This window comes from Podarcis bocagei (genome assembly GCF_964188305.1).
Source record: "Podarcis bocagei genome assembly, chromosome: 4".
In the NCBI taxonomy this organism is placed as follows: Eukaryota; Metazoa; Chordata; class Lepidosauria; order Squamata; family Lacertidae; genus Podarcis; species Podarcis bocagei.
Window position 1 is genome coordinate 54,917,373 of NC_138128.1, and position 72,089 is coordinate 54,989,461.

Genomic DNA, 72,089 nt, shown 5'->3' on the forward strand with positions numbered 1-72,089 from the left:
TCTCCAGGTAGGGCTCAGAGAGACCCGTCTGAAATCCTGAAGAGCTACTGCAATACTGAACAAAATGAATTAGTTGTCTGACTCAGTTGCTGTTTTGAAGGGGAGGGTAAACATAATCAGTTCACTTCGTTTGTATGACATCCATTCGCTCCATTCCCACAGGTCACTGGGTCGCAATGATTGTGGGGCTCGTTGTTGATTCAAAGCACTGAGTTATGCAACTCAACGGATGGGATGAATCTAACAAGGCAATCCATGGTCAAGATCCTCCATACCTGCCCATTTACCATGCTGGCTGAAGCTGATGAAAGTTGGAGTCCAGCAACAAGTGAAGGGCCAGAGGCTCCTCATGTACACTGACTGGAAGCAGCTTTGCAGGCTTTCCGGCTTTCCCAGGCATATATGGAGATGCTGGCCCTTGAACTTCATGCAGACCAGGTATGTACTCTATCCTTTCTTGATTGCCAGTATAAAACTATCAGCAAACATTGGCCAATAGCAGGAATGTCCATCATCTCCTCATACCTCAGCTGTCATGGCCACTGGTAAGCTCCAATTTGGAGGGTCCGTTTTGGGGGAATATACTCTGTTCCCACTACTTCCATTGCTTTTGCCGATTGTAAAACGAAGGTGTGACTTGTCCATTTCCCTGCTCCAAAGCACAGTTGTGCATCTTCTACACTACATCAACATCTGAACAAAATCTTATAAGATGTATTTGGAAACTTGTTGGATATTCTGAATGTGGAAAAATAGTAAACGGTTCACAAGAACAGTATTATGCCGGCTTAATGGCAACGGCATGAAAGTGGGCATATAGTATGGTTTGGACCCCTGCTCCCTCCCATCAGCATGCTACTACACCCACTAACAGGTACAGACGAGGCATCGGGGTAGCAAGGCTGAGGCTCTTTACTCTCTGTGCAACTGGGACAGCTGGTGAGACTTGCTGATCAACAGCGCCACACAGACAGTGGTGGAAAAGGAGATTGCAGCTTGACAGTCAAGCTGAGTCAGCTGACTTGGGGAGCCAATAATGGCGCTGGCTGGCTTTTCATAACATTGTTCCAGGTCAAAGCAGCTCCTCCTGGTGCCTTGCATACTTCCAGAACCAGATCCTTGATGTCTCTTGAATTCCACTACCTGCCTCTGACCCCTTTGTATCCCTTTGAACTGACCCCCCCGCCTGCCCCGCCCCAACTGACTGCTTGCAGCTCTGAACCCACCAGGCAATTCTTCAGCGTTTGTGTTAGAAGAAGTTCTTCCCCTCCTTGGGTTATTAATACCTTCCTACTTCTCAGTTCTTGGGAATCCCAGTATAACCTAGAGGATTCTAGAGGACAGAACCAAGAAACGTAGTTTGCAGAGCCAGCATCATGCCCCTCTTGTGACACTGGTTGGGGAAAGCACTTCCCCACACAGAAGACATTGGCATGGTGAGAGCTCCCCCTTGTGTTTGAAAACATAAATTCTTGTCACACTGGAAGCATATTGTTTCATTCCTGCATTAAGCATAGCGTTACCCAGCCTCTCATGGCAAGTCTTTGGGCCACACTTCTTGGTGGGGAAACAGGCTTCCTTAAAGAAATGAAAGCAGCCACACATTTCCGTGGTAAAAGCATACGCATGGCAAACACAAGGTTCCAGGTTGAATCCCTGGCATCTCCAGGCAGGCAGTGGAAACCCAGGGAAGCCACTGCCAGCCACATTACTGGGCTAGAGAGACCAACAGTTTTACCTGGGCTGTATTCAGATGTGGTAGTTTTACTGGTTATAATGCTAGAGCTTCTGTCTTGATTCCTAACATTCCTTTTACACTGCAGTGCCCTGTTGCACTATGGAATAGTGGCTCTTACTGATATACTGGCATGTTGTGCTAATTTTTAAACGGCAGGAAAGAACTGTATGCTGTTATACTACCTTGAATTTTGTCAACACAGAACTCCTGTGATTTCCCAGGTTAAGAGGGTTACAAATTGTTGTTGTTGGAAATGGAACCAACCGCCATGTGAATGCAGCTCTGGTATAAGGCAGGGTTCTCTCATTCTATGATAATATATCGCTTGGGTTCACTCAACCTAGAGTTTGTACAGTGAGGAGACGAGAATGCAGCACAGCAGCCTAATCCTCTCTCCCACATCTTGTAGAAATTTTGTTCCTCTATAGGTGACATTAATAGGGTCTGATGTGCGAGAGACCTTGATACTGGATTGGATCATTTTATTTTATCCATTGCATATCCTCAAACGATACCTATTACATATTTTTTCAGGCTTGTTCATTGCTTGATGCATACTCATTGCTTAATTACTGTAATAGGATTTGATGGTTTGTTTGTGTGAATCAGCAGAAGCACAATCTCCCTTCCCCCCAATCACTTTAAACCACCCCAAATGTTCAGTGAGGTCAGTTTAAATATTCAGTTTCTAGTAAGTTAGCATATAGTAAGCAATAGCAGAGAATCGAACTGATGTATGAATCAACCTTTGCAATATGCACAAGCAGTGTTTTTTTCCTGGGGGTACGCGGGGGTACACATGCCCCTAATATTTTGTGAATCTAAGTTTGGCCCCATTGAGGGGCAGTATTTCAATATGAGTAGGAAAATGAGAGGAACCCTAAACATTTTTTTAAGGAAAAAAAGCACTGTGGAATATGCTCTTTTACCTAATCCTGTAGCTCACTGTGCCACTCCAGCCAGCATTATTTGGGAATTCAGTTTCATAGTTTTGCTAATGTGTTCCAAATTTATGAACATAAGGTGTTTTAAGCAATATAGATTCAGATTTATGACACCTCAATATGAAACTGCATACATACTGCCTTTTTGCTCCTCGTAGAAAAGGAGAGACAGGGCTTAGCTTCTTCCTAATATTTTAAGTTTGTAGTATCACAGTTAGAGGATGGCAGTTAATGAGGCCAAAAGAACCATCTTTGTCATTACATGTGGGAAGGTTAAACCACATATTTTCTGGAGTTAAAAAGCAACAACAATCCATTAAACTGTAGAACCCTAGAGCAAGGCTAAACTCAGACTAGTGGTTTTGGTAGGCTTTCCTTCACCAAAGTGGGCTGCAAAACAGACAGACGGAACAATTAGCACCTCCAAATTATTGGGAATCCTAATAAGGCTGGGATGCCGTTAACACGGAATGTGGGAGCATGGGATGCCAAGGCCTCTTTCCACGTTTCATCAGGCCCTGAAGAAACCACTCTCTTCATGAGGACGTCTCCTTTATGGACTGCTTGCTTTTAAGTTAATTACAAGGTATAGTTCTACCCTGCTGGCTCTTCTGAAGCAGAAAATTTGTCGCCCTTTTACTTCACTGTTATGAAAGGAAAGCAGGCGGAGAATGACACCATGTTGCATGTTACTTTCAAAGGCAGATGGAAGGGTGAAGCATGCGGCAAAATAAACTTAACTTGCCAATCTGGTAAGTGGCTGAAGTGAAGATCCTCCTTTAGAGGGGAGCTCAGCACTGATGGAAGTGGAGAGACCTCTTTGCCCCTCTGTTGATAAACAGCTCTCTATTTGCATACAGTTGCTCCCTCCTTTTACTTCCCCCTTTCCCAGAATTTTTTTTTAAAGAAATACTGTTTCATTTCTTCCTGTTATGAGAAGGGGAGGCAGTGGCTGAGAATCTAAAAAGAGATTTAGTCCTAATTAAATCTATGCTGCCTAGAGAGATATGTCAAAATCTATGCCACTGGGTTTCAAAGGGGGATGGAGTTGATCTGATTAACAAACCACTTAACATGTAAACATAGGGCTTTAAGTTCCACAATCAGTAGTTGATACTTCAGAATTCCAGGAAAAGACCTTCTTTTGTTTTTGTCTTCTGATACAAGGGGCAGAAAATTCAAAAAGAGAGAGAAAGAGAAGTGCATGTGGAAAAACAACAACCCCAATGTATGTGCATGTTTAAAAGGCAGGGGGGAAACCCCTCAACGTAATAATTTTGTCTTCCCCACAGAAAGGCCCCTTGTATAAATAATACCAAAATGTCCTATTCAAAAACTACTTAGAAGTTGCTTCGGAATACATTGATGTTCTAACTCTTTCCCTCTTCTCCTAATAAAGGACTGCATCCAATTTGTATGTTATTCTGATGAAATGGTTTAAGCAAGAGAAAATGAGGAGTTTGAAAAATAAAGGAACGTTCCAGAGAAGAAATGAAGTGCTATCACTGAAATCTTTATTTATGTGAAAAGAAAGGGCTAAAACATTACCTCAGAATTCAAGATTACAACATCAGTGGGACATAATGTAAATCCATTCTAGTGGCTAAACATCAGAAGCCATAATCCTTTTTCAAAGACCTTTTGTTATTTTAATGTCTGACAAATTATGCTTTTTTAAAAAAATAAAAAGGAGAAAGAGAGAAAGTAGAAAAACACTTACATTTAAGAGGTTTCTTTTACTTCAGCAAAAGTAGTTTCCCTGTTTAAAAAGTTTTAATTTTCCACAACCAATAGTATATCTACCAGGCTGGCTAAGTATTAACACAAGAGCAGCATAGTTATGTAGTTTCAATAGGTTTCAGTACAAAGTTAACCACCAAAGATTTTTTTGCATCAAGTTGTTATGGTAACTCCACTTCTAAAAAGCACTTAAAATTTAGCAAAGCCTTTTGTTTTGCAAATGATAATTTGGTAACTGGTCCTTCATATTTAAATTGCTATTATTAAAATGTATTTACAAGCTTACGATTTCAATATTTACATCTGAGGAAACCAGACATAATGTGAAAAACGACCACAATTGTGCAGTATGAAATAGCAGGTTCCTCCCACACACTGCGAAGTAAGTTCATCTTGACTGCTCTCTCATTAAACATGGAGCAACTCTGGTATGTGCTATTGCGGTTGAAGAGGTCTGCTCAAGCTATCTTTATGGCAAGCAAAATGGAATGAGTGGGATCCATTCACATTTCTAGTCAGCGTTTCCCAGTAATCTATCAGGAAAGTAATACTTTCGCAGACTTCACAACTAGCTGGAGATATTAAGTGCTTCCAACTTCACCAAGAATTACAAAGTCCAGCAGCGACACTAAAAGGTCTTCAACTTCCTTTTGAGAGAGTGCCAGGAATTTACAAGGTCTTTGTAACATCTGTTTATTTGCAAATATTTAAGTAGAGCATAATAGAAGTCCAAAAACCATATAGTATGCTATATGGATCTGCATCAGAAACACAGACAGAAACAGCATGGAAACCTACAGACACAAACTCACACACCAGCTACTTCCAGGCTAGCTAATTCCAAACAGCAAGATGGCGGAAGTAGGGAGTTGGGACCCCTTTCCATTTCTTCCAACACACCTGGTTCCTTCTTTGGAGGTGGCCCTTCCTCCTCCTCTTCTCCCCACAGCTTGCAGAGAGGTCTATTCACAGCTGTTTTTACAGGGCAGAAGTGCCAACTACTGCACAGCATTTTGGAATGATCCGATCATTATGTAATACTCTTATTCTGTGCCTCTGCTTATCTGCTCTGTATCTGGTAGCAGTCAACATAACTTCCATATCACACAGCATTTTGGGCAGGTCCTCATCCAGAGACTGTTGCGTCTGTGGGCTTCCAAACCAGCTGACACCAACCTAGCAGAGCAGACAGCAACTTAAAAGCAGTGAGTAAAAATACACACCATGGGCAACAATAGCTCTACGACTCCATCTTCCCTTTTTATTACTGTCCGCTTCCAACCTAAGAGCCCCTCCAGACACTCTGCCTTATTGTGCATTCATGATGATTTGTGTTTCTATCGGGATGATCACATGTGATCTCACTTTCAGTACTGCTTCATTTCCAGTCAGTGCATAATCTTTAACTCCCTTCTGAAATCCCTTAACTACTTATACCACAAATGTTCTGGTTTACTTTTCTTCTACTACTTTTGTTATGCTATAGCACCTCTGGACAGTAATAGCACCAGGGGAGCATTGCAGAACAAACTAAAGCAGAACCAAACTGCCCCTGTTGTTGTTGTTTAGTCGTTTAGTCGTGTCCGACTCTTCGTGACCCCGTGGACCAGAGCACGCCAGGCACTCCTGTCTTCCACTGCCTGCCACAGTTTGGTCAAACTCATGCTGGTAGCTTTGAGAACACTGTCCAACCATCTCGTCCTCTGTCGTCCCCTTCTCCTTGTGCCCTCCATCTTTCCCTGCCCCTAGTGCACTATTATTGTGTAAAAACTCACTACAAAATACACCTACAATAAAACAACAGTCTGGAAAGACCCTAAACTATCTTATTTTTTTTCTAAATGGCCTTGGATAATTTTTGGACAAGTAATCTGTATTGTTGTTGCTGGCATCTGTCTCAGCAAGGCCAAGAGAGGAGTCTTGTCGTCTGGGCCAACTAGGACCTCCATACACACTGCGTAGGCTTGTACCCCAGGGAGCAATCTACAGTATATAGATCCTCTTAATTTACATACTCAGAAGACTAGGATAATGGGTTTTGCTTTTTTGTTGTTGTTTTTTACAATATACTAGTTAAGGATATCAAAGGATTCATTGGACTCCTTATGTTGTTGGACAGCAGCTCTCTGACCGTTGGCCATTCTAGCTGGGGCTAGTAGAGTCCAGCAACAATATTCCTCATCTCTGATCTGTGGGTATGAAAGCATTTTCAATATGTGGATATCCTTCCCAACAGGCTTCATTTTTGGAGTGTTATTGTCAATATTCTTGGGGATGAAGATAATATCCCTTGTATCCAACTTCAACATGCCGACATGGTGAAATAAAGTCAGCTCAGCCAATAAGAGTGGTTCTCTTTCTCTCATGTAATTTATTGCCTAACGCTCAGCAGCCAGAGATTTAGAAGACACTCCAGAACTGTCTACATGTTTCCCCTTGTGGCAGATAATAGATAACCGTTAATAGACTTGCTTCTAAAGTTTATTTAAAGGGAGAACTTAACTGTATTATTTTTTTTCATGGAGGTGTGAACATTGCTAAGCTCCTTAAGTCTCTGTGTATAAGTATTATCAGATAGGTTCCTTAGGATGCTAATATGCATTAATATGAAACTAAGAAACTAGCTCGTGCTGGTATTATGTAGATAGGGCTATTCTGTAAATAATGGCCTCTTCAGATATTGCAAGACTTCTGGGATTTTGGAAATGTGGTGTTCCTTCCAGCTATAACTAACACTAACACAAAGTACATCCTGGGTATTGTCTTAGCTACTTTTTCATAAAATCACTAACAGATCCATCTCAAACTTTGCTCAGATAATTGCTGAAGAAGGACTGAAACAAATACACTTTCGTATAAGTGTTTCTGAGCTCAATCAATAATTCCCATGGTTTTAACGTAAAATACATAACTTTTGCATCTCAATAATAAGAGTCTTGTCACAACTTAAATTATTATTTGATATGTTTGTTTGTTTGTTTGAGTGGTTGTACATTTGTATTTTTTAAAATTTTATTTATAATTTTCAGGTTTATACACTTCACTAATTTTACAATCATTCTAGCATTTCAAAACTTGACTTCCTTCCCCCTCTTTCTGCAGTTCCTTAACTTTATTTTTAATATCGTCTGCATACCCAAATTAACATAATTTGCTCATTTATTCATCTACTTTAAATATATACTCTTATGAAACTGCAGGTCATTATGCTTTGCATAAAAGACATTAAAACACACTTGCTAAACATTCTCATTCAAGAATGAGATAAAAGTAGAGCAAAACACAAGGCCTAAAAACAGTAAAACCATTTCAACAAATTCTACAAGAACAATGAATCCATTTCTGCAGATGTGCACTTAATACGTCATAAATGGCTTGGACAATCACAGCTGGTAATTCATTCCAGAGGGCTGGAGCTGCAATACTAAAACCTGGCTTCTAGCACAAGCTAGGCACATTTCAAGAGCATGTGGCACTCTCAGCAATGCCCTATCTGAGCAGTGTAGTTTCTGGGCCAAGGTAGTCCCTTAGATAACCTGCTCCCAAGTTTCCTGTGTACAGTGGTACCTCGGGTTACATACGCTTCAGGTAACATATGCTTCAGGTTACAGACTCCACTAACCCAGAAATAGTGCTTCAGGTTAAAAACTTTGCTTCAGGATGAGAACAGAAATTATGCTCTGGCAGAGCGGCAGCAGCAGGAGGCCCCATTAGCTAAAGTGGTGCTTCAGGTTAAGAACAGACCTCCGGAACGAATTAAGTACTTAACCCGAGGTACCACTGTACAATACTTGGAAAAGCAGGAAAGTTCCACAGTATCTTACTGAACTTTGGCTGGAAGCTGCTGTGCCACCCCAGTAAGTGAGGCTTTGAGGCATCCCTGGGGTTAGGTAGAGTTCTCTGGGAAGAGAGATGGATTGTTAAATTGTAGTTTATTGTTATTATGATTTTTATACCACCCTTTACCATAAGATCTCGGAGCAGTTCACAACATAAACTCACAATATAAAAAACACAAAATACAGGGGAACAGGGGTCTCCTAACAACACTTAGTGCCCTTAACAAACTACAGTTCCCAGGATTTTGGGGGAGCGTGAGCAGAGGAAACTCTGACTGTTTAAATGATATGATACTGCTTTAAATGTATAGAGCATATGGACCCGAAAGTGTTGTATTACTGAACTATAGAATCAGAACAGACATCTGGGAATATATTTATATTAACACTTTTTAAATCCCTTTATTCTACTGGTTTTATTTATTTTTGGTGACACAGTGGATGTTACTGTTGTTAATACAATCCTCTTCCTTTCCAGATGAATGCCTGTAAGTCCCTCCTTGATCTGACTATCATCAACTGCCTATGAAGTGTGGTCCTTGAGTGACATTTCTGTGCTCTTGCACTCTTCAATCAGAGATAAATGAACCAAACACAATATGCTGCTTGTTATCTAAAAGGATTCAGGTAAAAGTATCATGCTACAATCACTTGGAGGGAGAAAAAAAAACCTGTTTCTTCATACTAAAAACACTTTACCCAGATTTTTGGATTGCCCACAGAGGAAGTGCAGAGTCTCGGGGGAGGAGGGGGAAAATCTGCAGTCACAGAAATGTTTGAACATTCATACAGGATTAATTACTTTGTTGTGTTTTACTTTAATTCTAAGCGATTGTACTTCTCATGGAAGTGAAGGATGAAAGGCTCTGATACGAAGCCAGTCTTAGCATAAATGGGTGTCAAGCCAGCATCCACCCATTGAGGAATTTCAAAATCAGAGAATCGGGGACAGCCCAAGACATTTTGCTGCCTGAGGCAAAGGACAAGATGGCTTCCCACCTCCACATTCCATTCACAGAAGCCAACCGGACTGGCTCAATCTTGCTTCAGCACTGCCAACAGGATAGCATTCTCCATCATCCCTGAGGGCACTTTTATATCTACCCCTTTGGAATAATCTCCGCATTAAAATCACATTAAAGGAGGGGTGGTTACCATGTGGCCTGCTAGATGTGACTGAACCATCATCTCTGGCCATTGGCCATGCAAGTGGAGACTTCTTGGGGTCATCATTCAACAACATCTGGAGGGTCACCAGTTTGCCGCCCCTGCTTTGAGAGTGTGGCAGATCGCATTGTAGCTGTCTTTAGGCATGATGAAACTTAGCATGAAAGTGATTCATTGAAATGCTAAGACGGAGGACAGTGTACCTCCAGAACCACTTGCTTCCACACGACTCTACCCAGATTTCGATGTCATCTTCAGAGGACTTTACCAGCTTGGGCTTTTTCATCAGTTTTGACATCTGCCATCAGTGCTTATGCTATGTTGTTTTGCGTTTTAATGTGACAATTCTTTAAAAATGGTTGGTTTTATTGCTGGCTGCTCTGGAAAACATTTTAGGGGTTTACGACCTGTAATAAATAAAAGAATAAAATAAATAAAATAAAATAAAGGAAGAATGTTGGCATTAACTTTTGGAACACAACCCCAGAAATCAGCAGTGAAGGATTCAACCCAGCCCTTGCTGTTATTTCCATCAACAATCCGTTTGCCAATATCAAGTTCTTTTGCAAAATTGCACTGGAGGACAGGGTAACATTTCAAACTGCAAGTGCAGCTTCATAATTATTCTGCTCCTAATTTACATACATTTGCCTCTATTCAATGGCTTTAGCATGTCTTCTTATTAATTGGCCTCAGTGCCAAAAGGTAACTTTAGCCCCCAATGTAAATAATGAGTTGCATATCTGGTGTTTCCAACAAAGGCTCCAGTCCGAGTTTTATAAATACCTAAAGAGTGGCGTGTTTAATGGCTTCTTGCTTACTGTATAAAGCAGAACAGCAATCCATCAAATGACAAATCTACATGTTAAACAGTGTGAGGTCATTGGTCTCATTAACTGCTGACCATTTGAAGTCACTGCACAGCAATTCATCAAGGACAGATCAAAATATATAGGAAGTTGGCTGAAAGGGCAGAATTATGAGGAATGCGAATAGCAGTGCAGATAAGTACAGACCTAGTGGTTTATCACAAAGTGAAATAACATCACACAGATGCCCTCCATGCTGTCACACAGGGAACAAAACACCATTGCCATCAGGATTACAATAATTAATGCCACAAAACAAGGAGCAGGGCTTTTAAGGAAAGAAATTTAGAGAAAGGTAGAATGACTATCTCGCGAAACCCAAAATATATTGCTAACACCCATAGTTCTTCCAATTAAAACCTCTTCTTTCCCTAATGTTTACCAGTCCCATTAGAAAAATGAAATAAAGAGAACAACGCAAAGCCTTTTCTTTATCACTATCATGGAAGGTAAATGACAAATACTAAAGAGTTCAGGCAAATTCTCCTGATAATCAAGCAGAAGAGCACAAGCAGATTGATTTCATTTGATTTCCACTGCTCCCCGTTACTGCCACAACATAAAATTCTACTACAATCCTACTTTTTACTGCTAGTGCAGGAATACAACCAGCAAATCTTTTTAAAGCCATGGCTGTTGTCCCCATAACATTGGCCGGCACCACCCCTCATAGCCGAGGGATTGCCTTATTCCCTATATTCCTGCACAGTGACTACAGTCATATGCAAAAGCTTCCTTGTAAACTGCATGCACTAGAAGTTTGTTCTATGGCTCTGTGGACTATTATAGTAGCATCAGAGCTGTGGAACACAATACCCATAGAAATTAGACAGTGGTCATAAGCCTTCTTTTAAACAGTTTTTTTTAAAAAAAAAATCTGCAGCCTTTCCCAAAGAGATGAGTCTACTCACTGGAAGAATTTTATGGGAACTACATTGTATGGGTTTCACTGCATTCAAATTTAATCTTGTACACCACTATGGTCATGTTAAATGTTTAACAGTCTACAAACATTTCTGAAAATGAACGAAGGTGAATTGCATGCAATTCTTAGATACCTTAGTGTAGCCTCGCTCAACCTTGGGTCCTCAGATGTTGTTGGATTCCCATCAAGCCTAGCTAGCAGGAGCAGCCAAGGATGATAGCAGTTGTAGACCAACAACATCTAGGGTTGAGAAAGGCTTCCCTAGTGGGTAAAGTAGATTGCATAGCGCAGCAGCACACATCTGAAGAGGATCAATCACAGGAATCCTTCCCAGATTGTTTTCTTGCTCACTTGGTCAATGATCATGGGGGAAACCCATGCAACTGGATTGGTACACATGATTTTGGCATTCAGATTCATACCACTGCGTTGGGGGAGCACAGCACAGCAAGACAGCACCTGAACCACTAGTGATATGTGTAAATGGTCCTCATGTGATAATGATATAGGCAAGTGAGTAGCAAATGTCAATTGATGGCAGACAATGCTTTCACCATCATTTCTTTTTAGGCATCCAAGAAAGGGAATAGTTTGTGACTTGGAGAACAAGATGTTAACAATACATCTGGGTACAGTTTCAGTGATTCGCTTGACAGACCTTGCGACGAGGAGGAATTCTTTCCTGCGACTTGTCTTGCAGTAAGTATTTGTGATTTGCATGCAGGGTATAGAAATGAAGAAATACGTTTGATGACTGATATTTAAAAACATTCACTGCAAGCCTCCCTTTAAAGTGCTCTATGCTGTCAAAATATTGATTGATTATAGTTGAAGTCAAGGCTTCAGAAATTACTTCCTATAATCAGCATAAAGTGTTGGGAAAGCATTGCGGAGGAGAGAAAATTGACAATTTAGAATGCTGTTGTGCCTGTTTAACCACAAACGCTACAGAAATAATTGTCAAGAATGTTGGAGGCCTATGAATCACACCAGTCATTTGGGATTTTTTCCCCCTGTGAAAGGTTCAGTTACCCATTAAGGAGGAGATAGAGATCAAGTCAAGTCATGTCAGCTTGTATTGTATGGTCAAAGCCATTTCGGTATTACCCATTCAGACCACCATAACCACCACACTCAATCAAGGGCATTTATCAGTAATAAAAATAGTGTGGCCTATACCAGTTCATTGGCAAAGAGCCATAGCTCAGTGGCAGAGATGTTCCATGCTCAATCCACATCATATCCAGGTAGGGCCAGGAATATCCCTTGGCTGAAACCCAAGGGATTTCTGACTGGAAAACCACTGCCAGTCTGCGTAGACAATACTGAACTGAATTGATTGATTGGTCTGAACCTGAGGCAGGTTCCTTTGTTGTTATTATTTATTAAATTTCTACACTGTCCTTCATCCTTCACCCGAGGATCACAAAAAGAACACAAAAACACATACCACAGTAGCAAATAAGACCACCCCACATTTGCTGGGATGGGTAACCAAAGGGACCCAAAAACAATGACAACTGCAAGGCAGCTGTAACACAGTGAAGTAATATGGTGTGTCTTCAACAAATCCTATGCTGCATAGGATGATTGGAGCATTACTTGGTGCAATGCTTGTCCCCACTTGTCTCCATAGATAGGAAGGAAAATGGAACAAGAGCTCTAAAAATAAGCAGAATACAACAAACTGCAGTGCAGAGCTAACTAAAACCAGCCGCCTGAAAAGACACATTAGCACAGAAGAGCTGAAAACAGTGAGAATCTCTAAAAAGATGGGGGGAGTGGCAGGTGAGCCTCTCTGGGGAGGGCTTTCTGCAATAGGGCCAGAACTGTGGGAAAAAGCCCTATCTCTGGTTGCCCTATCTCTTTCCTTCTTCCACAAGGCAGTGGAGATTTAGGATCAGAGTTTTCCTTCTCCTAGATGGAGGTTGATGGGCCCCACCTGCCCCTCACTTGCCTCTACAGCACATGCAGAAACCACCTTCTTGACTTTTGGGCTCACTGTTGATCTCATCTGCTCAATCCATCACAGCCTGCCTTCTCATGCAGGGAAAGTCCCTAACTCACTGAGGGTTTGAGATCCATTGGCTACCCTCAACTAGTTTAGCCAGCCAGTCAAAGCCATTTTCCAGGATGTGGCCATGCTGACAGGTTCTAGGAGCCACAGGTGAGAGCTGAATGCAGGGGGGGGGACCAAGGGTGGGCAAACTACCCCAGAAGGAGCATGACGTGTCTCCCACCAGAGGTACAACCCCTCCCCTAAGACCCCATATATACTGACCTGGTATGATGAGAACAGCCAGTCCCAGTTTGTAATCTTGCTGCCTTATTTTGGACCAGCTAAAGCTTCTAGGCCATTTTCAAAGACCCACATATAACTCATTGTAGTAATCTAAATGGGAGGGGACCAAAGAATGAATAGCCTGTCCACATAGCCTCACAGTTGGTATATCCTATTAAGCTGATAAAAGGCACCCTGTGCCACTGAGACCAGCTGTGTCACCAGCAACAATGGTGGATCTTGCACCCTCCAACTGTGAAGCTGAGCCTTTAGAAAGAATATAATGGACCTAGCTACAACAACTCAACTGGGCAAACAAACCACCCACTAACAACTCATCCAAGTTATCCGCCTCTCCCCATAGGAACTGACCTGGATGGACCCTGTGACCAAAATCAGAAGCTCTTCTTCATGTGCCTCCTCTGCAAGAGGTCTGGAAGGCAGGAACATTAGAGCAGGCCTTTTCTGCAATGGCTCCCCGCTTGTGTAATGATCTTTCTAGGGAAGCTCTCCTGGCACCTTTGTTACATATCTTCATGCGCCAAGCAAAACCATTCCTCTTCTCCTAGGCCAGTGGTTCTCAACCTGTGGGTCCCCAGATATTGTTGGACTAACAACTCCCATCATCCTTGACCATTGGTCATGCTGGCTAGGAATGATGGGAGTTGTAGTGCAACAACATCTGGGGACCCACAGGTTGAGAAACACTGTCCTAGGCCTTTGGCTAATCATCAGCATCATCATCATCAAGGCTGAGTCTCAAGTTGTTGATTTCATCCAGTCCATTACCACTCTCTGGCACTGATTTAGAACATCCACCACCTACCCAGGTGGAAAAGAGAGAGCTGGGCATCATGCTTTGGTGACATTTCAGGCAGTATCTCTGGATGAACACTCCCATGTAAATGTTGCACAGCACAAGGGAGAAAATGGATCCCCAAGATGACCCCGCAGCGTAACTGCCAAGGGGCAAAAGAGTAATTGTGGAGCGCCACCTTCTGGAATGCAGGATCATGCAGCTGTAGTTCCACTCTAATGATCTACCTCCAACACCCAACTGAGACCATCTTTCCAGAAAAAGACCATGGTTTGTTGGATCAAAAGGTCCCAGAGAATTGGCAGGGTTGCACTCCCTCTTTCAGGGCAACAAAGATAGCCTAAAGCCCGGTTGAAATGGATCTAGAAAATAGGTTTCATCCAAGAGGGCAACCACTCTCTTGAACACCATGCCCAGGAAGGGCATGTTTGCAATGGGGCTACAGTTGTTCAGGTCTTCAGGAGTGGTCTAATTGCTGCCTGTTTTAAAGAGTCTGGGACCATTTCATCACTTGATGCTAGATCCTCTTGTAGTATGTCTAGTTTTAAACAGGACCTTTACTCATAGACGGTCTTGTTCCAAGACGAACTCCCCTGAAAAGAAACATCTGCTTAATTGTTTGTGAATCTGAGCCAACCAAGAATTATTATTCAGAAGGTCATGATAGTTCCTTTAAGTGTAATTTGGAAAGTCTAGAATTGTCTATGAATTGTGACTGCAGCCAATAATTCAACACCGGAAACTTTATTCTAGTTGACATAGAACATGTACCAGCTTTCAAATGAAGCCCAGTTGCAGAAGCATTGGCTGCGCCTAGGTGATCTCTGAAATGTATTTTGAACTGTTCCAATGGCCAACAAATTACACCTGCCCCTAATCTGAATACCACATGATAACACGGTAGTGTTATGTGTTTTTAAAACTTTTACTATAGCATAGGTCAAACTTCTCTCTATTTCTAGAAACACAAATAGTTGCTTTAGGCCTAATATCAGTCTTAAGCCAAACATATTTTCCTATGCTTTTCTATTTCTTTTGGGAGAAAAAAAGAAAGACAACATAGGTAGGCAAGTAGGACGATTACAGTGGTACCTCGGGTTACAGACACTTCAGATTACAGACGCTTCAGGTTACAGACTCTGCTAACCCAGAAGTAGTACCTCGGGTTAAGAACTTTGCTTCAGGATGAGAACAGAAATCTTGTGGCGGTGGCACGGCAGCGGGAGGCCCCATTAGCTAAAGTGGTGTCTCAGGTTAAGAACAGTTTCAGGTTAAGAACGGACCTCCGGAACGAATTAAGTACTTAACCCAAGGTACCACTGTATAGCACAGTGAGTTATGTCACATTATGCCACACACTGGTTTTATTACAAACTCAGGAGCATTATTTCATCAGCACCTTGCGTCCAGTAATTCAAAGGCATTAAAAATCCAGGCACTAGAGCAGGCTTCTTCAACCTCGGCCCTTCCAGATATTTTGAGACTACAATTCCCATCATCCCTGACCACTGGTCCTGCTAGCTAGGGATCATGGGAGTTGTAGGCCAAAAACATCTGGAGGGCCAAGGTTGAGGAAGCCTGCACTAGAGCTCATAAAGCAGAATAAAATGTGCAGATCAGCACTGACATCTACAACTGAGGCTAAATTCAGAGCAGAGAAATAGGTATACAGAAAAACTGTGGAGACTCCAGCAAGGTATGATCAACAGTGAGCAGTACAAGGTAGGCACATGAGTGGGAGCTCTTCCTCAATGAATACTGATTGGTGGGGACTCTGTGCCCAACTCTTACCAGAGCCAGGACAACTTATTTTCCTTTAGTTTTTTGGTGATGCATTTGACCACAATCAATATACTGGTTTCAGCATATTGTTTTGACCTTTCCACAACTCTTGCCACTGGTACTTCAGCTTGGGACTTAAAAATGGGGTAAAGTCACTTGATGGGACTTTTGCATGTTTAAAAGCCAGCCACTTTGCAATAGGGAGCCAAAGTTGGATGGAATGGGGGAGAGAAAGTATTTTGGCTCTGCACTGCGTTATTGCCATTGACCATCCAGTGCCTATCATTTATGTCTTCAGTGTGGAATTCACTTTTCTATGCAGCTTGACGGCCTTTTGAAGTACAATGTGGCACCTTATTTCATTTGGCTAGCAGCTAACCATGGCAAGCTATGCTTTGTTACTGTAGTTTCTTCTTAGTCCGATAAAAAGAAGGAATCCCTTTCTCAAATATCATTTTCTGCAAGTTAATCTCACACTTGCACCTGTTTCAGATTCCAGAGGGAACTATTCCCGTTTTATCCTATATCATCCATAGTCCTTAACTGTGCATGCTGTCAACAGCACATATCCTCCCAAGTCTAAGAAATTACCGGTATTCTTTTTCTTTACTTCCCTATTCAGATCTATGCCATCTTTACTATCATCTTTATTACCATCTGTGCCTGATCTCTGTAAAGGCATATTTCTTTCGAAATCTTATCCTCTGTAGCCCATGATAGCTAGAGGTGCTTTAGCATGGGGGCTAGATGCAAACTGTAGTCCTGTAAGTAAACTGATCTCTCATGTCAAATGCAGGATCCATCATATAAACACACGACGTGAGCACAGCATGGCTGCTTCTGCTCCAGGCTCAGTTCCATAAGACCTTAGTAGCTCTTGCCAAGTTTTTAAGAGGGGAGGAAAGGCTGTTGATGCGTGTTAAGGTCTGCCTCTTGACTTTAAGAGATAATTCTAACCTTGCCCACTGCTGCTACTACTAGGTCGACCCGCCTATACCCACAATTGCCTCATATAGTCTAGTACTTGACTTCCCTTTTCAGTATCTTTCTCATGCTCCTTAGTCTTATACGCATAAGTCCTTCTCTACATGTGTACAGGTATGCAATCTTTGTAGGACTGCACCTTGGACAACCAGAAGACAAAAAGGATGGCTTGGAAATATTAAAAAAGCAAGCCCTCATTCGTTGGCAATATTATTAACAGTGGCTGTGGTATGCCTAAGTATGTGCTGTCTTATTAACATTTATTTGGGCATTATCAACAGTTAAGAGGCCCACTTTGTTTGATAGCAAAGTTTGTTGAGACTTTAAGAGTCTCGACAATACTCGCTTCCTCTCTTCGCTAAATAAAAACCCCTCCGAAACCAGTCCCTGAGTACAGAATAAAGACTTTGCTGATTTATAGGGCTTTGTGGTACAAACCTGTTGGGCCAGTGATTTACAGGCTTTGCTGCACATTTAACTGTCAATATAACTAATTACAGTTGACTTTAGCTTACTGTACTGAAAACGCTCATTTTGTGAAATATAGTGTTCCATGTGAAAGAGGGAAAATCAAACATCCTCAGGGCTACCAAACAAGAAAGAACTACTCCATATTAGGACGGAAAACTTTGGACTTGTCATAAACCTTCAAATTATTATTTCTTGGCACCATGTTTTAGCTCAAAGTACTCAAATATTATAAATCACCATTAAGTTAATATTTCAATCTCGCTTAATAGTAAATGAAATTTACCAGTTTAACTCTCATACAGGTGACTGACATTTGAGAAACATGGTGGGGGTGAGAGTTATTGCTAATTTGCTTGCGGTTTTTGTTTTGAGGGACTATTATCATTGCCTGGTCTCATTATTATGTAAAAACAAGGCTTTCCAAACACAGTGTTTTATTGTAAATAAAGATGGTTTTTGATGTTAATAAATAACTGAAAAAATTAAGACTGATTTTTTTTCTTAGACTGTATTTTAATAGTTACATGGCAAACAAGAGATTTAAATCTTTAGAATATTTGAAAGGAAATAAATTGGATATGTTTCGAGGGCAAAAGAGAGTATATTCGAGACATACCAGAGATACTTAAAGAGTATGGAATGCAAGCCTAAATTACTCAACGGTGATTCCCCCAGCTGCACAACTAATGGAAATAAAACCCAATGAAAAACATAATTTATGTATCTTCAATATTAACAAACACTTCCCCTCAGATTTAAATGTCACCCCCCACCCCTTCCAAGACACAACTAACTACATGTATCCCATGTTGCTTTTAGTTTCCCATCTTTTCTTGGCTTCAAACCTGAAAAAAAACAAAAAAAGGAAACGTATGTCAGTATCTACCAAAGTACACTTTAGGGAGTTTTCAATCAAATTTCATTTAGCAGCAATGGCTATATTGGAACTAGATTTTTAATACTCTAGCAATCACAAAAGGGAAAGTATAAACATTTGAATAATGTATCAGCTGTAGTAAAGACTCTACATTAAGCAGATGCACTACTCAAGGAAAAAGCCAAGGTCAAATTAAGCAAACAAGGATTAGTAGAAGCCAATCTGAAGGCAGAAAACATTTTACTCAGAATCTCTATTAGTCTTAAATATAGAAGGCCAATGACCCACCCCCATGCAAGCTTCTTTTTCTTCTGGGCTTCTTGACAAGCTTCTGCATCTTGCTTTGTTTTCACAAAATTTCGACAAGCAACAGCTTCGGAAATTTTCACACCAAGCTAAGGGGAGAAGAACATAAGCAAGTGAGTTCACAGGAGAAATTAAAGAGAGACAAAAAGAACGCCTCTTTCAAGCAGCTTTGTCTGAGACGTTTTTAGCATTTGTACCTGACTCAACTGTCCTGCATCTACTATGGAACATTTCTGGGTACATTATATTCAGCAACAGGTGGAAGGAAGGTGAAGCCTGTTCTGATTTTCAGTGAAAGAAAAGTTCATTATCCGCCTAACAGCCAACCGCCATGATGTAAATCATGGGAAATCAAATTAGTTTTGGCACAGTTTGAAAATGAGGTGGGATAATCATGTAAAAACAACAACATAATAGCTGTTCTATTAGAGTCAAAGTTGCTGTGAAGTTTCATTTCAGCACATGTTCTCTAGAAGTTGAGCAGGAATGGATATACTGTTATGACTATTCATGCCTTCCTTATACTTTTTAAATTGAGTGCTTAGGAGACACCACTAGGGCTTTCCAGGTTTTGCATAGGCATAGGAAAAAGGATCCCCTCAATTTTCTTGGGTTTTTTAGATATTCCCCCCACCATTTCAGATATTTGATTTCCACAAAACACTTATACTTTGCTTTTCCACCTTTAGAGGCCACAAAGCAGCTACAACCAAATTATATTTTTGATCAGTCACAATAACAACAAGACATCATCATCAACAAAAAGATATAAAGAAGAAAATCAACTGAAAAAATACTATTTGATGATGATGATGATGATGATTGATTTATACCCCATCCATCTGGCTGGGTTTCCCCAGCCGCTCTGAATAGCAGAAATATTAAATTCAAATAAAGTTTATCTCAGTATTCCGATTCTCTCAGTAAATGTGTTCCGTGTGACGAGGACAATAGATAACAAATCCATGGCAGGTTAGCTTTTTCTTGTAGTTTAAAGCTATGAGTTAAACCTACCCTAAACAAATCCAAGGACCACTCATTCAGGGTTATCGGAGAACCAGTCTCTGATGGAATACATACAGTGGCTGGGATCCAACTGATCCACATAGAGAGGTTCTATATGTGTTGAGGGACACATATAGAACCAAGTTACTAACCAAACTCAGAGGTAACCTATATAGTTGCCAGTGATGTACCACAAGAATGTAAGAGTGCTGCTAGATTAGACTAAAGACCCATCAAGTCTTGAATCCTGTTTCCCAGAGTGAGAAGCCCATAAACATGGTGTGAAAGCAACAGCTAGCCCTCTCCAGCACTGCTGTTGTGCCCCTGCAACTGGTATTTCTATGGCATGCTTCTTCTGAACTTGAAAATGCCATTTGACAGAGGACAGAGGACAGCAGAGCCAAAGGAAAGAAACAGAGGTGAGTGTGGGAGAGAAGGGGGGTGGGGTGGGGTATAGACATATGAATATATGTGTATTTATTAATTCCATATATACACATACTAGCGGGGAGTGCCTGGGAACTTTTAGAAATTAAAAAATATTGTGATTTTAAAATAGATAGTGTAATTTGTGAGTCTGGATTCTTCACATCAGTTGATTTTTTCCACCATCTTGATTCAAAATGGTGCCCAGCTTTCAAATATAAACAAAGATTGCTGCCCCCACCCTGGGAACACTCATGTAGAGTTTGGTGAGATTATCTTCAAAGGTAGACAAAACCTATGCCAAAAATCGGGTGAAGTCACTGACACTATTATAGCAACATCACTGAAAAAAGTAGGACAATTGAAAGATAAATAAAACTGGGCTGAATGAAGAAATTAATGGGGATAGAGAAGTAACTTGCCCAAGGAATAATCTATGTTTTAACTAGAATGCAGATAATTAGCATCACAGCTCAGGATTTGTATTCATACAGCAACCTAAGTACCGGGTATCTAGGAATATGCATTAAGATTGGATTACTACAATGCACTCTATGTGGGGCTTGTGCTTGATCCGAAAACTGCGGATAGTGTATAATGCTGCAGCACTCTTGCTGACATATAATTATATTTTTGGAAACCGCTTAGGTTTTCTTACAATCAAGCTGTTTAAATAAATAAATAAAGCACCACAAAGCCTAAAAAGTTACTGTTTTTTAAGAAGAGCAGTATTTTTTTAACCGCCCCGATACCCCCTTTTATATCCCAGAACACCCATTTATTAATTTCTGCCATTTTAAACAACTATAAAGCTCACGCAAGTACTTAGGAGGACAGCAAGCTTCTAACCCTGATCTGGGCACTGTAACCACAGATGTGGCTTACCCACTATTAGCTAGCTTGCACTTGTTTGCCGGGCTAATAAGGCCAGCTAAATTCTCTGGATTGCTGCCTCTTTCTTTGGATATCTTTGGAGTAAAGCAAGACTTACAGACTTGGCAAAGCATGGTTCTAGAATGGGCTAAAGCAGCCCGTACTATCGCAAAGAACGGGAGAGAGAACCATTTTGCAGTCTTAATGTTATTGTGCAAGGACTGCATTGATGCAACTTCTAAAGGACAAATCTGCAGTGAATAAATCAGACACAGCCATGTCTGATTCAAGTGTAAGCATACTGCCCTCCCATCCACACCCTCACATACAGCCTCACTTCCTTTCCTAACAGAAGCCCCTGAAATCTTGGTCAATGGGTTTTATATTTATTTATTTTTTAAAAAAATGTTTCAGGCCATCAGATAATACAGCAAAATACAATGTTGTAAGAAGCAATAAAACATGAATAAAAATACATACAACAATTTCTTGTGTAAAAGTATCAGCATTTTCCATATAGAACATCCAATATTTTGCTGCATTTTAATTAAGGTGTCTAAACATTATCACAAAGAACTGCAAATTGGTCAGAGCACGCAGTAAGGAAAATTAAGCTCTAAAGGCTTTTTATCACCACATTTCAGGAACCAAGGGTGTAAAATGTTCTAATTTGGGATATATTAAAAGCCATAAAAGGTCTTTCAAAAAGATTAATGGTACTTTGCTTGGATTTAAGATAAGGGCTTTAGCTGGTTGGAAAAGCAGGGCCCTGGCTAGACCCTTGAGGCATTCATCTTTACAGCCACTTGGAAGATTTGTAAAAGCGTCTGCATAACCTCAAGCAAACGCACTGCGACATTATTATTTTTTTAAAAAAAAATCCTTTCAATTTTATAGGTTTAAAGTGTGTAAATCATATTGGGAAGTAATGTAGATATTATGGCTCATCCTTGTAATGTAGTACACATTTTTCAGAGACAAACTTTTAAAATCAAGTTAGTTTTCTAGGGGGCAAACTCATTCTAATTTAAGTTCATAGATAATCATTTTAAAAATCTTGCTCTCGCAGCTTAATACAGCATAACGGCAAACTTGCTATCCATTATTTTTCATTTTTAAAAAAAACCTGTATAGCCATGAAGAATACCTGGATCCTCATCCTTTGCCAAACCATATGAAGGCACATATTTTTTAAAAAATACCAATTTTCATACTTAAAACTTTTTTTGTGGAATAACAGGTTTCTATGAAAAATATTTATGCTATTCGCTTTTGTTCTTTAATTAAATGAAAACAGATGTTTTCTGAAGTAAAGCGGAACCATTACTGAAGTACTTAAAGTGCTAAGGTCTTTAATTTTTATATCAGTTTGGTCTACAATTCCTGATTGTCTTTACTCAAGCTCAACATTAATGTCAAGCAAGTTACCTAGGAGACGAAAGAGATCAAAGAGACAAAACCCCCTCAAATGTCTGATTAATCAAGCCTGCAAACAGCTTATTTCTTTTAGCCTGCATGCAAGTATGAAAATGAGATTCAGGGAGCCGTACATTGTGCAGATTTGTTCATTCTTATCAGAACAAAGCCAGCGGCAGCTTATTTCATGGATCATTGGCACTGTCATCAGTGCTACACAGAACGGGTGACAGCTCCTCATTTTGAGGCTTGAACAAAATTAGCAAAAAGTCGGCACAAATTAGCCTCTCATCTTTTTAGTAATATGACATTATTCATTTACTTTTTATCCAATTTTTAATTTTTTCCTTGTCAGCTATCCCTTTCTAGTGTTTCTTGCACAGCATCATAAAACCCTTTAAAAAGAAGCAGCAGCAGCAGCAAAGGAACGGCTGAAGTTTGAAACAGTAAATAAAGTTGAAGGAGAGAGAGGAAAATAGACGATCTTAAAAGCTGCAAAATGTGTTTACTGCAACTTCAGGAAACGTTACAAAAATTAAATAAATCTTGAGATGCTTGATGAAATGTTTGGAGGGGAATCCTCTATGACCCACCATAGCCCTTGAAATCCGCTGAAGATGCTCTCATGGTTCATGCGCCAAGTTAGAACATTGAGGGCAAGGGAGCAAGCTGTCTGCACAGCAACTGCCTGGCCATGGAATTCATTTCCTCTTGGAAGCATCTCTGAGTACGTCTGGCTTCCTTCCGGAAGCAATGCAGAGCTATTTTGCTTAGGCTGGTCTTTAGTGACCAATGACTGATGCCTCTGTTTTGAGCTGTGTATTGCTTTTAAGATTTTGTATTATTATATTTGATGGTTAGGTTTATACATTATTTCACCTTTTGGGTGCCACCTTGAGCCTCTAGGCTGGTGGAATGAAAGCCCACCAAAAGATAAAGATTTATTTCAAAGACCCCATTATAAAATACATACTCTCTAGGACATTCAAGGCTGGATTCAGAAATGTCATATGTAGGCATGTTCTATAAAAGGCTAAACCCAAAGGGGTTTTAAAAGAACATCTCTATTCTAACAAGTCTTGAAGCATCCTGTGGTCTATCAGAGAAACCAAACAGCCTTTTAATACTATATTACAGTTTCTCATCAAATATGAATCTAGTTATTTCAGGTTCTGCCCGCGGCTATGATTTTCCCCTTTTATGTTGTGGAATGTTATCCATTGCTGATGTATATTAACTATATAAAGCAAACAAGAATATTGAGTGGATTTTCAAGTGAGAATGGTCTTCTGTCAATGATTTGTTCAACTTCTAGTACAAAATACTTTGTAATACCTTTGTTGGGTTTCTATAGAGGAGTATTAAATCATCAAATTACTGTATATGTGGACAACTCTGTCATATAGCATGGACATTAAAAACTGTTCCTATATTTGAGCTTTGTTTTAGATTCAAATATTTATATGCAAGTAACTTCTTCCATTCATAAGAAACAGCATTAAAAATTAACCATAAGCTGTTAGATGTTTTACACAGTCCCCTTGTAAGAAAGGCTGTTTTAAAAAAAAGAACTGTAGTACTGTTTTCAGCAATTTCTTTATCTCTGTTCTTCTAAGTAAGAAAGCTTATTAACAAGCTTTGAACTTAAAATCACATTTACAATAATGTGCCATCAACAGTTTTATAAGCTAATTAGAAAAAAAGATTAATTAATGACTGGCTGCTAATAAAATGGCAATCATGAAGAAAGAAACCAAGGGTGCTAAGCTTCAACTACCACCAATTAAGAGCTAATTACAAACAAATTATATATGTGTTTTGCTGTGGGCTTTAATTTACTAAAATGGTTTTAATTAAAAGAGAAAACATGCTGATTAATTGAACTGCAGAAAAAAATCTACAGTATAAACTGTGCTTTGTCTCTTTAATTAGACTTGTAACATCTGAAATCTTTTTTAAAGGTTTGTTAAAAAGAAGATATACATAATTAAGAGAGCATATGAATATAATCCTAGGTGATAACCCCTGTCATATACTAAAGGTTAAGAGAAAACAACCTCATTGAAGAGAAACTCAGAAACACCTTCACTAGAAAGGCAGAAGAATTAGCCACAAATATATTGTATTTGTCTTTATTTCCCCCAGCACATTAACATTAAAAGGCATTTCTAAATTGTACATGGTTGTTCTACATTTTTTAATATATATTTTTAATTTCTTTGAGCACGTAAAGTATTACCGAACATTTTGTATGTGATTCCGGAAACTGCCAACTCTATTCGCAATGGCCAACAACACATCCATTCCCTGTACAGTGTATCAACTGTGTCTATGAAAAATAATCTGAAATGAAGTTGATCTGCTACATAAATTATAGAGACTGTGCAAAGAGCACCAGTCATTCATTTTCAGTGGGTCTTCTGTAGGTATAACTCCCAGACTTTGCCCCATGTGTTCATTGAATATAAGGATCTTTGTAGGATCTGACAACTATTAATTCCTTTAAAATGGGGCTTTAAAAGTACAGAAGGAAAACCTTATGAAGACAACACTACCCACATGCTTACTGTGCACAATCATGAAAATTGACCCCCCCTTTTTTAAAATGAGTGCTCATTTAAGTATTAGCAGACTGGATCAGAGAGAGTGCAATAAAAATCAATCGAACACATTTAGAATGATGGAAGAGTAAACATACTAGTTTGGCTATAGTATAGGAATGACTGAACACTTTAAAATAATATTTATCATCACGAATCATCTGAACAAATTTAAAACAAGAACATACAAATTATTGTTTGTGAAATCTCTCACACTAAAGGGCCCAAACTACTAGGTGAACAAATGGAATGATAGAACAGGAAAAGTCAGAAATGGCAGGGCCTTGGCTCTTGTAAGTTACTGCCCTAATTTTAATGCACTATTACAAAACAGAGCAAAGGAACTAAGTCACAAGGTAACTGAAAAACTTTTGATATTAAGTATTTTGAGGGTGGATCGGGCAGATCTTTCACACATAGTAAACAAGTAACCACTCAAATTTCAATGATAGAAGAATTAAAGTACCACTACTAATAAAAATATTTTTCTTCAACAGTTCAAATACTGAAGGAAAACTAAAGCTATAGTGATTACACTGAGTTATCAAGCTTGCCATACAAAATTACACAAGTTGTGAATCATGAGTCACTTATGAGCAGAGCAGCAGAGAAGTTCTCCAACTACAGTGGAACCTTGGTTCTCGAACGGCTTAGTTGATGAACAAATGCCGCAAACCCGGAAGTAAGTGTTACAGTTTGCAAATGTTTTTGGATGCCAAACGTTTGACACAGCTTCTGCTTGAGTGCAGGAAGCCAATCAGAAGCCGCGCCTTGGTTTTTGAATGGTTTCGGGAGTCGAACAGACTCCCGGAACTGATTAAGTTCGAGAACCAAGGCTCCACTGTATTGGGAATTGAGCTGCTATGTATGCTCCATTTGGATCTTTGAAAAACCTTGGCTGCTGGAGGCCTTCCTAGAGATTCATCCCCATCAGTCCTTGCCAATCCACACCACCAGGAGCCCCTTTTTCTTGACCTCACTCTGATGAAGGAGATATCACCCGTGGCAGGTATAATAATAATAATAATAATAATAATAATAATAATAATAATAATACACCACCCATCTGCCTGGGTTTCCCCAGCCACTTCCCAACAGCAGAGGCTTCCGGCTGAATGCCTGGGTGAATCCAGGAAGAATGGAAACTGTAGCTCCATGCTTCCTTGCAGCAATGGACACTGCTGGGCAAAGCAGCTCTACCTTCCCTGCCTAGCCCCAGCACTTGGAAAGAGGGATTAAGGGGAGACATTGGGAACGTGATAGAGCAGAGGAGATTTGAGGCCAATCTAAACTTATTTGTTTGAGGTGGGCCCTGCTGACCTAAGCTGGGGGGAACTCATCAGTAGCAGATATGTAAGTATACTGCTGTATAAGCTTTTAAAAAATGGTCACAGACTATATTGCTTAAAAGAAAATGTGTTCAAATTATTTAATAGTCAGTCCTGTACAGTACTCAGAAAATATTTAAATACATGAATTGTTAAGCAGCCCAGAGAGTCAGGAGGTTTTCACGGAGATGTAAAAGTGTTCTTTAACAATCTATTTAATTTAAACTAATCAAAGTTACACTGATTAGGGATTTCCGGTCGGTGCCAGCGCTTAATGGCGGTCCTACCTCCGAGCTCCGGAGAAGGACTGCTTCGCAAGTTCGGGTCTTACCCGCTACGGCGAGCGGGGGACCCCTAAAATCCCAGGCGCTGAAGCCTGAGAACAAGGAGACTCGGTGGGCACCTTCGCGCCCCCCGGTACCGTGAAAGAGCCTTTTTAAAGGCTACGGATCGACATCGGGAGAGAGCGCGGTGCTGAGAGTCGCTACCCAGCCTGCGAAGTGAAGCCGCGTCGCCATAAGCGGAGAGCGCCGATTCCTTCCTGAAAAGAAAATTTGGACTGAATTCCCGTGAGTAAGAGCTGGAAAACAATCGGGACCCTTTAAATTTCAGAAATTGGGCTAAAAACGGGGAGATTTAAACAAAGGAAGTCTGCCTCCCCCCGACTGCATGAAAGTGAAAGCAACGGAACTCTAAACTTGCATCCGTTTAGACCTGCTCTTTGATCACATAAACCGGACATTTAGACCCTTGATCTCCCCTCTAGCAAGCAGGGCAGAGGGGAGGTGAATTTGACTAACAACTGCATGATTTATTTGGAGGAAAAAACCTCTGCTATCTCATCTATTTGAAAGCTTGAAACGGTCTGCCTTTTTAGTACACTGATTTGACTTTTCCCTGTGAAGTGACACTTTGATACAAAGTTTCCACAGTGCCTGACTTTTGTATATTATAAGAAGAAACAGTATAAACAGTATACTGGGCAACTGTGGCAATTGGAAGTTATAAGACTTTAGCAACATTGACTTTGACTGTGTTAATCTCCTTTCTTTTTACATCTTGGACTGTCTCCTTTGTTCTTGTATTTGGAAACTTCCTTCTATGGCCATTTTGATTTGCTCCCTCTAGAGGATAAAGTAAAGTCCGGCACGGCCTAAGACAGTGGAATTTTCCAAGGGAGAATAAATCCCGTGGGAATTGACCTTGACATGAGTGGACCACAAGAAGAGATAGTTACAAGAGCCAAGATCAAGCAACAACAACAACAACAACAGTTGCAGCTGCAACAAGCAAAGAAAAGAGGCTCAATCTCAGGCGCAACAGCCGGATTAGTTGGAACAACAGGACAAGACAAAGGAGCAGCCGCTTCTATGGAAGCTGTGACAGAAGCCTTGCTTAAGATAAACCAGACTCTGGAGTCTCTGACAAAACAGACTTCAGAGAACACACAAAAATTAACAGAAATATCTACAAGATTAAACCAGAATACAGAATCTATAAACAAACTGGTCGAGGAAAACGCCACCACGCGTCAAATTGCCGAAGAGGCCAAAGCCACTGCTGGAGAGACGCAGGAGAAATTAGAGCCACTTGCCAAGAAGGTCTATGAGCATGATGCAACTTTGGCCTTGTGGGAGTTACAGAGGAAAGAGAGGAACTTAAAATTAAGACTGATTCCGGAGAATGAAAAAGACAACCTTGTGGAATATTTGACACGGGAGTTTGCGGATTGCTGGGACCTTGAGGAAGACGAATTCAAAATCACAACTGCCTTTAGACTGGGTAAAAAGCAAGATAGAAAGACACCGAGAGATTGTCTGATCACACTCAGATCTAAGGAGGAAAGAGATAAAATTTTAGGACTACATTTTGAAAAGGCCTTGCAAATTGGAAATTCAGCGGTACAGATCTTTAAAGACATACCAAAATACATTCTGGATTTAAGAAACTTCTACAAGGACTTGGTTCTTTTGTTAAAGAAAAATTCTATCCGCTTCAGGTGGGAGTTCCCACAAGGACTGTCATTCGACTACAAGGCAAAGAAAGTGAAAATAAAGACAATTCAAGATAAAGACAAATTTTTGGCAAGATACCAGGAGGACCTACAGAAGGGGACTGTGGACGTACTTGCAGAACAGAGGAGAGCACTGGATATCCTGAATCTCTCGTTTGGACAAAAACCACCACCATCAGAAGAAGAGCAACAACTTGGAGCTGTTGGAGGAGCCTTAAGAAAATAACAAGATGGCTTTGCAATTCCTTAGTTGGAATTGTAATGGACTGAATGGGCCTTTGAAGAGAAGACAAGTATTTCATATTTTGAACAGAGAACAACTGGACTTGATATGTTTACAAGAAACTCACATAACCAGAGCCCATAGGAGATTACTCACAAATAAAAGGCTAGGACAAGAATTTATTTCATCAGACAAAGTTAAGAAGAGAGGAGTGGTAATATATGTGAAGGAGAAATGGACTCCAAAAATGATATTCAAAGATGAACAAGGGAGATATTTGGCTGTGGAGATACAAGTACAAGGAGAAAAATTTCTAGTGGTTGGAATTTATGCACCAAATGAAGGCAAATCTGACTTCTTTAAGAGACTTCATGAAACTTTGACGGACTATCTGGATTACAATATGATAATCATGGGAGACATGAATGGCGTGGTCTCCACTAATATGGACAAGGCACAAAGACTAACAGTCACTAAAGAAGGGATACTCCCTAAGACTTTTTTTGAAATGACAGAAAACATGGACTTGATAGACATTTGGAGAACAAGGAACCCTCTGGAGAGAGAGGGAACCTTTTTCTCCCAAGCAATGATGACCTGGACCAGAATTGACCAAATCTGGGTTACTAGTGGACTGGCTCCAAAGATTAAGAAAGTGGAAATCTGCCCAAAAACTTGCTCCGACCATAACGCCGTGAAGATGGAGATGAAACCCACAATAACTGGTCAATTTAGATGGAGAATGAATGACACCCTCTTTCGAGATAAGGAGATTCTCACGAAGGCCCAAAAGACCCTAAAAGACTATTTTGAAATAAATTTGAGGACCGACGTGGAGAAAAGAGTGATCTGGGACGCAAGTAAAGCGGTTATGAGAGGATTTTTGATTCAACAAAATTCAATAAAGAGGAAAAAACAAAATGAGAAAAAAGAGAAGATCTTGGAAATGATAAAGGAAGGAGAGAGGAAATTAAGAACAAAACCAAAGTCTCAGGACATTTTAAGAGAGATCAAGTTATATCAAACTCAATATATGGAATTGATGAACCAAGAGATTGAATGGAAGATAAAGCAAATGAAGCAAAAGACTTTTGAATCAGCAAATAAATGTGGCAAACTTTTGGCATGGCAATTGAAGAAAAGGCAGAAACTAAATACAGTTACAAGCCTAGAGGTGGATGGAAAGAACATATCTAAACCCAATGAAATTAGAAATTGCTTTTTAAGTTACTTCAAAAAACTCTACACCCAAGGCCCGCAAAATGAAGAAGATATAGACAAATTCCTTGGAAGATATGGATTACAAAATATCTCTCAGCAAAGTAAGATGGACTTGAACCAGAGAATCTCAGAACAAGAGATAGAGGCTGCCATTCAAAATATGCAACTGGGCAAATCTCCGGGACCAGATGGACTGACTTCTAGATACTACAAATCGCTGAAGGAATGGCTGATTCAACCACTAAGAGAAGTTTGTAATGAGATTCTTGAGGGAAAAAGGGCACCCGAATCGTGGAAAGAGGCATATATTTCACTCATACCAAAGTCAGAGACTGAAAAGACCCAACTCAAGAACTACCGCCCAATATCACTCCTTAATGTGGATTACAAAATTTTTGCAGACATTTTGGCAAAAAGATTTAAAAGAGTTTTGATGGAGAAGATTCATAAAGACCAAGCAGGCTTTCTCCCTAAAAGACACCTAGCAGACAATGTAAGGAATGTAATAGACATTTTGGAAAAGCTGGAGGTGAATATAAACACTAAAGCAGTATTGATTTTTGTGGATGCGGAGAAAGCCTTTGATAACATCTCTTGGAGTTTTATGAGGAAGAATCTTCATGGGATGGGGGTAGGCCAGGGTTTTGAGAATGGTATGGCTGCAATATATTCTGAACAAAAAGCTAAACTGATTGTAAATAATGTTGTGACTGAGGAACTTAAGATAGAAAAAGGAACACGACAGGGGTGCCCAATTTCCCCATTACTTTTCATCTCGGTTCTGGAGGTGTTGCTGAATATGATAAGAAATGACCAGCAGGTCAAAGGTGTGCAGGTCGGAGCTAAACATTATAAGTTAAGAGCGTATGCAGATGACCTAGTATTGACTTTGCAAGAGCCAAACACTAGTACGAAAAGGGTCTTAGAAATAATACAACAATTTGGCCAGGTAGCTGGATTTAAGTTGAATAAGCAAAAAACTAAAGTTTTAGGGAAAAACCTAACAGATATAGAAAAGGAGAAATTTCAGGAGGAAACAGGTTTGACTGTGGTCAAGAAGGTGAAATACCTAGGGGTTTATTTAACACCTAAGAATGTCAATTTGTATAAGGACAATTATGAAAAATGTTGGTCAGAAATTAAAAAAGATTTAGAAATATGGTCAAATTTGAAACTGTCAATGTTAGGCCGAATTGCAGTAATTAAAATGAATGTATTGCCTAGAATGTTATTTTTGTTTCAGACCTTGCAGATTCTTGACAAGATGGAATGTTTTAAGAGGTGGCACAAAGACATTTCGAAATTTGTCTGGCAGGGCAAAAAGCCCCGAATTAAATTCAAAATACTGACTGACGCTAAAGAAAGAGGGGGTTTTGCCCTGCCGGACCTAAAATTGTACTATGAGGCAGCAGCTTTTTGCTGGCTGAAAGAATGGATGCTCCTCGAGAACACGGACATCTTGGATCTGGAAGGTTTCAATAATGCTTTTGGTTGGCATGCATATCTTTGGTATGACAAAGTTAACAGTACTTTTAAAAATCACATTGTAAGAAAAGCATTATTTAATGTTTGGATAAGATATAAAGACCTATTGGAAAATAAAACCCCTAGATGGGTGTCACCAGTGGAGGCTAAAGCAGTGAAGAAACTCAATATGGAGGTCGGATGGCCGAAGTATTGGGAAATCTTAGAACAGGATGGAGACAAGTTTAAATTACAAAGTCAGGAGAAATTGAAGCACAAAGTAGAAAATTGGTTTCAATATCGCCAAATAATGGAATTTTTTAAACAGGATAGGAAAATCGGTTTTCAGGTGGAGAAATCAAAACTAGAGACCGAATTGTTAGAACCCAATACTAAGAATTTATCTAGAATGTATAACTTGCTGTTGAAATGGAACACACAGGATGAAACAGTTAAATCGGCTATGATTAAGTGGGCCCAGGATGTTGGACATAACATTATGTCAGATGACTGGGAATGGTTATGGAACACCGGTATCAAATTTACGGCATGTAATGCCTTAAAGGAAAACATTATGAAAATGGTTTACAGGTGGTACATGACCCCAGTCAAACTGGCAAAAATCTACCATTTGCCCGATAATAAATGTTGGAAGTGTAAAGAGACTGAAGGTATTTTTTATCACCTTTGGTGGACATGCCCGAGGATAAAGGCCTTCTGGGAAATGATCTATAATGAAATGAAAAAGGTACTTAAATGTACATTTCCTAAAAAACCAGAGGCCTTTCTCTTGGGCATTGTCGGCCAATTGGTGACAAAGAAAGATAGAAATTTCTTTATGTATGCCACAACAGCAGCAAGAATACTCATCGCAAAGTATTGGAAGACACAAGATTTACCTACTCTGGAAGAATGGCAGATGAAAGTGATGGACTATATGACATCGGCTGAGATGACAGGCAGAATCCGTGACCAACGAAAAGAGACGGTGGAAGAAGAATGGAAAAAATTTAAAAGCTATCTTAAGGACTACTATAAACTGAATGAATGTTAAAATGTTGTGGTTGCCAGAAGCAATAGGGTACAGGGATACAAGGTTAGACAATAAAAGAGGACTAAGATGACAGAGATTAGAAAGTAACAATTGGGAGTTGCTAGTTCAAATATGGACATTGGGATGCAGAGAGGGGGGGTATGGGGAAGTCCAAGAAAAGAGGTTTATGAAAATATCTTTGAAACTATTCGTGTATGTTTGTCATTTTTTGTGTTTGTTTGTTTTTCTTGAAAATGTTGTAAAACCAATAAAAATTTATTAAAAAATAAAATAAAATTATGGGTGGCATGGAGGAAGTTCATAAAAAAAAAAAAAACAAAGTTACACTGATTAATAACAACTTGTTAAAGCCTTTCTGTAGGTTGCAAAATGGGGTATCTTTTATATGGCCAGTATAACTCAGGAATTCTAAATTTCTTAGCACGTCCAAAGGAATAATTATGTAAATGAATAATTTGTAGTACAATTTTCTGTGACACCCAAGATTAACAAGAAACCTCACATAATTTAGCTATAGCTTAATTATTCTGCATTCTTAACTTTGGCTTGGATCCAAAAGTGAACTGGCACAAGCAGAAGACACTTTCATAGATTTAAGGTGGCCTCTAATTCCCACCAATTCCCCTTCCTGAGCAGTTCCCTACACCTCAACTCATGTCATTCTGGACCCTCAAGAGTAGCTTTTCGGAGTTTGCTTGAGGCTGCAGCACAGATGAAGAGGTTGGGTAAATCATGCTGTGTGAGCACAGTCCAAGCCATTATAAATAAGAACAGCACATGAAATCAAAGCAAAGTTTTAAGCCTACTGGGTTGCATCCAACTAAGTCATACTCCAGATTAGACTCACTGTATTCAATACACCTAAGTCCACTTATTTTTATTACTCTGAATATGACTTTCTGGCTACAACCCACAACTTTCACAAAATATTTACAATTAAAATTACATTGCCAGCTCAGTTCTCTGAACCATGTGCATCTTGACCCTCAAGGGAGAATTCCTGCATATTACATTTGAAGAATATTGTTTTATGATTTAAGTAAGGGATTTAAGAAACTGTTTCACAATATATTGATCATGAAGGAAACCTGATAATTTTATGCAGAGAACTATTTCTGAATCTGTCTCACGTAAACTGGTGGAAAGCATTACTAAAGCTAGAATCTTCAAATATATAGAAGAACAAACCTTAATGCGGAACAATCAGAATGGATTCTCCAAAGAGTTTTGTTTCACCAACCATTTAGAGTTCTTTGAGAGTGTCATCAAACATGAGAACAGGGACAAGCTAGTAGGAATTATATACCATGATTTTTGCACAGCTGTTGATGAAGTCCCTCATTAACTGCTACCACAATTTCATTCTATTGATGTTGGAGACATACATGGAAACATCAATGAATCTGACAGTAATCTTGCCCCTTTGCTTTGTGAACATGACTGAAATTTCTACCAGCACAAACAGGTGCAATCAAGTCTCATACAATATAATCCATGTTATAACTAGGCACTGACAACACTGCAGGTGGCGGTTATTTCACGTGGCAGTTCTGTTCCAGGCCCCCACAGGTGACAGCAGAGCATGTACAAGGACGCCCCACACCGTTCTGCCACCTCTCATCTGGGTCCAAAAGGACTCATGCATCAGCGATTGGGCATAAAATTGACGTGCCTAAAATGGTTGCTGCCTGTGTACCAGATAGTCTAACCAAGTCCACCATGATCCTATAATCTCAGGGAGAAATAGAAACTAGCAAGACAATTCAAGATGATACCAGGAGGTCCCGAGAGAAGTTTACAGTTTACAGTTAAGACTCTTCCAAGTGTCTGCAGGCAGATACCCACATCCCTATGGATATCAAACCATTTCTTGACACACACTATTGCATCAACAGAACACTAAACACCTGAAAAACAATAGAGCAGTACCACAGCATAACTGCCTGCACCCAAATACAACTGCAACAAGTGCCCCATTGCAGAGAGCCAAATAACTGCCCATATCTCAAAAATATATATTGCTCATTCTACACTGCCTGGCTCTAGATTATGTACATTCTTTACATCCCTTTTTTATTTGAGGCAACCCCATTCTATAAAAATTGGTTCTCTCTGTGAGAGAATGATAGACGACTATGTTTTGGCATCCCCTAGCTTTTAAAAGCATGTTTTCATAGCCTCTTCTTAGCCATCTTCTTTATTTTTGGCTCTCCTCCTCCTCCCCAATACTGATGCTGTTCTATCAGTTTCACAGGCTTATAAATGTTATACATCAAAAATTAGTTTCACTTATTAAGGGAGGAAACAGCTTTAAGGACTCTGGGATCTGTGCCTCAAAGCAAAGGCTTTATCAGCAGGTTCCAGTTACTGCTTCTTGAGAAAGAAAATACCACTGATTAAAAACCTATACACCTGATTTCCAAAGAACACTCATCCATTGAACACGTATTCCATCACACTGTTAAGCAGCTGTACCCACAAATACAGGTCAGCCCAAGTTTTCATTTAGTGTTGTCAGGGATTTAGGAGCAGAGGCAAGGCCAAGGGAGGAAACAGAGAGCGAAGGGGAGGAGGCAGAAGAAAAGATGAGTGATGACGACGACCCGAGATCTCCTAGTCTTTCCAGTGAATCAGAGGATTCACAGAAAGGAGCACCAGTGGCCAGGGCAAGGGGGGAGTCTAGGGGGGCACCCCAGGAAGATAGAGCCAGAGGGGACTCAGGGGAGAGCAGTTGGAAATCGGGACCAGCGTCACCGCCAGGGAGCAGGGAAGAAGAAGGGAGCCAGGGGGCAAGCGCTGGCAGCTCACCACAGGAGGGAGGGCATGAGTCAGGAGTGGCCACACCTCCATCGGGGAGCAAAGAAACGGTTAAGAGGAAAGTGGAAGGTTGGGCGCGCGCGCCAAGTTCAAATGCAGAGGAAGGCGGCGCAGTAAGCAGCCCGGAAAGGGAACCAGGTCCTAAAGCCCGGCGCAAGGAGGCAGGAGGGTCCGGGTCAGCGTCAGAAGAATCCAGGAAGGAAGAAACCCCGGGGGGTAGAGGGACCCAGAGGAGGACAGTCAGGCGGAAAAGGTGGAGCAGGGCTAGGATATTAAGTTGGTGCGCAAGGGGCGGAGACTCAGACGGAGCTTCGCCGATCTAGCTACTAGACGTAGAGTTGCGCGCAGCAGCGTGAGAATGGAAACTGCAATTCAATAAAGACTTTTACTTAATGATCGCTGGCTAGCGTGATCCTCTGTGAGCTAGGATCTTCAAGCAGCTCTGACAGTAAGCTCCGTCTCACTCAATTGTGGGCATCTACAACCTCGAGGAGGGGAGAGAAGCAAGTGCCCACTAGCGAGCTCACGAACGGCAGACGACATGACGGCTGAGCAGCAGATAGAGGAACTCAGAAAAGCAGTGGCACAACTGAATGCCGAGGCTCTCGCATCCAGGAAGAGAGAGGAGGAGGCAGCTGCCGCCTGCAGGGATCTCCAGGTCAGGTTAGATGTGCTGACAAAGCAGACACCCCGGCAGGAGGGAATTGGGTTGGCGAGACGCACAGGCGGGCTGGTCTCTCACTTCGATGGGAACCTGCAACAGTATCCCAACTTTAGAGCAGACGTACTGTGCGCACTGCAACTGCTGCATAAAGACTTTAGAGATGAGCAAGAGAGAGTGGGATTCATCATGTCTCATTTGCATGGGGATGCTAAAGCATGGCTACGCAATTTATGGAGAGATAAGGATCCGGCGCTCCAGAATGCAGATGCCTTTATTAAAGCGATGGATGGGTGTTTTTTATCAAGCATTGACGTGGATCTTGCCCGGAAGGAGGTGCATGGGCTAAGACAAGGGAGGGCCAGCGTCAGGCAGTACCATGCCCGCTTTTTCGCCTTGGTCAGTGCCCTGGAATGGGACAGAGATTCGGCCCCTGTAAGAGACCTCTTTTGGGAGGGGTTGCACAGCTCGATTAAAGATGAGATCGCGAGGGGGGAGAGACCCCGAACCACCCAGGAGGTCGTTCAGAGGGCACTGGCAGTGGGGGTGAGGCTGGAAGAACGCCCGTGGAGCAGGGACGAAGGGCGTGGAGGGCGCGAACCAGCCAGGGGCCCCTCCTTCCTTCCCAGAGAAGCAGCGCGGGCGCAATCCACGCCTCCGCCAGGAGGAGGAGCCGAACCTATGGAGGTTGGAGGTGCAAGGGCTCAGTCAGCAACCAGAGCCCTAGCACCGGCAGCAGTGAAAGCGAAGCCTCCTAGAGGGAACAGGAAGTGTTACGTCTGTGAGGAGCCAGGGCATATGGCGAAAGAGTGTCCCCAGAGGCTCCACAAGCTCACTGCAGCCTCGGCAATGGTGACTGCAGCAACGCAGCAAGGAGGAACACAGCAGGGAAACGAAGCAGTCTGGCTGGAGGAAGAGGCCCTGGGGCCCAGCCAGACGTGTTAGTGCCGCAGTCCCCAGAGATTTTACAGCCCGTGAACCCCCTCCCGCCCAAACCAGTGGTGAGACTCACCGCATCTCTCCAGCTGCCCAATGGAATCACCATGGACGTGCCCATCACAGTGGACTCGGGCAGCAACGCGGACTTTATAGGGCAGGACTTTGTCGACAAGCACGCTATACAGTTGCTGCCGGCCACACTGCCCCTGCAGGTTGTCACGGTGGATGGCAGGGAGTTGCTAGGGGGGCAAGTGGTGAAGCAGACGCCGCCAATGGCGATGCGACTTGGGAATCACAAAGAAATCATCAGCTTTAATGTCACTCAACTATCGGATACGCCCATTGTATTGGGAATGAGTTGGCTGGACAAGCACAGCCCAACGCTGGCTTGGTACCAGAGGCAGCTGGTCTTCGGCTCTTCCTTTTGTGCTGAACACTGCATCGTGCACCGGCAGGAAGGAGAGGAAGAGGAGTCACAGCTGCTGCTAGGCACGCTGCAAGCGATTCCCCACAAGTACGCAGAATTTTTGGAAGTTTTCTGCGAGAAGGAGGCGGACAGGCTACCCCCTCACAGACCATATGACTGCAAAATTGACCTGCTGCCGGGGGCGGCGCTGCCTAAAGGGAAACTGTATTCCATGTCGGAGGACGAGCTGCAGGAACTCAAAGAGTTCATCGATCATAATTTGGAGCGCGGTTTCATCCGAGAGTCCAAGGCAGCGGGGGGCAGTCCTGTATTCTTTGTTAAAAAGCGAGACACGCCCCAAAAAAGACTGGTCGTGGACTATCGCATTTTAAACAGTGTGACCAAGCCGTCGGACTTCCCCATGCCCCGAATCGACGACCTCCTGGCGAAGGTGCGGAAGGGAAAAGTGTTCACCAAATTAGACCTGCGAGGGGCGTACAACCTCATTCGCATGCGGGAGGGGGATGAGTGGAAGACGGCCATGTTCACGCCACTGGGTACCTACAAATACAGAGTTATGCCTTTTGGACTGCAAAATGGCTCCCACGTTTTTCAAGCTTTCATGCATCACGTGTTGGCGGGACTTCTCTACAAGACGTGCGTCTGTTTCTTAGATGACATCCTGATCTTTTCGGAATCGCAGCAGGAGCATGACAGGCACGTCAAGGAAGTGCTGACCAGACTAAAGCAACATAGGCTCTACGCCAAGCTGGAGAAGTGCCAATTCGACGTGACGGAGGTGGATTTTCTGGGCTACAAGTTGTCTGACAAGGGGCTCGCCATGGACAGCGCCAAGGTTCGAGCGGTATTGGACTGGAAGAGCCCACGCAACCGGAAAGAGGTCCAAAGGTTTGTCGGCTTTGCGAACTTCTATCGCAAGTTTATCAAGGGCTTCGCTATGCAGACAGCGGCCATCACAGACACGCTTAGCTCCAAGAAAAAGAAGTTCGTTTGGACGGAGGAGGCGGAGCAGTCCTTTCAGGCACTCAAGCGTCTCTTCGCGTCGGAAGAGCAGCTGCTTCACGTCAACCCCAGCAGGCCGATGAGGGTGGAGACAGACGCCTCGGACAGAGCCGTGGGGGCGGTCCTGCTGCAAAAGGACCAGCAGGGGGTGTGGCGACCGGGAGCGTTTTACTCCAGGAAGCTCAGCAAGTCCGAGCAGAACTACACCATCTGGGACAGGGAGTTGCTGGCCATTCATGCAGCGTTCAAAGCGTGGCGGCACTTCCTGATCGGCGCCAAGCACACGGTGCAGGTTTGCACGGACCACAAGAATCTGGAGCACTGGCGCACGGCACAGTTCCTAAACCAGAGGCAGATACGCTGGGCTGAGTTTTTTGCGAACTTCGACTTCCGCATAGAGTATGTCCCGGGGGACACTAACATCATGGCGGACGCCCTCTCCCGTAAGCCACAGTATCTGGAGGACGCAACGCCAGCGGCAGCCATGCACATCTTCGCACCAACAGTATGGGCGTGCGCCGCGGCCACCGTGGACCTGGAGGCGGTGCGACGAGCGTTGCAGGATGACTCCTTCGCGCAAGCAAAGATGGCAGAGGTGCAAAGGGGCAAGGCTGTGGCCGACGGTTTCCAGCTACGAGATGGATTGCTCATCCGTAAAGGGGCCATCTACGTGCCGGGAGACGACCTTCGCGCCAAGGTGCTGCAGCAGCTGCACGACGCGCCCACGGCCGGGCACTTTGGCAAGGAGAAGACGGTGGAATTAGTAGCCAGGGATTTCTGGTGGCCTGGAATGAGAGGGGAGGTCGCAGACTACGTGGCGAGGTGTGACACCTGCCAGAGGGCCAAACCAGTGCACAGACCGCCGGCCGGACTGTTGGAACCGCTGCAAACTCCGGTCGAACCTTGGGAAAGGGTGGCTCTGGACTTTGTCACAGATCTGCCCAGCTCGAGGGGCAAGACGGCAGTGCTGGTGGTGGTGGACCTGTTTTCCAAGATGGCCCATTTCATTCCGTGTGCTAAGGTGGCCACGGCGGAGCAAACCGCCAAACTGTTCATAGACCACGTGTTCAAGGTTCACGGTCTGCCACGGTTTATTCTGTCCGACCGCGGGCGGCAGTTCATCTCGAATTTCTGGCAGAAGCTGATGGGCTTCCTGAACGTCAAGATCAACCTGGCGTCGGCGAGACACCCGCAGACCAACGGGCAAGCGGAGCGGGTCAATGCCATCATGCAGCAGTACCTGAGATGCTATGCGAATCAACAGCCTGCGACGTGGGTGGATTACCTGCCGCTTGCCGAGTTCGCCTACAACAACACGAAGCACGTGTCCACGGGGGTCACGCCGTTCTTCGCCAACAACGGGAGGCACCCCAGAACCTTCCCGGGACTGGAAAGAATGGGGGAGGGGGAGCCGCAGACGGCAGATGCGTTCGCGTCGGAGCTGCAGGAAGTCCACGATCAGCTGAGGCGCCACCTGGAGCTGGCCAAACACGCATACAAGGTACAAGCGGACAGACACAGAAGGGTTGGCGAAGAGCTCCACGTGGGAGACTGGGTCTGGTTAGCAGCCCACGCAGTGCCGGCCAGGTCGTTGGCCAAGAAGAAACTAGGGCATAAACAACTGGGGCCCTACCAAGTTGAAGAGCAGGTCAACCCGGTAGCTTTCAGACTGGCACTTCCGGAGGGTTCCAGAATGCATCCGGTGTTCCACAGATCGGTGCTCACTCCCTACAAGGCACCGCACAGGTTCCAGGAACCCGGAACGGCGCCGAGTCCGGTCAGAGACAGAACAGGGCACGCGGGAGTGGCACAGAAGGAGCGCATCAACGAAGTCACGGAGATTTTGGACTCCAGATGGGGGGAAGAGGGGGTAGAATACTTTCTCGCCAAGGAGGGCACCCCGGCCAGTGCGAACAGCTGGGTGCCGGGCTACGCCTTGGACGAACCTCTACTCAAAGACGAGTTTCATGCCCTCTTCCCACATAGACCTATGCCAGCAGACTTTTTCGACGACTGGCTTTTCACGCCCACGCTTTCGGCCAGCACTTTCCGGGGGTTCGACTCGGAAGAGGACCCGACACAAGACGTCCGTTCCCCGGAGGGGTCACCCTCGGGATCTGCATCAGAACCCTCGTATTGGTGGGACGATAGACCAGAGGAGCAGTTCCGCAGAAGGTGGCTGGAAGGCCCAGGACGAGCAACGCCGCCAGGAGGAAGTGAGGGAGAAACAGACATGGACGTTTTCGGGGACGACCCTGGTTTCGAGCACGGCGGCACAGAGATGGAAGCGGAGGTGACCGTCGTCGACGAGAGCAGGGAGGAAGACCCGCGAGACTTCAGATGGAGGCCCGCCACGGGAAGCGAACGATATCCGACGTTCGTCCCTTTGCAACAGCAGCACCCAGCTCCAGCACCGGAAGGAGGGGAGGGGGGAATGGGGGGCTTCGAGGGGGGGATGGATGTCAGGGATTTAGGAGCAGAGGCAAGGCCAAGGGAGGAAACAGAGAGCGAAGGGGAGGAGGCAGAAGAAAAGATGAGTGATGACGACGACCCGAGATCTCCTAGTCTTTCCAGTGAATCAGAGGATTCACAGAAAGGAGCACCAGTGGTCAGGGCAAGGGGGGAGTCTAGGGGGGCACCCCAGGAAGATAGAGCCAGAGGGGACTCAGGGGAGAGCAGTTGGAAATCGGGACCAGCGTCACCGCCAGGGAGCAGGGAAGAAGAAGGGAGCCAGGGGGCAAGCGCTGGCAGCTCACCACAGGAGGGAGGGCATGAGTCAGGAGTGGCCACACCTCCATCGGGGAGCGAAGAAACGGTTAAGAGGAAAGTGGAAGGTTGGGCGCGCGTGCCAAGTTCAAATGCAGAGGAAGGCGGCGCAGTAAGCAGCCCGGAAAGGGAACCAGGTCCTAAAGCCCGGCGCAAGGAGGCAGGAGGGTCCGGGTCAGCGTCAGAAGAATCCAGGAAGGAAGAAACCCCGGGGGGTAGAGGGACCCAGAGGAGGACAGTCAGGCGGAAAAGGTGGAGCAGGGCTAGGATATTAAGTTGGTGCGCAAGGGGCGGAGACTCAGACGGAGCTTCGCCGATCTAGCTACTAGACGTAGAGTTGCGCGCAGCAGCGTGAGAATGGAAACTGCAATTCAATAAAGACTTTTACTTAATGATCGCTGGCTAGCGTGATCCTCTGTGAGCTAGGATCTTCAAGCAGCTCTGACAAGTGTGAAAATAAAAATGGGTGATATCTTCTAGTTTTAAGTTACCCTTTGTCAATGGAACCTATAGTATCTGTTTCTATGGTGAACTTAGTGTGAAATAAATATAGTCAAATGCCCTTAATTTCACATATTAAGGACAAATGAGTATATTTCTAAAATTTAGGAACTTTGGTGTATGGTAAGGAAAGAAGAACTAGCTCTTTACACATCAACGCACAAGCTCAGTAAACCCAGTAGTGAAAGGTAAGTTCCTTTTACTGAACAAACTCCAAGAGACAAGCACTAAATGTGAGCCAGCTGTAACTTCTGGGGTGAAGTATTATTAGTCTGATTATACCCAGCTCTATTTCTTTGTAAAATCTGAATTAGGAAATACCATGTGAGAGCTAGACCAGTGCCTGGACTCAGTGGTGGGTTGGATGAAAGCTAACTAACTGACTGAATCCTAGCAGGATGGTGGCACTGTGGGCAAACAGTTCCCAAGCCTGGATAACTGGTCAACCACCTGCTTTGGATGGGATCATATTCCCCCTGAAGGAGCAGATACATGCTGTGATGATGTTCCTGGATCCACCTGTTACTATTCACCCAGGTGACCTCAGTGGCTAGGAGTTCCTTGTGCCAGCTTTGGGTGGTAAAGCGGTCATGGTTGTTTATGGACTGGGATAGCATGCCCACTGTTTTTCCATGTGCTGGTAACCTTGAAGTTGACCTGCAAGCTACAGCTAGTACAAATACGTATGTGTCTGCTTGGCTGCTCACTGTCCAGAATATCACCATGATAGACAGCTGCTGAAATAGTTGCACTGCCTCTCAATTAGCTACCAGGCTAAATTCAAGGTGCTGGTAATAGTGTACAACATCATATACATCTTAGGTCTAGGATACACAGATCACTGTGTTCTGTAGAAGACATCCTGCAGATACCATCTCATAAGGTCTGCTCTGCACGATGTCAGAATTGAGGGTTTCACATGGTGGCACCTACCCTTTCAAATGTCCTCCCATTACTTATCAGGTGCTGTTTCTATTGTCTTTTTAGAATTACCTCCAGTGCAGGTCCTGTTTGTTTTCCCTAGACATCTGGTTAGTCATTGTGGGAATAGAATGCCGATCTGATCCAACATAACTCTTATGTATTCTCATAACTACAGAATTATTTTTTAAAAAATGGAAAGAAAGGCAACCTTCCCTGAGGAAAGGGGCTCATAGCACAAGTTTAATATATAGTGTTGTTGTTTTAAGCTAAGCCCTCAAACTTTTTTTATCTCTCTCACACATTGATGTCCAGAAATAGAATCCCAACTTGAAACATGTTGCTACACATTATTATGGGGAAGCAAGAGCATGTGTTACAGCACTGGCCATGTTTCTTCTTCACAAAGGGGGCAATTGGAGAAATTGCTTAGGTTCCACTCATTTTAAAGCAGCTTAATTGAGCTTAACCTTTTTGTGAATGGTTGCCATAAGCTTTAAAACATACAATTATTTGCTAAGGTGTAAGATATTAATTGCAATAAAAAATGCAGCAAACTAGGATCAGTCTTATAAAATGAATAGCATTAAACAATAAAGCTTTTTCTGGACCACATCACACCAGGTCACCGATGGGGCCCTAAATGGTCTCCTCTAAAAATGCTCCTTGCACACAGAAAAAATAGCTTGTCAACAGCTGAACTGATCTTTCTTTTTCTAAACCTATGAGCATTCTTCATCCCATGTAAGACCATTATAGAAACCACACATTTGCACCCTGAATCAATACCAAAAAGAAAAAGCTTTGCTTATACCCCGCCCATCTGGACGGGCCTCCCCAGTTACTCTGGGCGGCTTCCAACAGGATAATAAAAACACAATAAAATATCAAACATTTAAAACTTCCTTAAACAGGGCTGCCTTCAGATGTCTTCTCAAAGTCAGATAGTTGTTTATTTCCTAGATAGTTGTTTATTTACTTGATATCTGGTGGGAGGATGTTCCACAGAACAGGCACCACTACCGAGAAGGCCCTCTGCCTGGTTCCCTGTAAAATTACGTCTCGCTGTGAGGGAACTGCCAGAAGGCCCTCGGAGCTGGATCTCAGTGTCTGGGCTGAACAATGGGAGTGGAGACGCTCTTTCAGGTATACTGGGCCGAGGCCGTTTAGGGCTTTAAAGGTCAGCACCAACACTTTGAATTCTGCTCGGAAACGTACTGAGAGCCAATGTAGGTCTTTCAGGACTGGTGCATCAACTGGCCTTTATGTACAGGTCAGTGGTATTGTCTTCCCTACACTTCCTAATGGCAGCTCCCATACCACATGCCATACTTTTTAATCCTTCTCTTTGAGTATTAACAGCAATTTATTCAAAGGCACGTGTAATTTTGAACTAGCAGTGTGGAGGCCTGGGTTCAAACCCCCCTACTCAGCCATAGAGTTCACTGGGTGACTCAGGATCTTTCACCATCTCTCAGGTATGCACAGTTGCTGTGGGTATAAAATGGTTGGTGGAAGGGAGAGAACCATGTATGCTGTCCTGAGCCCCCTGGAGGAGGAGCTTTAAAATGTAATAGCAGCAACAACAGGCGTGAGGACCTGCTGTCACATGAAAATAACTGTTAAGTCCCACAGAGATGGCTACTTTCTGGGTATGTTTCCATGGTTTATTTTACCCCTGAATGACTTCAGGGTCATGTCTGTCCCAAAAACATTCTATATTCATAACATTTCTCAAAGGATCCCCTTCCCCCATATACCATAGCTGAAAAAAGGGCTGCCTAAAAAGAAGTAAAGGATTAGGAAACAGAAACAATCCCATAACCATATTTTAATCCACATTATAAGACTTGTGTGAAGATATTCGAAAAAGCTCAACCTACCTCTCGAGTAGCTAATCTATCACTTAGTTCCTCGGCTTGTGCAATATCTCCTTCAGCCAAAGATCTGTCTATGCTGATTTCGAGGCCAGACTGGAAGAAATATCAAGACAAAAAGGAAGGTTCCCAGTAGAATATCAACTGGACATTGCAAAAATACGTTCAGGAGAAATGTATCACAATATGTACAAAACCATATTCACTTGCAGAGCTGTAATTTCTGTGTGTAACAAATCGCATACAGGATGTATTTGGAAAGTAGTTTAAAGTACATAGATATTCACAGAATGGTTGTTTGAGAAGAAATCATTGTATTAGTTCCACCTTATGTGTTGGATAAATACAGCACTTAAAAAAAATTACATGGGCTAGTTTACGCCTGTCACAATAAAATTTTATCTCAATATCTGACTTATCTGTTCCATCCCTGGAGCTTCCCTGAATATGTGTATGTGTCAAATATATGAAGAATGCCAATTACCACTGCGTCTTCACAATTCTTAGATCTTATCTTTATCCAAAAAACGAATTCTGGCATGCTGTCACTTCACTATTTTACCATATTACTGAATCCAAGCCTGCAAATTGTCAACTATAAAGGAAGAGAGGACTACATTTTTAATCTCTAAAAACAAGCAAGAAGAATGAGCCTTAATAATACAGGCAAATCCTAACTTGTCTTGAGTTAACATTTACAAATGAAGGCCCACTAATGAATGCAATAATAATAATGTAATAGATTTCTGCCCTGAAACTCTAGGTTCATCTTTCTTGAACACTCTATTTGTAATATATCTGAGGGGAGGGGAAGGAAATAGAATGCTGATTACAAGTTGATGTGTCAAGACTTTACTAGAAGAATGTCATCTTCCAATTAAGAAGATATTCACTGCATCTCAGTTTGCTTACATTTATTTTTACATACATTTGCTAGTCACTCCATCTATTTTGTTATCTATTGCTAGCAGAAAACAAATAATTTGTTACTGATCATTAATAAACATTCTAGGGATTTTGTAAGATGCAACACAAATAATGTAAGGCTAGCAGAAAGTAAAGTGTTATTTATTACCAGGGCAGCTTGACTCAAAGTCTTACACTCCCATTCCAAACACACCAAATGGAACAAAGTTCTTTGGCCATAGATGGGCTGGATCGAGAGGAAGTTAAGTATGCTTTAGTCCCATTGATTTCAATATTATATCCATTTCTCTGGGAGCAAGCTCCGTTTATCTAAATGGGACTTACTTGTGGGGAGACATTTATAAGATAGCACTGTAAAGGACTATTCTGTAAGAAAAAAATATTGGTGTTTGTTTGTTTTCGTATGAAGATGGAGATCTTTCTACTTTTCTGTAATTTCAGTCTGAATCTTGGTTGACTCACAAATACTTAAAGCAACACCAACATCTCCTCTACAATACGTCTGAAGCGCATCTATGAAACGCTGCTGACTGCTGACAGTCTTTAGATACAGTAACCACAGCGTCTCACGTAATCTAGGATTGGAAAACAAAGGTTTCCAGGCCAGAGGGTGCAGTTGTAAGGTAGACATCAACTCCAGCAGCTGGACAAATACCATAATGAAGAACATTTTTTAAAAAGTGTTTTGTGATACCTTGGTTTGCAACCGCTTTGGATTACAACCACTTTGGATTACAACCACGTCAAACCCAAAAGTGCGTGTCTTTTTTTTTTTGGATTACAACCAATTTTTTGGGGGGAGGCCCCATTGGCAAAAGCACGCCTTGGGTTACAACCTGTTTTGGTTTACAACCGGCCCTCCGGAACGGATTATGGTTGTAAACCAAGGTACTATTGTATTCGCTTGATGTGAACAATTGCTTGGAAAAGACAAGTGGCAAATATAACATTCCAGAGAAAGAGAGAAATGCTCTTCAGAAAGTAACTTTGGAAGAAAGCATATCAAAGGTATGAGTAAGTTATGCCTATTTTTTTATTCAGAAAATAACAAAGTATACATATTAAAGTTAGGAGTTTAGTATAGTAAGTCACCTTTGGAGGGGCTTCCTTGCTTGAAATTGATTTAAACCTATCATTGATTCCAAAATACTTAGTAAGCTCTTCCAACGGGCTTTCTTTTATGGATTGTGGGCTACAAAGGGGAAAAAACATTTTCAGGAGATTATTATTTCATTTGAAAAGAAACACGCATTATTGAAACATGTATTAAAACGTCCTGTTAAAGAACGTATTTAGAATAAAACGCTGCTTCTACATATTTGATATTTTGAAATTTTTACATAGTTAGATTGTAATCAAGATTTGTTACTTTTGTACTTTTGATATACAAGGGCATCTTAACTAAGGAAGTCTAGCCTGATATCACTAAATATAAATATGTACATACATTTCGATTAGATAGGCCATAATCCCTCATATACTGAAGGCACAAAAGTAAAATTCACTGTAACTTAACGTTATGTTTATTTCATTGTACTTGTAAAATAAATTTAAAATCACAGAAAGTTCTTAAATACCTTTCAGTTGTTTCTTCATTTTTCTTTTTTAATTTACCTGAAGAAAGAAAGTACTTTAAGTTATTGTATTTGTTATAAATTCCTGTTCACTCTGACTTTTAGTAAATTTAATATATGAAACAACTGTGGTTATCACACATCTCAGATGCAAGTTTTGTGCACAAGTTCTCCTAGTGAGTAATGAAGTGACACACAATGAACTCACCTGTGTCACCACTATAGCACTCTATTACTTTCTTTATAAGGGCAAACAATCCTTTCTGAGTTCTCGCCATGGTTGGTGCTCTATCTATGGCAAGGCCACTAAGGAAGGTTGTTAAACATCAGCTTCCATCTATTGGACTGCAGACATAACTTTCTGAAAGGTATCTTCTCCTTTGGCAGCATCACTCATTGCTGCCACAAAACGAGCAAGTCCTCTCTAGTTTCAAAATCTGATGAGATTTCCATGCACAAAATTGCCACTGGCCAGTGTTGGCTATGTCACTTGTCTCATCAATTGCTGATGAACAGAAAACAAATTCCAATACAACTATTATCATCTGCCAAATCATTAATTTTCTTACACAGTCTGATGGAATGATATCATATTTTCACATAAGGAGAGCGTCTCTGGAACCAATATTGCAACATTTCTAAACAGGCAATCTTTCACAAATTCTCCCTCTGTTTATTGCTTCAGGCAACCTCTGGCTCTCCCTCTGCCGTTGGCTTTTGGCTGCTCCCATCACAGCTCATATCTGATTGGCTTCCTGTCATTTCATGCTTTGGCTGCTCCAGTCAGAGATCACATCTCTTTGGGAGCAAAGCTACAGGAAGCACCATGGGCAGAGGTTAATAGGCAGAGGTAAGTGTGGTGGAAGTGCACTCAGTAAGGAAGAGGCAGTGTAGCAACTATTCTATGCACTTCTGGTAACACCCACAAAATTCTTTTTACAGCGAACAGTAGTTCTAGCACAGTGGCAAGTAGGAAGAAGGTTCACTAAGGTCAGACAATATAGCTGATGCCTCCCCCCCCCCAGGGGGCTGGAGACTCACCCCTGTCACAGAGCACAATATAATCTCATTTCTCCCTTTTCTACAGAGGTGCTGGAATGTGTCTAATTTTACAGGGAATTGGAGGTCTATACACACCTCCAATACGCATATAACAAACAGTTTGGTCTGAGTAGCTGTACGTGCATGCTGTGGAGAGGGGAGGAGAACAGGATTGTCTTATATTCCACTGGAATCCCTCTGTATATAGTGCTACAACTGCATCAGACTGGATTGAGACTGTACTATTCTCATTGTACAGTGGTACCTTGGTTGTTGAACGGCTTGGCTCCTGAACAAATCGCCTCCCAAACGCCGCAAACCCGGAAGTAAGTGCTCTGGTTTGTAAACATTTTTTGAAAGCTGGACTCCAGACGCGGTTTCTGTGGCTTCTGATTGAGTGTAGGAAGCTCTTGCAGCCAATCAGAAGGCACATCTTGGTTTTTGAATGATTCCAGGAGTTGAACGGACTCCCAGAATGGATTAAGTTCAACAACCAAGGTACCACTGTATCTTAAATAGATATCCAAAGCATACACAACTGAGAATAAGCTCTAGTCAACTGTGGAACTTACATGTATAATTACTGTGGTACAAAATAACTATTTGATGTTATTGTTACTGTGGTACAAAATAACTATTTGATATTATTCTTACTGTGGTACAAAATAACTATTTGATATTATTCTTACTGTGGTACAAAATAACTATTTGATATTATTCTTACTGTGGTACAAAATAACTATTTGATGTTATTCTTACTGATCTATACAACCCCTTCATACTCAGATCCAAATGATTTATGTAGAAGTCAGTTCTACTGGTTTCAGTTAAACATGTCGCAGTGTACCAGCCCTAACCCAAAGACATCTCCCTGGTGGTGGTACATGGACTAAGTTTCTTTGTTTCCCCAATCAGCACATCAATTCTGCCATCATGCTGCTGCCTAGTTCCTCCAACAGAGCGCTTTTTAATGCATAGAGGTATGATTTCAAAGGGGCAAGATGTGAGCATAAACCAGTTTTCCCACAGAGAATAATTATGATGGAGACAACTAAGCTTAGTAGGATGGTTTGGGCACAGAGGTTTGGAGAGCTGAATCACATAGTAATCTACAAAAAACTAAGTGCTAGTTCAAATGCCACCCTGAAAAGGCATTAATAATTAAAATGCTGAATTGCCTAAGAATAAAAATACACATGAGAACCACTGGGGTTTAATTAGGAGTAGTGTACAAGACCCAAACTTGAAATTAAATCCCTGCTCAGTCAACTGGGAGTCTGTGGGCAAGTCACTATCTCTCGCTTTGGTTCTCCAATAAAACTAGAATGACCTATGTAATGCGGTCGCAGAAAGAATAAATGACAAACACTGTACAGCAGCACTACATAAATGGGCCAAGATTCAAAGAGCTATTTCTGACATGCCCAAAGGCCTTTGGCATTTTCTTTGAAGTATAGTCCCTCCTGCCTTACTACAAACTGCTTTTAAAATTGCTCTCAGATTTAATAATCTGCTTGTGGCATGTGCGCTGCTGTTCTGGAAAGATGTCCTTTGGATACCTGGAACTAGTTGTGTTCTCTGGATCCTGATCATAACAAATAATGTTATTTGTGTTTTATACCTCTGAATCACACCCAAATTATAGAAAAATCCTCAAGTTCAATATTCCACAACGTATGCGTTGTCACTACCACCACCTAATCCGTGCTTTAACCATTTTTGGACTCAATTAAGCACAATGTTTTCAGCTATTAAACAACAACATTTCCCAAGACTTCTGTTAATTAAGCAGAACACCTTTTCTGGAACGCTTTCTCTTTCCCCTCCTGTCACTCTGACTGGCTTGGATTTTCATTTCAAAGTTTTTCTTTTGCAGGCTCTGAAATTTCTGTTGAAAGAGAAAAACACATACTGAGAAACACTATGTTCTTTTGTTTGCTTTTACAGTGAAGTCACTGAATGTACAAAATCAACTTATTTCAGAAATCTACTGTATAAAACACTCCCAATAGAAGCAAGCTGCATTCAAAGGTCCAAAATGGCAAGGATACGTTGAAAAATAAAGTACGAGTACTCAAGGATGGTCAGGTTATAATTGCTAGAAGATATAGCAAAAGAGAAGGCAGAGTGTGCATTTTAGGAAACTTTGATAAAGATCAACAGACAGTAGCCAAACCTGCTTACTAAATCAAGCCTCAAGTTTGATTCCATGATCTCCAGACACAAAACCAGAACTTGATAAACAATGGTAACACCAGCACACATCCTGAGAAATAATCACACCTCCCTCCATTCCTATTTAAGTGAGCAACCTTTTGGACAATGATATTAAAACAAAACCCAGAAGTTTCTTCTCCATAGGTGAACAGTTTAAGACTGTGTTCCATTTAACAGAATTTTACTTCTTGTTTCAACCTGTTCTTTCAAAAATGATTACCTACGTAAACATCAGCTACAAGAGCTACTACACCAAACACAGTATCAGTCATGTGCAGAGTTGTAATCATACCTACTTTCCACATATCTAATGAAACTCCAGAAGGACATGTTTGGAATTCCTGTCCTTCATCTGCCACTGCTGTAAAAGGATTGCCTTCAGTGATACTTTCAGGTTCCTGAATCTCAGAGCTAGAAGACAGAACGCCTTTCAAATCCTTTTGTTCTCTTTTCTCTTTTAAGATGGACTCAGGCCCTGGCCCATCCCATGTTCCTTCATCTTCAGAACTTGTGTCAACATCACTTTCATTCACACCAGGAGGCAACAGTCCACTCCACATCTCTAGGTACATAATGAAAGATAACATACGCATTATCACTGTGGAAAAATCTTTAGCAAAGTTATTTAAAATGTCTTTAGGGCTTTTGCTGTCTCTTCAGCAGCAATGAAAACAGAGTCAGAACTTCTTGTGCATCTTACTTCTTAACTATTCATTCATCAATGTCAAAGAAAGTGAATTCAGATTTTCTAAGATCCAAGGAAACACAATGTGAAAACAAATCCTTTAGACATAAAAAGAGAATTAGAAAAATACAATATTACAAAAAATAATCATTTTTTTTATTTGAAGTTTTAAGTGGCTTACACAGGCTTATTAGAATTAATGTCCAACATCTTACTGTTTATCAAACAGGCAGTTTATGCAACTACACTGAGCAGTGGTTTTATATGTATATTATGATGATGTGTTTTGGCAGGGTCTGGCAGCCATAATCCAAAACTGTGATACCGGGGGGGGGGGGGGGGACGGGGCAGTGGAACATGTGTAAGGGCAAAAGACCCATAAGTCAAATATACTTATAGTAATGACCTGAGACTGCCCACTGGTGCAGCACTGGGGGCCCCAGGATTAGATCAGATGCTTTAAACTTTCTTCATTTGGGTATGTTTTTCGAGATTGGGTGAAAAAACAGTATTCCAAATGTGGCCACAAACAGATTTGCAAATAAGTCAGGTTTGCCAGGGTATGCTGCTAACTGTATCCTGTCCTGCCCAGGGACACTACTCTCTGTCTGCCACTCAATGCTCCCTTTTGCCAGTTGGGAACAGGATTATAAAGCCACCCTGATCTTCTTCCTCCTGCTTTTCTATGGATCTGATACCAGGAGAAGGATGAGAGCTGTTTCCTTCTGAGCAGCCACCCACCCCAGCCTTAAAAACAGAGCACAAAGCTGTGCATAGTACAAATGGCCCTCATTTTTTCCATTAGATGTCTGGGGGCTGCCCATTCTCAGGTGGCTTTCATAAGTCAGGGCACTGTCTACACAGCAACCTTCCCTGGGCTTCTTGGTGGCTTCTCCCTTCGGCTCTATCAAGATGCCAACTCTTTGAAGAATGGCAGGTTGTAGGCCACTCTACTTGGCATCAGATGAAGGTCATCAACAGCAGATATGATAAACCAGTTATTTTCATTCCATTTCCTAATAATCCCCAGCACAGATTTTGCATTTTCAACTTCTGCTGCATGTAATTTTTTCTTGATTTTCTCATTTTATCTTTTTGTAAATGACTTTGAGGGTGCTAACAATCAAGCAGTATATAAATTCTATGAAATAAACACCATGTTTATGTTTTTATTTCCTGTAATATGATGAAGAAAAGGCACTCTGCTGCAGATTCTCAGTCTCTGGTATCACACACTTATATTCAGGAGTATTCTAATATGTATCTATAAAATGTTGGAAGTATACGTGGATATCTGTGCTGTTTGAAGTTCATTTTACTCTCTACTATGTCTTAATATGTTGGATTCTGTGCAATCATATACTGTACACCGTTCCTTAGGAGTAAGGCCTACTGAAGCCAGCGAGGTTCACCTCTCAATAAAAACGCACAGGGCCTGGTTTTCTTACTGAAGGAGCTGTACTTAAACTAACAGACCAATCATGACCATTTCCTAACTCAGAATTCAATGGGACTTACTCCCAGGTAAATGAGGTTAGGACTGTAGCTAAGTTAATGTCCTCTGTACGCTTATTTTCCCTGATCCATGTCCAGCTGTATCTCTCTGAACTTCAGAGTTCCCCAGCTATAAGACAGGATTTTAAGCTTAAGAATGGAGCTGTAACAACTAGCTGTTCTTTAAAACTTGCAAAATAAAATAAAATAAAATCATTTCCTGCCACAGATTCAGCATCTAACCTTGGCCTAATCCGGGGTGGGGGAACCTCTTAACATTCCAGATGTAGCTTGGCTGCAGCTTTCACCATCCTTGAGCCTTGGCCATGCTAGTCCCAACATCCTCCTTCGTGTGCCTCCTCCTCAAGAAGTCCAGAGGGTGGCAACAGGAGAATGGTCCTTCTCTGCAGTGGCTTCCCATCTGTGGAATGCTCTCCCCAGGAAGTTCACCTGGCGCCTTCATTATAAACCTTTAGGCGTCCGGCAAAAACATTCCTTTTTAACCAGGCCTTTGGTTGATCTGACTGACATCCTATGCCCTTTTAAAATGTGGTTTGGGGGGGCAGGGGCTATTGGGTTGTTGTTTTTAGTTTTATTAGGTATTTTGTGGTTTTATATCTTGATTTTATTCTGTGAAGTGCCCTGAGATTCCCAGGTATAGGGCGGTATATAAATTCAATAAATAAATGAATACTAAACATCTGGAGGACCAGATTCCCCATCTCCTATCTAACAGGCACAGCTCAGGGTTGCATCTTCTATGCAGCACCTCTCTCTGCAGTGCTGTGAAATACGTTATTCTCCTAGGAGCCCGGTTAAGATTGTGGCGATCGATTCACGAGAGTTTCCACGCCCTTTGTACAGGGCAGGAGGTAAAAGCACAAAGCTACCTTCGAGAAAGGCAGGTGCCATTATGGGGCTCCTCCTGCCTGGCGCGATCTTCGGTGCTAGCGATTTGCACTGCCTTGTCATTAAAGTGCAACTGAAAGCGGGCAGAAAAGGGACTGGCATGGGAGAAAAAAGCACCCGTTTTATTGGCAGCATACTACTCGTGAGCCAGGCAAGCTTCACAATCGCCCACCTCCCTTACCTGGGAGCACACCCTACTGAACTCTATGGGACTTCTACAAAGCGCGTAAACCTGCGACTGGAGAGAGGAAGAGCTCACAGCCTCCCTCGGCCAACCTGAGGAGGAAAGCTCCCCCGGCCTCCCTTCAAAAACTCTGCCCCAATAACGTCGTACAGGCCGGAGAAGAACCGCCGCCGGCGCCTCACTCTTTTTTTGCCTCACTTACCCCCCGCACTTGTTTACATCGCGGCCATCTTGAAACTCCCTCGCACAACCCGCCCTCGAAAGAACTGGCTCCGCCCCTCAGCCAATCCGCGCTCCTCGGCTCGGCGGTCCCCATAGCAACCATCCGCCGAAGCGGGGAGGGGTGGGGTGTGTCGATCCAAAGGCTGCAGTCCTAATAGCTCTCTCCCCAAACTTCCGGGTTTCGTTTCTATAGCCTTTCAGGCGTGAGGTGAAAGTGACAGAGGAGCTGGTGTAAACCATTCAAGATAAAGAAAGCAGCTTCTTTTCGATACATTTCCCCCCCGAAATTCAAAAATGAGGACCGGTGTTGTTGTTTTTAAGGGTGAAATTCAGGAGGTGCGATGATGATGAAGCAGAGAAGAAAAGAAATAAAAAATCAACTGGTGAAGACAGCCGAGAGAGGTTTAAGAACTTTTACAGGCTGCCTTTTGCATTGGTGATGTTCAAAACATCGTTGCCATCACCACCAGGAGCGGCCAGTTAGCTAATGGGTCCAAATAATTTGCTTCCTTCAAGAGTCCCTAAAGTTGGGCCACCACTACCCTCTCAAGCACTTTCTTCCAAAAGAGAGTAAATAGGAGGCAATTGTCAAATGCTTCTGCATCCAGGGTGGTCTTTTCAGAAACAGTTGCACAACCTCCGCTTTAAAGGTAGCAGGCACTTAATGACACATTCGCCATACTCTGGACCCACCAACACATACACAGAAACATACAATTGTTAGTTCAATCATTTATATGAGTGAAAGAGTCATGTGCCATGAATTCTCCCAAACATAAAACAAAGCACCGTAATTAAAGCACAGGCTGTGGAGTTATTAATGCTACTACTGGAAATTTTAATGCCACAAACTATAAAAAGGCAGGGTGTTGTGCAAATCATACATCTGTGCCAGTGTTCACTTTAATCCACCCACCTGCGCCGTAGCAGAGTGTGTGATACACAAAAGAACATTAGCAAACCAGACCACATTTTTCAACAAGGGGGGAAAATGAGAGTTGATCATGCCTATGGTGGTCCTGTTGCTACTGGGCAACATGCTTATTTAGCACTCACTACGGTCCATATAGGAAAATGAAAACTCTGATCCTAAACCTCCACTGCCTTGTGGCATCTTCAGAATATGAAAAAGCTAAGGAGTAAACCCTACACAAATCTGGAGTAGAGTCCCTAAGATGGCTGGATGGTACACCTCCTTCTGGCAGCTACAGCCAAGCTACTGCCAAACGTATTGCTCTGCTTTCCTTTGGACCACATCAGTGAGGCTGAGAGGGGGATCTTATTGTCTGGGCAGCCCAGGACCTCCACACACACTGCCCAGGCTTGTGCTCCAGAGAGGTCACTTCGGTGCTGATAACACAGTGGTTTGTCTTTACCCCTAGAGGTGCACTCCATTGTCTCTCAAGACAGACTGATGCCACCACCACCACCATATCATGTCTATTTGGCCTGCTTGGCAAAAAAACAAAAACAAAAACAAAGGGAAAACTGGGTGGGGGAACAACTAAGGAAATGGTTCTACAAAATAAAAGGCAGTCATACAGACAATGGTGTTAAACTGGAACTAGAACTGCTTCATTTGCAGCTGTGTCATATTGTCATATGTGTCATATTGGTGCTTTATGGACGGATTGTTGCCCAATGACACAATACATATTCATGCAAAGAGTTCTAGGTTCAACCTCTTGCATCTCCACTTAGGAAAGATACCTGTTGGGAACCACTGCCAGTCAATATAGACAATGCTGATGTAGATGAACTAGTGGCATAAGATAATTTCCTAACATCTTCTGAGAAATCGAAACATCCAGGCTTTGTCCCATCCCTGTCATTTTTATCTGATGAAATCTCCAGCAGATAATAAAAATAATAATTATTGGCTAGTAAGTGTATCAGAGCAGAGGAATGCTACCAGACTGACAGGGAGAGATTCAAAGGTGGACGAAGCAGGTGGATGAAGCAGGGCCCCCCACCCCCACTTCTCCCCACTCCCTGCACTTCTGCAGAGAGCACCTTCCTCCGTCACATGCAACTAAGGGCAGGTCTCCCTCCCCCCCTTTCCCCCCACCTGCTCACCTCTCACCCCCTGCCTGTGCTCAAGAAGTTTCTGCCTGCTCACTCGCTTCTCCTCCCTACCTCACCTGCCAACCACTCGCCTCTCCTACTGTTCAGACTGCCTGCCTGCCTGCCTGCCCACCTGCCTGCCTTTCCCCACATGCCTTGGCTTAGAAACACTTGAAAATAGTACCAAACCTAGGAGGCAATCTGGGAAAAGAGGGTGGTGCCCAGCTGGGGGGAGGTGGCTGCCCAAGGAAGGGAGGAGAGAGGGAGGTGCCAACTTGTAGAAAATATTGAGGGGTCCAGCCCCCTTCAATATTTTATTGGAGGGGGCAAAGGGACCAAGGCACCATATAATTGGTGCCTATGGTCCAGATAGGGGGGCAGCTGGCCTGTCAGTCAAAAGTGATGGAAGGCACTCCACACCACTGAGGCCATCTGAGCCTCAAGTGACAGCAAAGGATTCTGGAGTACCCCAAGCTACGTACCTCAACAGGCCACCTCCCATCCATCCAGTCTAGGGAACCACCCACTAACAATGCCTGGAGGTAGCCTTAATAGTCTGGAGGTAACCTTCGTTGTTCTTGTAAAACTTCTGATTCTGTCTCATTCACAGTAGTTATCCATCCCACAAGTCGGGTAAGCAGAGTGCTTCTGAAGCATGGCTGCTCAATCTCCTTTCTCCACCATTATATGTTCCTCTGAAATCATATGAGAATTTTGACCATTCCTACCCATCCATCTTTCCCCTTTGTTTCTTGTTCCACAAAGAAATGTTGATAATCTGAGCAAAAACAGTTCTGATATCATAAGGATCACAGTTGAGTTCATTTTACTTGTTATATTATTACAAACTTGACAAAGTCAGGTAATTTGGTCAGATATATTCTGGATTTCTTTAAAACTTCACACTAAACAATTTCTCTCTTGTCAACGGGTTGACTGGAACAGTGCTTGGTGACTTCACAGTTAGATAGAAATAAATGTTATTTGGAATTTACATATGCACTTATTTGCACAAAAGGCGACAAATTATATAATCCTGATGTTAAAATGTATATTTAAGATAAATTAACTAAATAATCACTCATCACTAGATGCTCTTGACAGTAGGTGGCAAGGAATGAATCCAAAGTTCCTTTCACTCAAAAATCTGGGGGGGAAATATTAATTTTCTTCATTTTAGATAGTGTTTTGGAAATAAGTTGAAATAATCAAGGACAGAGTTCTTGTTTAAACATAGTTTGAAGAACTTATTGTATTAGTAGATTACAGTCATTGTGTTAGTATAGTATCTACCCTGTATTCATTTTTGTGAACATAATGGGAAATTGTCTAGCGTGATGGTGTGCGTGTTTTAAAAAAAACCCTGCTGAAAATGAATACTAATGATTTTGAAAGAGATGCAAAGACAATAAAATGACCTTTAAAATGTTACTGCCCTTTTACTATGTCACTTACTTTTTAGACATTTGTATTAATCCTGTGAAACAATAACTTTCAAATCAACATTTAATAGATAGATAAAGAGACTTTATGCTTTTGGGGAAAGTGAAGTTTCTGCAATGTAATGGGATTCTAAAATCATTTAGGTCATAGGGAGTACTGTTAAGTGCAAAAATTGCACAACACAAAACACAGTATAATTATAGCCATATGCCAAGACTGGTTACACTGGTAATAAGATCCATTCCTTGGTTTGTCAGTGCTATTCCACAAATTGCGGTGCAGACCTTGAGGAAGATCAGACGATGACCAAGTAAGTAGCCACCATTTTCATCACTGTACTGTCAGAGATCTTCATATTTCATTCCCTATGTTGCTAGCAATGAAAGCTTTTCCATTCATTTAGCAACTTTTCTCTCCCTCTGCCAAAAAACCCCCCATATTGGCAGCAGGAACAGATCACAGCCAAAATGCCAGCACAGTAGTGGGATATCAGCAAAGGCTAGCAACTAGTACAGATGCAGCAGCCCAGATGTTTTGGGGGACCACAGGATTTAAGCATATAATGTGGAGGCTGTCTATTAGTGTAAATGGGGTAGTGCCCCACCAGCCTCAGCCTCATACCTCATACCATGTGATGAAATTGGGGTGGGTATTTCAGCAAACAATTCTTTCATGCTGTTTTCATGGGTGAATTATGGACGGACGAACTTCCGGGTTGGTGCCTCTGGCAATGGCGAAGTTCCTCTGATCGGGAGGAACTTGCCTCGTGGGACTTAGGGTCTGTACTGCCGCGGCGAAGGCGGAGACCCGTAAAAATCACAGGCGGGAGAAGCCTGTGAACATGGGATTCGGCAGGCACCTTTTGCGCCTCCCCTACTTGCAGGGAAACCCGGTTTCGGGGATCCGGAGCGATGTGGGGTGAGTGGCGCGGTGCTTCGAATCGTCTGCTTCTTCCACGGAGCAAAGCCGCATAGCTGTTGCCGGAGAGCATTGACTTTTTCCTGTGGACAATTTGACTCCAAAGTAATTACCCGTGAGTAGAGCTGAGACGGGAGAATCGGATTTTAAAAGTTTAATTTGGCATCGAAACGGGGAGGTTCCAAACAGGAAGTCCACCTTCCCTATTTGTAAACAGACTGAGGCAAGGAGGCTGTAGGCTGAAGTCCTGGAAAGCCTTTTGTAAAAGCCTAAATTTCCATCGTTAAAGAGCACAAAACCCCCCTTGGAGGCAGGAGAAGAGGGGGGGGGTGTTGTGGACCGAGTATGCCTGCAGGAGAGAGTGAAGAGAGTTGGAAATAAAGCCGCTCTGACCCTGGAAACGGGCTGCCAGTAGGACTGACGTTTTGGAATGTTCATTGACAGCACTTAGAATGTTCCTTGACAGCTAGCAAAGGAAGAGAAATACATTGTTTCTATTGTCTCTGGTCGCTTCTAAAAAGGAGTAAAAAGTATCTGAAATCTGAAATTAACTTTGGATTGTATGAGTTGTGTTTAAAGGGGACATTGTTTCCCTTTAGTAGAAATCTCTGAAATTGGTTACTTTATAAGAGCTGGGCTAGGGGGACTTCCAGCTGCAAGATAAGAACTGTGAGACTCTGAGATCGACCTTGAATTTCTCAAGTGTTATGGTAAATGGAAAGGAAAAAAATAGGTGAAATGTCGACAGAAGAGGCCTTAGTGGTCGCTTTAGTGAAAATAAACGATTCGTTAGAACAGCTTCACAGGAAAATAGACAATCTGGGACAAAAGGTGAACACCAACACAGAAACCATTCAGAGATCGATACAGGAATTTACGTCGACGTGGCAAACTGCGGATGAAGTCAGGGAGAAAACCCTTGCTGCTGAATGTAAAACAATACAACTGGAGTGTGAAAGAGCCCCATCCATTCAAAGGCAATTCGATGTGACATCTGTTATGATGGAACTTAAAGGAAAACAGAAGAATTTGAGGACCAGAGCCCTACCTGAATTGGGAAAGGAAAGCCTGACAGAGCTTCAGGAGAAGACTGGACTAACATTGATTGAGAAAGAGAGGCTTTGGGGGGCCAGTATGACCGCCAAAAATGTGAATTTATTTAAGGGTAACTGTGAAGGATGTTGGATTGAAGAGAAGGGGGATTGGGAAATATGGACAAATCTGAAGTTGCTATTGTTGGGCCGAGTTGTTGTGGTGGGGATGAGGGTTGCTGTGATGCTGGGGATGTTGCTTTCGTTTCAAACAGTGCAAGTTTTGGAAGGGATGGATTGTATCAGGAGGTGGCAGAGGGATGTTTTTGGAGTTGTTTGGCAAGGCAGGAAGCCTCGAGTAAAACTTAAGATATTGACAGATGCTAAAGAAGGAGGTGGACCTGCCCTGCCAGACCCCTAAACCTTGTTGTGAATCATCTGCTCTTAGTTGACTGAGAGAATGGTTGTCTCCTGGAAGTACAGAAGTGTTGGATAATGGCAGATGAAGTTGATGGACTAGATAGAATTGGCGGAAAAGACTGGCAAGATCCGAGACCAGGGAGAAGAGTCGATGGAAGAAGACTGGGAAAAGTTTAAAGATTATTTATAGAAATATTGTAAAATTAATGAATGTTAGAAGAACGTTGGAATGAAGTTATATGGCTTCAGTAGAAATGTTATAAGGAATTAAGTATAAATAGATTAATAGAGTATTAAAGGAAAATAAGGTCAAAATGTGTTAAGATAATTATAGGATAGAAAACAGGGGAAGATGGATAGGAATTGGAATTAAGTATAAATAGATTAATTGAGTTTTAAAGGGAAAAATATGGCTAGGATGTGTTAAGACAATTATAGGATAGAAAACAGAGGAAGATGGAAAGGAATTGCTGAAACAATTAATAGAAGTGGAATACAAAAAGGGAGGTGTGAGGAGGTCAAGGAAATAAGGGAAAGAAAGATAAGATGTTGAAATGGAAATTTTAAATGGTTTTTGGTTTGTTCTGTTTTGTCTTGTTTCTTTTATTATGTTTGTTTTTTCTTTTTTATTATGTATTATAATGTATTGTATGCTTTTTTCTTTTTTTGGCTTTTTTGTAGTGTTGTGCTTAATTTGTTGGAAACTTAATAAATATTATTTTTTAAAAAAGAATTATGGACGAACAAGAGGGGGTTAAATTTTTGCTTTGCTTTTCCTACCAAAAAGGCATTGGTAGAGCCCTTCTTACTATGGCATTTAAATACCCAGAACTCTTTTTCAATTTCTGCATTATACCTATATAACAGTCATTGAACCCTTCCCACTTTGTTTAGCTCTCTTTGTCTTGATTTGGAATAGGATTAGCTAATGCAAGTTACCCCACCCCAACCCCAAACTAGAAAATAACTTTTTTTTCCTGAGCTCAATCTGAAATTTATCATTCTCTCAATCATATTCACATAATAGACTGTGCACTTTTAGGGTAATAAAGTGCATTTCTCATTTTGAAATCTGCTATTTCCATTCAGTTTCACCTTCACTAAAGCCCCCTAACCAATGTTCCTGGGGTCTACGGCTATCTAAGAAAATAACTTGTCAAATCAAATCCAAACACTTCACAATACAACCTTGACCAGCCAGGATGTGGATCAGGTATTAAAGAAGGGACTGAGTTCTTTGATTTGATCTGGCAACCTCAGCTCTTGGGTCTTTAAAAAAAAAAATGCAACATGGCTGTGCCATTGATAAAGTAAACTTTGCAAAACAATTAAGATAAAAGTGGTCCATCTGAACAGTTAGGTAGGTGAGCCGATGTCTTTCAAACAGACCTCAAAGGAGAAACCAACATTGGAATGTGCAGAATAGGACAAAAAAGCCGGCTGTTAAACACTGATTCCGACTATTCTGCTTCCAAGCGTGTCAGTGGGCAGCATCTTCACGTTGTTGCTTCTGCCATGCTTCTAGGATGTTATCCTCATTAATGCAAAAATGGCTGTCCTTTCATTGCAGGTCAAGTAGTAAAAGCAGGGGGAGGGGAATCCAAGGTCAAGGGGAGGAGTCGAAATCTCCATTTGGATTTCCACAAGTTGGCAAGTGTGTCTCCCGAGCTCAGAGCAACGTTTTCCCATGCTATGAAGCCAGAGGTCACGTGATTTTGGAATGTGTATCCAAAGATAATGCTACCTTCAGAAGACTCTACTTACAGGTAAGTAACTCTCCTTTAAAGGAGGTATCTTTGTGTGGCAGACTGTTTATGGGAGCAATTTGAATTGAACTTTAAATGAAAAAGGCATATCTCTGTAAGTGGTAATAATTTTAGTCATCTCGCTGTGGCTAGGGGTTGTGGAATTCATTAGCACAGATTAACATATAAAGTGGGTGAGATATCTAATAGCAAACGTAGAGGTTTAGGGACCTTAATTCATCACTGAATGAACAGCGTGTACAGTATTAGGGACTATGAAATTTTTAATTTACACAAAGTGTCCAAGAATATAGGGAATAAATTTAAACCCAAAACAGATAATGGAGCTGTGCCCTGCCTCACTGGCAAGTTGAATTGTTTTTACACTGAGTGAAGAAAGCTAATTATCCCAAGCACAAGGAGACTGCTAAAAATAATAAGATTATAAAGAATAATTTGCTGATATAATTACAACAAAATTGGGTACACACAATCGTCAGATACATGTATTGCTTGACCTGGGCGAGAAAGTGAAATAAATCCTTCCTCTATAGCCTTCGTAAATTTGTTTTTATCATCTCAAAGTGGTGTTTGCATAGGCAACACAATTTGCATGTGTAATGTGGCTGTACAAATTGACAACAAGTAAATTATTCAAGGAAATAGGCTGGTCGCGGGTCTGAACTATCTCCACAAAGCCTATTCATTTTGAAGAATCACTGAGACGTGAAGCTCATACATCAACCATTTTCTGACAATCCTCAGACTTATTGTCTCCTAAAATGTCATTATGGCTATTATTTATGAAGCTAATTCATTTATTAATATATATTTAACTCTGACTTGTCATGCACCTTAGCAGGCTTTCTGTGCACTGCATATTTTTGAATAGATGAAAGAGTTTTGCATGCTTTAATGATTACTCTAAGCTGCTATAGATTTATAGAATGCAGCTTTATTATCTACTTGCATTAATACCTTTTCATAACTTTTCCCCCTTAAGGCCATCAAATATAAATGGCAAATGACATATCCAAAAGATTGTGTAAAAAGAGATTTTCTTGGAGTTTGCTAGATGTTAGAACAAAATGGGTTAGACGACTGTTTAAAGCTGAGCTCATTTTTATGAGTATATAACAATTATATTAGATCTCCCCCCACTGCAACATATTTCCCCTAAAAGAAAACTCAGACAAATAGAGGTATTTGCATTATTTTAAATTCCTTTCATCTAGAAAAAAAATCTGTAGCTTATCCCAACAGGAACAGCACCATGTAGAGGTGAATGTGAGGCTGAGCATACACCTTTCCTTCACAAAAGTACCATACATTGGCCATGGCTAAGGATGGGCATATATGCAAATTTCAGTTTTTCAGTGTTTCTACTTTTTCCAATCTTAAGTTCAGTTCTCCACATTTCCACATCAGTTTGCAAATATGTATTTCTGAAGTCTTCATGAAAGCACACAGGTATCTCAGTGTGAATTTCTCCTTAAATGCACATTTGTATGCAATTTTGCCTAATATACACATTTCTAGAAAGCAATTGGCCCTTAATGTAATGCATTTTTGTATGTTGATGTCACTAATATGTGACTTTCTCTGCACAAATTTCACTGGTACATGCATTTTTGTACACACATTACTTGGCTGGAGCACTGCACTGCAAAAATTGGAGAAGTGCGAATTTTGAAAGATGGTTGTGTTTCAAGTCTTGCATGGTTTCTGAAAGTGCAAATTAGGTAAGTTTGAATGAAAAATGAATCTCAAATCCCAACCTTCTCTTTGGATACCTAACTCTAAATTGTTTAAGGAGCTTGGCATTACTAAATGTAAGTAAACATATATATATATACATTAGCAGTGATAGTTGGTTAACGTATCTAAACTCTGATTTTTGTCACCATATTCAACTATGGTGTTCCCTATTCAGTTTCATAGGCTAACTCTCTCCTCTGAAGTGAATGGGGAAGGCTTTGTGAGCGAGTTATTTCCATGGACTCTGTCAGCACTAGATTGCTCACTAAAGACCCACCATAGAGTTAACATTTATTTTGACGTGATGGATTAATTTGCTAACAGCATGAATAAATTGTCCAATATGAGGACAATGTTGTCGTGTATTTGAGTTCAGAATCAAAACTATCAACTCTCAAATCCTCACACAGTATTATCTACACTCTTTTTTTTGTTATTCTGCCCCATACGCCAGCAAGAAACCTTGGATATGAATCTTTTTATTGTATTTATTTGATTTCTTAACCTTCACTGTTAAGGTCTTGGGGTTGGTTACAACAATATAAAAATGCAATACTAAAATCAGTTAAAATAATTTAAAATCAGAAGAAGAAGCTGTCAAAGGTCATACTGAGAAGGTTTGCCTTCAGCACAAGACAAAAACTATACAGTGAAGATGCCAGATGTGGGGAAGGAATTCCATGGTTTATGGACTGCCACAGAAAATGCTCTCTCCTGAGTCATCACTCCCCAAACATCTGAGGGTGGTTGATCCCCTCTGCTGATCTTAACACCCAAAAGAGTCAATAGGGGTGGAGGCGGTCTTCCATATTTTTGGTGCCTAATACTTTAAACACTGGTTTGAACTAATATAGCCCTCATTTATCCATTACCTATCTGTACTTCCATGACAAAGATCATGATGGCAAACCCTAAGTTTCTAGATACTCATCTAGGCTTTGACCAGACAAAAAGCTTGCTAAGTTTCAGCAAGATCGCTGCATCATTTATTATTATTATTATTAATTGAATTTATATACCACCCTATACCTGGAGGTACCTTCAGACCATGTCTTGGGCCCACTAAAACATCGTTGTTGATCCAAACCTCTCTGCTTAGAAATTTATTCATTTCATTTCTATACTGCCCTGCATCCAAGGACCACAGGGCAGTCCAAATGTACAAACACAAAAATATATAACATAGTAACATATGTAAACAATAATTCCCCATATGCAGTGTGAGGGACCCTAGCTTTCTCCTTGATTGGCTAGTTTATGTTGCACATAGATTGTTGTTTTTAATGAGGAACATTCAGACATGGAAGGTCCTAACTGCATTCTGGCAGGGTACAGAGCTAGAATGCTGTTAAGAAGAACCCTGCCAGATCTAATTTTCACAGCAGCAAACCAGATACCCTTGGAAAGCAGCACATGAGGGTAGTAGTCCACTCTTGCTTCTGTGGACTAGCAATTGATATCCATAGGCATGCTTCCTCTGATCCTAGACGTAGTGTATCAACACCTTGACAAGCAGCCATCAAAAGCCTTCTCCTCCATAAATTCATTGATTCCTCTTTTGAAGCTCCTAAGGGTTTGTCCACACTGGGCTATACTGTTTGACTTTGAGGATGTTTGAGTTCAAGATGTCTAGGCATCGTTCACATGATGTTACCTTCAAGCAGAACCCATCCTTCATTTTGGTAGCATGGATTCAGGTTTCTTCGGTCTTGGGAAAATCTGAGAAGCAAAGCAAAATGCAAAGCCAATCAGCTTCTGTCTGGTTGTTGGGCTTGCTGCTACTGTTTGCATCCCCTTCAGTTAAGGTGGCACCAGAAGGATCTGTGTGATCTCCTTCCTTGGAGGTTTTCAAGCAGAGGTTGGATGGCCATCTGTCGTGGATGCTTTAGCTGAGATTCCTGCATAGCAGGGGGTTGGACTAGATGACTCTTGGGTCCTTTTCAACTCTACGTTTCTATGATTCTATGATCTGTGGAAGGGTATGTGTGTGTGTGTGTGTGTGCGCGCGCGCACGTGCACAGAGTGAAAGGAAAAGGAGAATATTTTTCTGTTTTCCCACTTGCACTGAAGACTGGAGAATGAACACACCTAAGAATTTTATGGGTGTGGGCGACATGGCTTTGTTTTTGATGGAGGATGGATTGTGGAGGCCACCTTAAACCTTAAACTTTACCAGCATGTTGGACCTCCAGATAACTACATGAAAGTGTTGGGCAACATTTGCTTGACTAGACTGGATAATCTCCCCTCAAACAAATTGGGATGAATGCTCAGTAAACAGTTCATCAAGAAGTGAGGTGGGAATGTAGGGGGATTGACTTAACTTGAGTAGCTGAACTTTAAAATGTCTGCCTCGATAATTCCTTATGGTAGCACGAGGAGAGCATATGTGGCGTTCAGTTGCAGATTGGACTGAATGCAGTCATAAAAGAAACATGTTTTTAACATGCAAGACTATTTAAAATCACTCCAGTTCTTCAGCAAGGGGGAAAGCTCCTTTTCTTTTCATAAGAATACATTTGGATTATTTCACTCCTCCCCTTTGAATATGTGCATTCCAAGGGAGATAGTGATTATCAAGAATTGGTGAACATAATTAAACCTTGGTCTATATCATCTAAAGGAAAAAGAAGGAATGTAACTCCTTGATCCTTTGAAAGAAACTATGCATTAATAATTACTTAGTAAAAGAGAAAGTATTGCACATTTCTTATGATGCTGTACAAATGCTTTCTAAGTGTCAGAGGAGCTCATTATGAATGAGACTTTCCAGGTAATCACACACTTGGCCATAAATGTTCAAAGGCCAACACCGTGAACTCTTCCTGGTATTTTTATAGTGTATTGGAAGCACAAAAGATAGCTGTATGCTTTGCGGATTGATTAATTGTGCTTTAAATGTTAAACACAAATGGGAAAGGAACAAAAACATAGGTTGTTGCAGAACATGAGATTGTTGGGTGTTATCCTGTTATGCTTTTGCATTCATGAAAGTGCTTTTGATTCAGCAGAGGCATCTGCTAAAGGAAGAGGATGGGAGGAATTTTTTTGCCACTATCCCCTGCCCACGGCATCACCCAGCATCTTCTGCAAAAACAGCTTGAGAGAGCTGAGGGACCGCCCAGAAGAGGCCCAAAGAGTACCACTTTCCTCATCAGTGGGTAGCTTGGCAGGACGGAGCCAACCAGCCACCACAGTAGCCACAACAGCCAGGATTTCCAGGCAGAGGGAGACCTTGTAGCTCTCTCCCTCTGGCTGAATAATTTGAATTAGTCTGCCTGCAAGATTAGCCAATGGAAGTGGGCTCAGAGGCAAGGCTGTTAGATAAGGCTGCAATTCTTTATGCCCTTACTTGGAAGTAAGTCCTCTTGAACTTGGTGGGGTTTCTTTCTAAGTAGGCATGCATTGGACTGCACCACTAATGTTTCAGCCCTAATAACAACACCCAGTGGTGTGAAAAAAGAGAGAGAGTGAGGACATTTTGCATGTAATAATCTTCCTGTCACTTGAACATATAGAGAAGATTTAGGAGCAAAACCATATTGTAGGGACACAGATGGGAAACATTTCAAAAGGAGTTTTCTAAACAATTCTGCTGCACTCTTTTGCTTCTTCTTCTTCTCAGGCTGCACTAAAAGGAAAAGTGCCCCATCAGAAGCTGCCTCCGCAGCTCTTTCAGCAGCTCCTGATGACACTAATCTCACATCCCACTTCTAAGTTGGCTGCTTCTCAGGGAAATGCTGCCACTTCAACATCTTTCACTGCTGATCCTGCTTTACATTTTTGGAACAATCCAGTCTCTCCCTCTCTCTCCCTCCCTCCCTCTCTCTTTCTGCCATAACCCACCAAAATGAATACTTTCTTCTATCACAGGAAAATTAAAAAATACAGTAGGCAGTGAAATAATGGCCCTGCAAGTTCTAGCCACCACATTGTCATAATAAACCCTGTGCCTTGTCAATGTCAGGTTTGAATCTTGCCCTTGTGGTGGAAACATGGGTATAATAAAGACAGAGGAGGAGAAGGAAGGTTGACATTTTCACTTCCAGGAAACCAGGAAGCTTCATGGAACAGAGATACCTGCTTTGTTAAGACTCATCTATGAATGGACACCGTGGTGCATCTGCACCAACAAAACTGGGCGCGTTCATCGGCCTCAGCTGCAACAAACCACGTCTCTCCCATATTAGTCTTTGCAGCCACAGCAGGTATTGAAACTCTCCAACAGTTTGACTTTAACCCCGACGGCACACTCTTTCATTGTCTCTTGAGACAGATGGATGCCAACAATAAATAACATTTATATCCCACCATTTTCTCAGAGGAGGAGTTCAAAGCAGTGTATATCAGAACCCTCCCAGGTCAGAATAAGGACCCATCTACCATCTGTTGCAGCAAGCTGTTCCCACAGTGGCCAACCAGATGCCTATGGAAAAACCCACAATCAGGACATGAACACAACAGCACTCTTCCCACAGGTGATTGCCAGCCTCTGAGGCACCACTGCCTCCAATGCTGACAATAATGTAGCCATCATGACGTCTAGGCATTTGTAGCCTTCTCCACCACAAACCAGCCCACACACATTTTAAAGCTCTGTGCTTCGCCTCTGTGCTTTTTGGACATGGATATTTAGATATTGGGGGCGCGTCAAAAGGACTTGGTCCCCAGGAGCTGACACTCCTGCCATAGATTTATACAAAGGCATTCTGATATGGGTAGTTTCATTTTCAGTCTGTCTCCTAATGATTCCTAACCTGGAATTCATTTTCACAGCTGCCACACAGTGGGCCAACATTTTCTTCAAGCTGTCTACCACAATCCTAAGATCTCTGTCCTGATCAATCACCACCAGCTCAGACTGCATTAACATATACGGTTGTTGGTGGTGGTTTGCCCCAATATGCATCATTTTCATGTGCATGGATCTCTGCCCCCTCCTATTTCATCACCACAACATCTGTGTCAGGTAGGTTTGGCTGAGATAGATAGGTTACCTCATATGTTTAATGGCTTAGTAGAAATTGGGTCCCTTCTATCTTAATAATTCAGTGGGACAACACTTCTTGATGATTCTCTAGTCCACATTATAATATTTCTCTGGACTTGAACAATGATCTTTGCCTTAATTACACAAACTCAAAAATGATGCATTTCTCACCTATATCCCCCAAAACCGCTCCTAATGTCATCTGAGAAATTCAGCACTTATTCTTTGGCTACTCCCCCACCCCCACCCCCCGGACATAATTTCACCGATAGATGTTGGCTATGATCTTGTTGACTATCCAGATGTAATGCTATTTCTTGAGAGCTATGAATTTCTTCCTGAACTGGCTAAGGTTTTCTTTTCTACAGATGGCTGAAGCAATCAGCCATAGCACACTTGCAGCTGGGAGTATTGGCAGTTAAACCGTTTTACTTTACCAATAGTAGCAGCCAAATTTGGGTAGCCATGATGACCCACAATTACTGAAGTGAACAAAAGCGTGAGTGGGAGATAAGGAAGAAGAAAAGGATAGTGTACTTTTTTTTTTGGGGGGGGGGGAAGAATTGCCATTCAGAAGGCAATGGCTCTTGTTCTCATGCCCCTTCCTGTTGAACCCTTGAATGCAGCAGTGTAGCTGACCAGCTTCTTCTAACTCCACAATAAAAACTGGTATCATATTTAGTGTTCTTAATCATAGAAGATAGTCATGGTTGCAATAATTATAAAAACTCTGTGTGACTAGTGGTGAACCTTCGAAATCCTCTTACGCTTGCATTGGAAAATTCTGTAATAGGTACAGTATATGGGAATCAAAAGGAAATCTGTAGATTTCAGAGACATTAAATTCCCTCCTCCCTGGTGTTCATACATAAAACAGTAGTACTGAACACAGAAAGCATAATGATACTACTTTAGAATACACATCTAATATGTGCATTACAGTTTTGTAGACTTTACCACACATTTTGCAACTGTTCCAAACCCAGACTGGGTATGTAGCAGTATCATTCAGTGTAGCTTGATACAGTTTATGTTTTCAAGGCTCAAGGAAATATAACCGAAAGTCAGGCCAAGAAACAGTCACTACAAGTCCAAGTCATCATGGCTCAGCAAGATTTCAACCTGGGCACACTAATACTATTATAATTTTCTCACGTTTATCTTTCTGTTCCTAAATTTGGGTTGAGAGATGGCTACTGTAACTTTAAGGAGGTTCAAGCTGTTTTTTTCTTAATGTACAGAGTTGCATGGCACAAAGTTTGAGAGTCTTTCTGGCATCATTTAACATCATGCACATTAGCTAAATTCACTTTTTAAAACTATGAATGAGATCATCATTGGGAACAGATCCATATGCGGTTTCCTCTATGACTTTTTAAAAAAATTGTCCTGGTTGCTTCTCTGAGGATGATGTGCCCACACACTACTACTTGATACAGATTATGCTTTCAAGGAGCGTAATCCAACCTCAAAAGAGGTAAGCTTCTTTCTTTTCTTTTTCTTTTTTGAAAAGAATAAACCGAGGGTCCCTGAGAATGAAAAGCCATGCCTGTCACATTTCACATCTTAGGAAAATTCCATCTTAAGGATGTGGAATCACTGGGGGGGGGGGTTGTTTTTGTTTTAAACTCTTCATTGCAGCCGTCTGAGTCTCAACAGCAGCCATGGGGGAAAGTATTCATGTTCCACAAATGTGGACTCTTTAAAGGTTCTGTTCAGAGGAGAGAAGGGAATAACAATAATTAATAATACAGCTGCACTGCAGTAATACGGGGGGTGGGGGTGGGCTCAAAGCAGTCACCTCCAATGCTGAACTTTTAACATTGTTGTCATTTAGTCATATCCGACTCTTCGTGACCCCATGGACCAGAGCATGCCAGGCACTTCTGTCTTTCACTGCCTCCCGCAGTTTGGTCAAACTCATGCTGGTAGCTTCGAGAACACTGTCCAACCATCTCGTCCTCTGTCGTCCCCTTCCCCTTGTGCCCTCCATCTTTCCCAACATCAGGGTCTTTTCCAGGGAGTCTTCTCTTCTCATGAGGTGGCCAAAGTATTGGAGCCTCAGCTTCAGGATCTGTCCTTCCAGTGAGCACTCAGCGCTGATTTCCTTCAGAATGGATAGGTTTGATCTTCTTGCAGTCCATGGGACTCTAAGAGTCTTCTCCAGCACCATAATTCAAAAGCACCAATTCTTCGGCGATCAGCCTTCATTAGATCTGCAGCAATTAATTAGGTGGTAATAATGTTTAACTAGGGGACGCGGGTGGCACTGTGGGTAAAACTTCAGTGCCTAGGACTTGCCGATTGTATGGTCGGCAGTTCGAATCCCTGCGGCGGGGTGAGCTCCCGTCGTTCGGTCCCAGGTCCTGCCCACCTAGCAGTTCGAAAGCACCTCTAAGTGCAAGTAGATAAATAGGTACCGCTTTATAGCAGGAAGGTAAACGGCGTTCCGTGTGCTGCTCTGGTGCAGGCTGGCCAGAGCAGCTTCGTCACGCTGGCCACGTGACCCGGAAGTGTCTTCGGACAGCGCTGGCTCCCGGCCTCTTAAGCGAGATGAGCACGCAACCCCAGAGTCGGTCACGACTGGCCCGTACGGGCAGGGGTACCTTGACCTTTTACCTTTAATGTTTAACTCTTTGCCACAAAAAGTTTTACCTGCTGATTGTTGCAAGTCCAACCTTTCTTAAAGAGGGCAGGAGCCGATCAGGCCAGTACCTTCTCCCCTCCCAGGCCACTTACCAGCAGTGGAGCAAGCCAATCAGGCACCTAGGGCGGCAGCTGGGGCCAGCCGCCTGCGGGGCGGGGCAAGCCGGGGCAGGACACTCTGCAGGATCTCCAAGGAGCCAGCATGCCTGCCTCCTCCCACTCAGCCACCCTACAGCTGAGGGGGAGGCAGTGGGCAGACCGTTTGGGCATCACGGAACCTGCGTGTGCCTAAGCCACTGCGTATCTCTCAGGAGAGACACGTGGTTCGGGTGTGCTGCTGGCCCCGCGGTGAGTGCAGCCCGGCATTTTGTCACCCCCCCAGTGGTGACACCAGGGGCAAGCTGCCCCTACCGCACCCCCCTTCCTCTGCCACTGCCACTTACCAAGGCCAACTGATATTGTGGGTCTTGCTGTGCAAACAGCAGCTGCAATTCTAAGCCTGCAGCCGTCACTTGGAGGTATGGGGAGATCAGAGACCAATTCTTGGATGAAACCTCTGTGGCTGACTTACACCTGTTAGTCAAAATGGGTAAGAGGCTGGGTAGTCCACACATCTGATTCGTTTGCCAAATTGACAGATGCATGCATCCTTAATCAGAACAACTGGAGCAATCACCAGGATCAGGAAAACTAATGCACGTGCTGTGTTCTGTCTTACTGTGTTTTTCAGCCGGAGTGCTTTTTCACAGAATGTTCCATGCCCAGCAGACGTTTTCCAATGGGAACTTTTCAGAGGGGAGGGAAAGGGAGGGCAAACTTTTTCCTGCCTTACCTCCCCCCCCCTAATTTCACAGCGGTTGCAATAGAGCTTTCCCCAGTGGCTGCTGGCTGGTGAGCACCATTTTTATTACCCAAAGAAATTGCAGCATTGTTCCATGAGGAATTAAAGGAAAAGCTCAGCAAGTCCTCTCCCCACCCCCCAATACTTCTTATTTTCAAATTATTCCTTATTTATTTATTATTATTTTGTGTCCCCCTCAGTTCAGCACCCTCCGGATGGGAACTGCCTGCACTGCCCTAAATCTGCACCCAGTTTGTGTACACATTACTCTGGTTCCAGCACACTCCTATCCCTGTCTTTTGACTCTGTATACATGATGTTATCCTGTAGTTTATTGCCAAATAATGCTGTGTGATGCATTTTCCCTCAAACTGCTGCCAGCCAGAGTAAATAATGCTGATTTAGATGGGCTGAGGATCTGAGCTGATATAAAGCAGCTTCTTCTGTCTGTATGATATATAGAGCATTAGGTAAATCAGACGATTGAAGTGCCATTCAGTCTAACATGGCATTCAAATGCAGCAATTATTTCATTTCACATTTGTATATCACACATATTAAATTTTGAATAACCCTCAATATAGCTATGGGAAAGGAAGTCCTAATATTTTAGGACATTTGATAACTCGAGATTAAGTTTAAAGTGGGGGAGTGGGATTCACAGTCCAGTTCATTCCAGCATGCATTAAACTCAAGCTCCTTTGC

General features: G+C 42.2%; 1 protein-coding gene across 2 annotated transcripts; it reads right to left on the reverse strand.

The window, feature by feature from the left end:
* Positions 1-18,049: 18,049 nt before the first annotated feature.
* On the reverse strand, positions 18,050-53,658 carry FAM204A (family with sequence similarity 204 member A; the record flags this gene model as incomplete). 2 transcript variants are annotated; one of them, XM_081191180.1, is made up of 8 exons in its annotated part: positions 18,050-18,402; positions 18,723-18,829; positions 44,282-44,371; positions 46,295-46,394; positions 46,780-46,816; positions 49,615-49,705; positions 50,331-50,596; positions 53,509-53,658. In XM_081191180.1, the coding sequence occupies 7 exons, from the start codon at positions 50,592-50,594 to the stop codon at positions 18,351-18,353; spliced, it is 741 nt and encodes a 246-aa protein (XP_081047306.1). In that variant the 3' UTR covers positions 18,050-18,350. The 2 variants fall into 2 exon arrangements, with proteins under 2 accessions (XP_081047306.1, XP_081047305.1); XM_081191179.1 differs by lacking the exon at positions 53,509-53,658 and adding an exon at positions 53,104-53,185.
* Between the last annotated feature and the right edge of the window lie 18,431 nt (positions 53,659-72,089).